Source organism: Dromiciops gliroides, chromosome 5, assembly GCF_019393635.1.
Source record: "Dromiciops gliroides isolate mDroGli1 chromosome 5, mDroGli1.pri, whole genome shotgun sequence".
Classification (NCBI taxonomy): domain Eukaryota; kingdom Metazoa; phylum Chordata; class Mammalia; order Microbiotheria; family Microbiotheriidae; genus Dromiciops; species Dromiciops gliroides.
Window position 1 is genome coordinate 177,496,856 of NC_057865.1, and position 72,089 is coordinate 177,568,944.

Here is a 72,089-nt window from a genome sequence, read left to right on the forward strand (position 1 = left end):
ATAAACAAAAAATAAATGCTTTACAGATATCGTCCCTTCATATTCAGTTCAGACCTGTGTCCTCTGTCTAAGTATATTATTCCTTTCAGCAACCCTAAAACTGAGAAATTTCTTATGAGTTCAAAGTATTGTCTTCCCATGTAGGAATGTAAAGAGTTTAATATTTTAATATATCTCATGATTTCTTTTTCCTGTTTACCTTTTTATCCTTCTCTAGGGTCTTGTATTTGAAAGTCAAATTTTCTATTCAGTTCAGGTCTTTTCATCACAAATGCCTGAAAATGTTCTTTTTCATTGAAGTCCCATTTTTTCCTCTGAAAGATTATAATCAGTTTTGCTGGGTACATGATTCTTGGCTGTAGTCCCAGTTCCTTTACCCTCTGTAATATTATATTCCATGCCCTCTTGTCCTTTAATGTAGATGCTGCTAGATCTTGTTTTATCCTTATTGGAGATCCACAGTAATTGAATTCTTTTTTTCTAGCTGCTTGCAATATTTTCTCCTTGACCTGGGATCTCTGGAATTTGGCTATAATCTTCCTGGAGGTTTTCCTTTTGGGATCTCTTTCAGGAGGTGATCAGTGGATTTTTTCAATTTCTATTTTGCCTTCTGCTTCTAGAATATCAGGGCAATATTCCATGACAATCTCTTGGAAGATGTTATCTAAACTCTTATTTTTGTCACAGTTTTCAGATAGTCCAATGATTTTCAAATTATCTCTCCTGGATCTAGCTTCCATTTGTTCAATCCTAATTCTTAGGCAATAATTTTCTTCAGAGAGATTTTGTATCTCCTTTTCTATTTGTCTTTTCAAGCTGTTGACTTTTTTCTCATGACTCTCCTGCTTGGCTCTCATTTGTCTTTCCATCCTTTCCTCCACCTCTCTAAATCTTCCTTCTATCTATCCTACTTTCTCTTCAAAGTTCCTTTTGAGCACTTTCATGGCTTGAGACCAATTCATATTTTTCTTGGAAGCTTTGGATGTAGAGGACCTGAGGTTCATCAGTTCTTTTTTGTAGGTGTACTGCAATTTTCATAAGTCCTTCAGAGTTATATTGGATCATTGCCTTGCTGAAAATAAACATGTGCTTTCCAGCAGATCATCTTATGCTATTGTTGTTATTTTGTATACAGTACGTTTCTCTCTACCTCAGTTCATGTGGGTCTTTCCAGGTTTTTCTGATAGCATCCTGTCCATCATAACTTTTATATAGTACCTTAAACTTGATAAAGAATTTTCTTCACAATAGCCCAGCAGAGTAGGTACCATATGTTTTGCCATTATAATCAATCATCATAACTATTTCCCTCCATACTATTGCCTTCTCATGATATTTACTCTATTTTCTATCTTATTTTGCCCTATTCCCCCTCAAAACTGTTTTGCTACTGACTTCCCCCCCCCCACGCTATACCCTCTCTTCATTCACCCTTCCCTCTGTGATGTTTAAAATCTATATTGTGGTTGCCTTAAATTAGAAGCTTCAGCACCAGTCTTTGGGCATTAAACATTTATTAAAGTATACAGATATTTACAAGGAGTTCAGAAAGTTAAGAAAAAGAAGTTCTACTTAGCCTAGAGTTCCAGCCAGGTTGGGTTCTTCCTCAAGTCCTCCTCCACCAGCCTGCTTTAATCAGGAATTCTCCCCAGCAAACTGATTGTGGAAGCTTTTTATAGATCTGGAACAGAGGCAGTCCTTACACCCAGCTTCAAGCTGATTGGTTGGTGTCATCCAAATCCATTGGTTCTGAAGGTGTTCTCAAGGTGTGATTAAAATCCAGTTAACTTGAAGTAGGCTAATCAGCAGTTGATCACTCTCACTTGATTCAATCAGTCTAGATTAATCTCCAGGTGGGTGTTTGAGTATCTGCTAAATCTCATTATTTCATCACACCTCCTTATCCTCTTCCCCTCCTATGTTCCTGTAGGGCTAAACCGATTACTCCTCCCAATTGGGTATGTATGTTATTCCATCCTTGAACCCACCCTGATGAGGTCTTTGAGTTAATTCTGTTTTCTTAAATTTTTCTTCCTCCTTCCCTCCTCAACTATCCCTATGCAATCAATCAATTCAATATATGTCATACATGTGCTGTTATATAGAACATCTTCACCTTCCTCAAAAGTGTTTTGCTTTTTACAAATCCCTCCCCCAAACTTCCCTTCCTTCCTTGCCCTCTTCTCCCAACCCCCTTATCTCCTTCCCCAGTCACTTTTCCACAGGGCAAAAATATATTACCACACCCACTTGAGTATGTATGTTATTCCCTCTTTGAGCCAATTCTGATGATAGCAAGGTTCACTCACTGCCCTGTTCCTTCCCCCTCTTCCCCTTCCCATCACAAACTTTTTTCTTGTTTCCTTCATGTGAGCTACCTCTCCCTAGTCCACTTCTCGCCTTGCCCCTCCCCCAGTCTATTCCTCCTACCCTTCAACCCTTTTTAAAAAATGTCATCATGGATTGGCTAGGTGGCACAGTGGACAAAGCACCAGTAGTGGACCCAGGAGTTCCCAAGCCCAAATTTGGCCCCACATATAAGACACCTCACCCTGTTTGCCCCACAAAGAACAAGGATAAACAAAAAATAAATGCTTTACAGATATCATCCCTTCATATTCAGTTCAGACCTATGTCCTCTGTGTATTCCTTACTGAGAAAGTTCTTCTGAGTTGGAAGTATTATCTTCTCATGTAAGAATATAAAGAGTTTAACCTTTTAATGTCCCTCATGGTTTCTTTTTCCTGTTTACCTTTTTATGCTTCTCCAGGGTCTTGTATTTGAAAGTCAAATTTTCTATTCAGTTCAGGTCTTTTCATCACAAATGCCTGAATGTCCCCTTTTTCATTGAAGTCCTATCTTTTCCTCTGAAAGATTATAATCAGTTTTGCTGGGTACATGATTCTTGGCTGCAGTCCAAGTTCCTTTGCCCTCTGTAATGTCATATTCCATGCCCTCTTGTCCTTTAATGTAGATGCTGCTAGATTTTGTTTTATCCTTATTGGAGCTCCACAGTATTTGAATTCCTTTTTTTTTCTAGCTGCTTGCAATATTTTCTCCTTGACCTGGGATCTCTAGAATTTGGCTATGATATTCCTGGAGGTTTTCATTTTGGGATCTCTATCAGGAGGTGACCAGTGGATTTTTTTTTCAATTTCTATTTTACCTTCTGCTTCTAGAATATCAGGCAATTTTCCCTTACAATTTCTTGGAAGATGGTGTCTAGGTTCTTATTTTGGTCCTGACTTTCTGGTAGTCCAATAAATTTCAAATTATCTCTCATGGATTTATTTTCCAGGTCAGCTGTTTTTCCAAGGAGATATTTCATATTGCCCTCTATTTTTTCATTCAATTGGATTTGCATTACAGTGTCTTGATTTCTCATAAGGTAATTAGCTTCCATTTGTTCAATCCTAAATCTTAGGCAATTATTTTTTTAAACAGTTTTTTTATCTCCTTTTCCATTTGGCTTTTCAAGCTGTTGACTTTTTTCTCATGACTCTCCTGCGTGGCTCTCATTTTTCTTTCCATTCTTTCCTCCACCTCTCTAAATCTTCCTTCTATCTATCCTACTTTTTCTTCAAAGTCCCTTTTGAGCACTTCCATGGCCTGAGACCAATTCATATTTTTCTTGGAAGCTTTGGATGTAGAGGCCCTGAGGATGTTATCCTCTTCTGAGGGTGCACCTTGATCTTTCTTTTTGCTGAACAAACTTTCTATAGTTCTCAACTTTTTTTGCTTGTTCATCTTGCTGTCTTATACTTGACTTTTAACTCCCCACTGGGGGGTCCTGCTTCTAGGCTACACTACTGTCACCAGCTTCAGAGGGTCCCAGGTGTTTTGGTTTGAGGGAGGGAAGGTTTTTCTCTTGCCTGGCCTGTTCTCTGGTCCAAAGATAACCTCAAGCCTACTTACTAAACAACCAACCAGAAAAACTTTCTGTGGTGTGGTTCTTAGCTTTGAGGAGCCTGTGCCCCTCCCCCACCTCGGCCTCTTGCTGCTCAGGATTTCTTCCTGGTTCCCCACTGGGAAGGAACAGCTGAATTCCTCCCTAGGTCCTGCTGACACCCCTGCACTTTGCCCCCAGCCAGTCATTCAGCCCTCTCACCCAACCACAAGCTTAGTTCCAGAAGATGCTGGTGCTGCAGCTTATTTGGAGGCTCACAGATTAAGTTCCACTGGTGCAGCATGCCTGGGGTCTCTGTCAGCATGATCATGGTGTTGAAATTTACCATTAGCTCAGCATGCCCCCCTTTAATCTGTCTATGAGTGGAAAATAATCTCAGCCCATATTTTTATGTGTTTTTCTGCTCCAGGGGTTCTTTTATTGCTGTTTTGGGGGTAATTGTATCTCTGCATTTAATGTCTTTCCTCTGCCATCTTTCTTCTGCCCCCTCAATTGGTGGATTCTTTCAATTTCTATTTTGCCTTCTCTTTCTAGAATATCAGAGCAATTTTCCCTCACAATTTCTTGGAATATGGTGTCTAAGCTCTCTTTTTGATCATGGCTTTCAGGTAGTCCAATAATTTTCACATTATCTCTCAGGGATCTATTTTCTAGGTCAGCTGCTTTTCCAAGGAGATATTTCACACTGCCCTCTATTTTTCCTTCATTTGGATTTGCTTTATCATGTTTTGATTTCTCATAAAGTCCTTAGCTTTCATTTGCTCAATCCTAATTCTTAGGCAATTATTTTCTTCAGAGAGCTTTTGTATCTCCTTTTCCATTTGGCTTTTCAAGCTGTTAACTTTTTTTATCACTTTCCTGCATCACTCTCATTTATCTTTCCATTTTTCTTCCACTTCTCTTACCTTATTTTCAAAGTGCTTTTTGAGTACTTCTATGGTCGGAAACCAATTCATATTTTTCTTGGAAGCTTAGGATGTAAAAACTTTCACTTTGTTATCTTCTTCTGAAGGTGGATTTTGATCTTCCTTGTCACCAAAGAAACTTTTTAGGGTCAGCATCTTTTTCTTCCTGCTCATTTTGCTAGCCTATTTCTTGACTTTTAAATCCTTAAAGTGGGGCACTGCTTCCAGGGTTCACTGTCCCAAGCTTCAGGGGTTTGCACATGGCGCAATTTAAGGAGAGGCATATTCTACACTCCTCTGGCCTATGCTTTGGTCTGTAAGTAAACACAAGGCTGCTTGTTCTTTAACCCAGGAACAGAATTCTGTTACACTGTGGTTGAAAGCTTGAGCATGCCTGTGCCCCTCCCCACCTGACTGCTTCCTGGTTCCCAGCATGGCAATACAACACAGTTCTGCTTCTGTGCCAGCAGAGACCCCAAGCAGGGTGTTTTTTTTAAGGATAGTGAAACATGGGCATGTTTGTATCTTGTATCAGTGATTCTCAAAGCCCCAATAAAATTTAGTAAATGATCCCTAAGAATAAACATAGCCAAAAAAAGTGCATGACCTAAAACCCAACTGGTGATAACTTTTTCTTAACTTAGCTAGCTCTCAAATGACAGACACTCACTGTGTCATGAGGTTGGGACTCAAGACCTTTCCAGGTTTTGAGGATCTGGAACAGCACACCATCTACTGGAGTAACCTTTGCTAATCCAAGTTCACCTCTCTACCATAGTTAAGCATCAAAAGAGAACTTTAATAGAGTCAATATAGCCCTATGCAGAATTGTCACAAGAACCAATAATGAAAGAAAATATGCTTCCAATAAATATTAAAAAAGATACATAAAGTGAAAAACAACATAGAAACAATGATGGGCTAATGATTTAGGATAGTTGATAGAAAGGAATAGCTAGGTTTCTTCAAATACATGAATGACTATCATGTAGTAGAAGGATTCAATTTGTTCTCTTTTTCTTGACACAAGGCACAGCACAGAAACAGAAATAATAGGAAGGGGTTGAATAGAGATAAATTTGTTTTATATCAGTAAAAAACAACAAACAAACATAAAATCCCTTTAGGGTAAACCTATCCCAAAGTGGAAGGACTGCCTTAAGAAGTAATGGATTAGGCAGCTAGGTGGCTCGGTGGATAAAACACCACCCCTGGATTCAGGAGCATCTGAGTTCAAATTCAGCCTTAGACACTTGACATTTACTAGCTGCATGACCCTGGGCAAGTCACTTAACCCTCATTGCCCTGACAAAAAAGAAGAAAAAGAAGAAGAAGAAGTAATGGATTGTCTTTCATTGTACGTCTTCTTCACTCAGAAGCTAGAGGACCATTTATCAGATATATTACATTAGGAATTCCTTTTAGGTTGGGGTTGAACTAGCTAGTTGTTAAGCTCTGTTCCAACTCTAAATTCTATGATTCTATGGGGAGAAGGTAGGTAAGAGCAAACATTAGCTGTAAGAAAAGCAGGGAAGAAGAGGAGAAAAAAAACTGACCACTTGGTGCTGGAGCTTAATACCAAATGTGACTATCATAGTCTCTATCTGATCTTACCTACTTTTACTTGACCATGTAACCTTACTAAATTAAATGCAGGTAGGTCTTTCAGAAATTCCATCTGTTATTTTTAAGTAGCATCTGCAATTAGCTTATTAAGGTTGTGCAGTCTGCTTCAATTGGCTTGCTGTGAATTTACATGACCTCTAAACATGTATAATTCTGAAATCCATTATTAAATCAATGCTGCAATATGTTATAAGTAAAATATATCAAGTAGAACTATGTGTAACTATTTGTCTATACATAAATACTGATAGAAAAAAGAACTGACATTTTGAAAGCTATAATATACAGGATATACTATTAGAAAATAATTTCTAAATATCTTCAGTTCCAAATGATTTTTTATTTAAAAAAAAAGAAATGCTTTTAGTCAGGTTGCCTACTGTGCAGAAAAGGGCATTAGTTGGAAAATATTGATACAACTGGGAATAATGGGCTTTTAAGATGTTTAGCTCACCATTTATCTACATGATAGTCTCTCCTTTTGGATACCTATGAGTGTAATACATATTTGAGTTAATGCAGCAGTCACTGGAGACAGAGTCATTCTTTAAGATGCTGGTCTAGGAGCACATGCTGTGGGAGTGTTACCCCCTGAACAGTGAGATATATTCATTAAAGACTAAGCATCATAGAAAAAGAGTACACACAAATTAAGTGATATTGTTTGATTAAATATTACCTGTTTCAGTAAAAATAGTTTTTCCTATAAGACCACTTTCATCTGACCTTCTGAGATTAATGAACTCATTAGCCATCTTCATTTTATCATCCCTGATTTTTTTCTGCATTTTCCCACATTATGGGCAAAGCAAGCTAGTTCAGGTACATGTAACTGTAGTGATTCCTCTTGAAACATCAAGTGTCTGGGTGCAATTTGAGGGGCTCTCTGTTCTTTGGTTTATTAAATTGACCCAAATGAACTGGGGGTTTTAATCTCCAACATCATCCCAAAGACAGACACTGGCTATATTAAGAAATTTCTTCAGGCTAAAGATATTAATAGTTTTATTTATGTTATTTCAAATTATAGTACATACAGATAAGCTCTTAAAATAATATTTCCTAAAAAAATAATATTTTCTAATTTATAATGTCTCCATAAATTATGGTTCTACCTGGGATACAGTGACAATCAGAGTCTTTGAGGGTTTGTTCCTCTGTATGTGTTCCCTTTGGTGACCCACTCCTTTGTCTTCATAGTATTGATTGTTTCTGATTATGCTTGCTTCTACCCCTCTACATAAATGTCACTGGTTGCTATTCCATGTCACTATTTATAGGTCATTTAGTTCACCTCCTCTCCTTTTACAGATGAGGAAATTGAGGAATACTGAGACTAAATGATGTGTGCAAAGTTATATAGGTAGTCAACATTTGGGGAAGGATGTGATCCCTAGGCACTGGAGCTATTTCCATTTTACTATTCACTATCATTACCTTTCAAACTTAGTTACTATTTTCCTTATCTCCCTGTACAGAATCAGAAGATCAGAAATTTAGAGCGGATGGAGACCTTAGTGGTCATTTAATCCAATTCATTTTACAGTTGAGGAAATTGGGACCCAAAAAGGTTCAATGACGTGTCTGGGGTCACTTGGGTACATTAAATGGCAGAGCAATATTCAAACCAAGGCCTCCTCCTTCCAAACTCAGTATTATTTGTACTTATTGTTTCTTATTTGCCACAATTTATTTAGCACTTTACACTATATTTTCCTTTGAAAAAAAACAACAGCAACAATGTTAATTACAGATCATTCAATATAGAAAGAAAATATTTAGTGGAGTAGTAATTTCTGAAGATTGAAAAACTTGAATATTAAATTACTCATATTAGAAAACAACTTTTAGAATTAATATTCATGCTACCTTTTCAATTTTTGTAGTTGAAACAGGTAAAGGAGTTGTTGTTTGTCCTTCATTTTTGAAGAGGACCATGACATTAGGGGTGAAATCATGACTTTTGGCGAATTGGATTTAAGTGAGGGAGGGTTGTTCAAAGTCATCCACCTCAATCTCTCCTCCAGAGCCATCTGGGTCCAGTGGAAAAATATACATCAGGACAACTGGAGATGACCCCAAATGCTTGGGGAAATCAGGGTTAAGTGACTTGCCCAGGGTCACACAGCTAGTAAGTGTCAATTATCTGAGGGTAGATTTGAATTCAGGTCCTCCTGACTCCAGGGCCAGTGCTCTATTTACTGTGTCACCTAATCAAATCAGTTAAAAACAGTTGAAAGGGCTAAAGGAGAAAAGAAAAAGAGTTCTGGTACACTAAAAAGATGGCTGGCTTTACAGTAAGAGGACATGGATTTGAGCCTTTGGGGTCACATGACCAAGAAGACTAGACATTTCCTCCAAAACTCAGGAATTTTCCAACATAAGAAAATAGGAATTATGTATAAGCAACAAAGCAATTTTACCTCTCTATGGTCTAAGACACCAAGAAGCCTAATAAGTTAATGATTCAATGAGCTATTCATTGTGAAAACCTTCATTTTACAGTTGAGGAAACTGAGACCCAGAGAAGTTCAATGACTTGTCTAAGGTCACTAAAGTATGTTAAATGGCTGAGGCAGTATGCAAAAAAGTTCTCCTGATTCCAAATTCAGTGCTCTCTGTACAAATGCCATAATTTATGTATCACCATTTATACAGTAGAGTAGGCCTGTAATCTTTAACCCAACACACTTAGCAATGTACCTGCCACACCCTAATGCCCACTCACCTCATAGCAGGTCTAGTAGCTGATCCACAAGCTTGAAACAGAATTCACCTCTGCACTGAGCCCCTCTTTACTGTGCCGAGGAATATCAAAAGGATGAAGTTTGCTTTATCTGAGACAGTGACTTGGTGATGGTAGCGCTCTGTGCTGCAAAAGCATTCAGCCAGAAAACTGAGGAATTGAAGGAACTGGAGCAAAACACGTGTGTGTGTGTGTGTGTGTGCGCGAGCATGTGTGTGTGAGAGAGAGAGAGAGAGAGAGAGAGAGAGAGAGAGAGAGAGAGAGAGAGAGAGAAAGAGAGAGAGAGAGAGAGAGGGAGAGAGAGAGAGGGAGAGAGAGAGAGAGATAATGAGTATTCCACTAAGTCTAAGCCTCAGGGAAAGAGCTCAGCATCTTGCTAGGGCTTGTTCTACCCAATCCTCTTCTCCCCCCATCCCCAACTGCCCAAGTGACTTGGGAAAGAAACTGAGGCTTAGGAAATGTGAATTACCAGCATGAGGTAATTCATGGCTTTGAGGTCTGACTCTAGGGAAACTTCCATCAAATGGGAAAGAATCAGAAAGTAAAAGAAAGAAAAAAAATTATACATAAATCATCAAATATCATAGGACAGAGAAAACTCAGTTAAAGATCTTGAGTATAAGCAAATAAACCAATAGGGAAGATATGAATAACAGAGGGGAATATAGCCTCCAGATCAGCTACAAGAGTCCAGAAATCCTTGAATGAATATTACAAGACAAAGACAAATGAACCAATATTTGATAAGGCAGAAGACCCTGAGGAGTATCAAGAAAATGTGTAATCATAGCAGAATAAATATTCCTGAATGTTTTAAAAAGTTAAGTTAGAATTATGAAAACAGAGGGTGTAGATTCAAAATCTGGTTCTGCCACTTCCTATCTACATGACCTTAAGCAAATCACATCTCTCAGACATAGTTTCCACAAATGTCATTTGATGGATTGGACAAAGTGTTTTTTTCCATCTCTAGAGTTACAATCCAATATTACGTTACTACTACAACCTGAAGAATCAGAACCAAAATGGATAGTTTTCATAGTTTTTAAACATTTTTTCATTTTAAATTTCAAAAAGTTAAATTTTAAATTTTATATTTAATTTTTAATATAGTTTTCATATTTTAATAGATTTGACTAGTCCAACTTACTTAATGGATGAAGAAATTATGAAGATGAAGATATTAAGAGGGGATGATTATCCTGGATATAAAAGTGGAGCCAGAAGCCAGTTTACTGACATCCAAGGTGATGTCAATCCCAGTAAGGACTGTGGTAGGACAAGTTTCCTAGAGCAACTCTCCTTCCCCTCACCCAGAACCGTCCCCTTATCCCCCGTAACTTCCTTCCAGTCCAGTTCCCCTAGAGGCTTCCCTGGTGAAGCTTTCTTCCCCACTTCCCAAAAGATCATTGGCCCCAGCTTCTCTTACACACTTCCTGGCTTAGAGCTGTAACAATTGGAATGATGCCACCTGTTGGGGAGTTACTGTAGGAAAGCTCTGCCATGAGGAAAAGGTGTCTGAAGGCAAGCCATGCAGTCGGGTCCTTGGCGTCAGGAATTGATGTTTGCTCATGGGTGCTGCCCCTCAAAGCTGCCAGCCAACTAGCTTGGAGGTGTGTGTGGAGGATGTTCCCAGTTGTACTGGAGGTTTCTGGGAGGAAGGAGGAAGTGTTGGAGTTTTTTTTGTTCCTGACCTTGCCATGGAGGGTCGGATGATGGGGTCTCTTAGAGATAGTTAGACTTTTACCTTTCTCTCTGATCCTAATGCTCTTTAATAATTACTTAAACACTTAGATACTCTTGCTAAAGTTTATAATTTATTGGAGACCACTCATTAGATTTTAGATAGTATAGCTAGAATTTTAGCTCCCTTACAGAGCCAATAAAAAGTCCCAAGTCAAGGGGGCTTGGAGGCTCTCAGTCTTAATGTGTACTGGATAGCCCGTGAGTCACCATCCTCTAATGACTGAATGACCAGAGACATTTCCAGATGGAGATGAGGGGAACCATATCCAGAAAAGCTAAGTACCACACTGTATCCCTGTTGCCTATCCTTGCTGCATTAAGGCAAAGTAAATCCCCCCTCCTTTGTTAAATGTTTAGTGATTCAGGAGAGTGCCTTTTGTTCCAGCATTGAACCTGACCTGAGAAGGGGCTGGCAGGCCTATAATAACTGCCCTGACTTTTGTTAGAGAAAAGTATTTGTCAATTTGAACCTTTAACCTAAAGAAGCTAATGTTCTGTCAATTAATCATGTTTGTAGTGAATGTGTTATTTGGAAGAATCAAGATCATTCATAAATTGATGTCATTAGTAAAACCTCACTAATTTTAGTAAAGCTTCTATGTATAGCAAATACCACCTCTGCCAGTTGTTAAAGTAATTTGAAATTTGTGATTATTCAAAATGGCATTCTGATAAAGTTACATAAACATTTTATGCTTTAAAAAGGAGGAGTACACCTCTTATTGGTATAGAAAACACTCTCCACTAATGCAGATCAGTACATTCTCTGAAATTATATAGTCTTAGAAAATTACTTAGAATATCTAGAAGTTACATGACTGACCAGGGTCACACAGTTAGTATATGTCATAGGCAAGAGTTGAACCCAGATCTTGTATCTGAGGCCAGCTTTCTACTCGTTATACCACATAGCTTAATTTTAAAAGCTAATAGAGAGACCAGTTAAAAAAAAATAAAACTAAGAATCTTGAAGTACTTTAAAAGGAGCCGTTTGCATGTCATATATACATCTAAATTACCTCTCGGGTACAGCAGGGTTAAAAAGACCTTACATAAAGTTACCAGTATGTAAAAGTAATAAAATAAGACTTTGTTCCAAACTATTTTAAAATTCATACTTAAAAATTCAGCCTGGGAACTTCCGTCATGAGTACATATTAAGTTTTACGTAACTCATGTTTTCCTACTTTCACTACCAATTTAGAATCCATTTGGAAATGTGAAAGAATTTTAAAGCAGGTAAGTGTAGATGAGACAGATGAATTTCATCTACCTTTCATATGTCCATTTTTCTTTCTTCCTTATGTGAGGCTGTTTAGGACAGTTCCAAATTAACTTTAAAAGAGATGTTCCTTAAATATTGATAGAGGGGGCAGCTAGATGGTGCAGTGGATAGAGCACTGGCCTTGGAGTCAGGAGTCCCGAGTTCAAATCCGGCCTCAGACACTTAACACACTTACTAGCTGTGTGACCCTGGGCAAGTCACTTAAACCCAATTGCCTCACTAAAAAACAAGATAGATAGATAGATAGATAGATAGATAGATAGATAGATAGATAGATAGATAGATAGATAGATAGATAGATAGATAGACCTTATGACCAACAAGATGAAAGAATAGTTGCATGTTAAAATTCTCCAATGCCCAAACATCAAAATTAAGTAATTATGTACTACATAAAGAATAATTATAATTGAATCCACAAGGTAAGACAGAACTTCAGAACATAAAAATCTTTGGGATTAACATTGAAATATTCTGGTATTTAGAGCTCCAATTCATTTACTCTCCCTAACCCCCAGCAAGTGATTCTGCATGCCTGCCACAATGAGAACAAACAAGTTTTTCAACTTATAAATCAGGGTTCAACTTGATAAGGATATCCCAGGGCAGTAATTTGACCTGGTTCCCCCAGACCCCTTGAGAAACAGTAGATTCTAATTCTGCTCAACCACATTAAGGAAAGGCACAGGGATTATAGTCAGGATTGGGGTGGGGTATATTTCCACAGGACAAAAAATGCCTAAAATACTCAGAACCACAGGCTAGAGGGGAGCAAAATGTCAGTCCTGAGGTAAAGGGTAATGAAAAGATATATTACAAATGGGGTTCAAGCCCTAGTTAAGCATCTTTGGAGTTAAGACCAACTTGTCTAGATACAACTCCCAAGATAATTAGTAGAGTCTCATAATGTACCAAAGCACTTCGAACAAATATAATATGAAAGAAAATTAATCAATATTACCTAATGAAGGAGAAAAATGAAAGAAAACTTTCCTGTGGACCCCTCCAAAAATAATGAAAAAATAGCAAGAATCCAGAATGACTCAAAAGAGAAATAGAACTCAAACTAAGAAATTAGTAATGTTTTTAAGTCAGAAATCAGAATTCTCAATTAAAAACATAAACAGAAAAGTAAAAAAAAAAAGAAAACATGATGGAAAATCTCTACAAAGAAGTAGAAACTGCAAGAACATATTTAGAATGCAAAGATATTAAGTGGTCAAAAATTTGGAAAAGAAGGAAAAAGGTGCAAGGTTAAAAAAAATCACGACTTCTATACAACCTATTGCATAGAATAGACTGAAGTTAGAATATGCAAGGATAATTTAAGGACTATAGATCTCCAAGAAAAAGCAAACAAATGTAAATGTAAAAAAGCCTTTTAAATAAATTTAAATTAAATTTAAAGTAAATTTTAGTAAATAATACAAGAACTTCCTCTTCTCCACTTTTGAACAGACAACTAAATATTGGTATGTCATATCCACAAATTGCAGCTGGAGGGTTTTGTTTTTAAAGTTTGCAAATCTAGTAAAATTAAGTTGAACTTATGTGGGTAAATTTACCAACTTAAATAACAAAAAACTAAGGTTGCAAACAACCAGAAGACCTTCAAATGTGAATGAAAGCTAATTTGAAAAATACAAAATTATTCAATGTTTACAAAAAATCAGATGAAATATTGGAATATTATACTCCCAAAACAAAGGAACTGGTTACAATCCAAAATATTATAACCTGCAACCCTGAAGCCAATAATCAATGAAAAAAGATGACTATTTAATAAAATGGAGGCATTTGAGGAATTCTTGATAATTCAAACCCCAAAATGAAAAGATTATTCATCTTCTAAACAATCCCCAAAAGCAACAGCATAAGAAGGATAAATACAATTCTCAAGAAAATACAAACTAGAAATAAAATCTCTAATGTTGTTGTTCTTGTTGTTGTTTTAAAGAGACTTCTTCATTTAAGAGGTAAAGCAAAGGACAAAAAAAGGGGGATCACTGACAGACAAAAAAATTTGTGATTTAAAAGTATTTAAAGAAAGGCAAAACATTTGAATGAATATTCTATGGATGAAATCCCCGGGACACCTTTAATGAATCATTTTGTGTGTGTGTGTGTGTGTGTGTGTGTGTGTGTGTGTGTGTGTGTGTGTGTGTGTAAAAGAATAACAGGAAATTGTAGGAATGGAGAAAGGAGAGCCCAGGTGATGCACGCCTGCAAAGTTCACAGTTGAACAGTAAGGGGATAATAATTTCTGTAGCTTCTAAACAAGGTGGGGATTTTTGGAGAAAAGGACAAAAGCAATCAAGGAGAGGAGCTGGGATGACTTGGTGGGATGTGTTCCTCATTCCAGAGTAGAAATAGAAAAGGTTCCCCCCGTAACAGGGAGAGTGCTGACATTTATTCTGTAATGAGCGCTGTCAATGGTATTGCTGCTGCTTGGCCTGAGTGCAACCTTCCCCCATCTCTCCAATTCCCTGTTAGGACCTGAGCTTGGTCCCACTGCCTCAGGGTGAGGCTACCATGGCAATACCATTGTCCTTTTATTCTGGGAACTGTCCTGGGATCCCTCATCCATTCTTCCATAGAAGTTGCAAAAAGAAAACAATGGAATCTTTTTCTCCTTTTAAACCAATTCAGAGACATTGTTCTCAGAAACTGGGGTACATTTGTCCCATTTGTCCCCATCTGTGATAGAAAAGTCCCTGAGACGGGCAGCTAGATGGCACAGTGGTAAAGCACCGGCCCTGGATTCAGGAGTACCTGAGTTCAAATCCGGCCTCAGACACTTGACACTTACTAGCTGTGTGACCCTGGGCAAGTCACTTAACCCTCATTGCCCTGCAAAAAAAACCCAACCCTCCCCCCCAAAAAATCCAAAACAAAACAAAACAAAACAAAAAAGCCTCTGAGATTCCGGAGAGGATTAAACAATGACTTCTCTAGTGAATTAAATGAAAAATTTCTACCTCAATCCCCAATTCAGGTGGCATAGTTCCCAAAAGCCTGCCAAGTGCCACATAAAATGGTAAGAATTTCTGTCAGCCGTTATTAGAAAATCCAAAAATTCCAGTTTTTAGGAGAGATCCAGGTCTACCACAGTTTGTGGACTAAGAGATCATTATCATCCCCCAATACAAAAATTGTGCAAATTCAGCAAATAAAATTTTATATCATTTATCATATTCAGGGCACAGTTTGATAAAATAACTGCTTTTTGCAATTGAATAAAAATTACTAATTAAGTTTATCTTCTGTATACTCACTGAATGCATCTTTGAGACAACATCAGCAACAGAAAGGATGATAAGAGATATTTATTCCATTGAAATCATGGTCTCTTCTGTATTAAAATGTGCTTCACATTGCTTGTATGCCCTAAATGAAAAATTACATGCTGTTACATTTAGTCTACCTTTCCACAACTACAAAAAGATATATTTGGGAGTGTCTGTTGTCTGAAACTAACTAAGTGACTAGCAGGTGGCTAAAAACTCACTCTAATATCATTGTGAACATCATTTTTAAAATGGCTATGAAGAAAATTACTACTGAGTGATATTTTGGTAAGGCTGGAGAGAAAGGACTTATAATTTTGATAAAGGCTTCATCTATAAATTAGGCCTAATAATACTGACCCACACCACAAAGATTCATGTGAAGATGAACCAAAATGTTTTTACAACATTTAGCAAACTCAAATTGCTCCTTAGATACCAAATTTGTGATTTCTAGACTGAGAGGAAAATTTATAAAGCGTGAGTTTCCTTTTTAGCCATTTATGTGTGTGTTGGTTTCCTATTTATGTGTCAATTCCTAGGTACTATATGCCTTGGGGAACACACTAAACATGTTAGAGATTGTTGGAAAATGAAGATTTTGAGGGGCTTGTGGCCCAATAATAGCATGATATCTTAAAGACATGTGATACTTTTATTTTATTATTATTATTATCATTATTTTGCTAAGCCAATTGGAGTAAAGTAACTTGCCCAGGGTCACACAGCTAGTAAATGTCAAGCATCTGAGGTCAGATTTGATTTTAGGTCCTCCTGAATCCTGGGCTGGTGCTCTATTCATTGTGCCACCTAGGTACTCCGAGACATGTCATACTTTTGAGGTTAAATCTTTGACAGTGTCCCTAGAAGCATCTAAAGTTTTTTAGAGAGGTTTGAGCCAAGTGATCAATTTCCATTTCTTATTGAAGTGATTTTGGGGTCAGTACAATGCCACCTCCAGCTTTCTAATGACATCTTTGGAATAAACACTTCAAGATGGAATAGTCTGGTACAAAGAGAATTAATTTTTCCTACCATCATCATGTATAGTACTTCTTACTTTCCAATAAATTACATAGTTGCTGTCCTTTGAACTTAAGAGGTCTATCATAATATGAGTAATCTTTCTTGGAGCAATAGATTGAGTCTGTCTAAGCAATGTTTCTTTACACACTGATGCAGACAAGAAAGCATTCTCTGTGTTTGGCTCTATTGTTGGAAAACAATAAATGGAAAACAACTACTTACATATACAATCATTGTTCTCTTTCTCAATAAAAAAGTATGTTCTAAATTTTTTTTCTCAGCTTCAAAGTCCATGCACTCCATTTCCTGAAGTGTATAATGATGCAGGCTCTTACTCAAATAATGAATGTTACTGTAAAACCTATGTGCTCTTAATATTCCCTGGAAATTAAACAAGTACAGTTTTGTCTTTAAAATACTCACCTACTAATATTCACAACATGTGATCTCTTCTAGGTATTTCAGCTGCCTTTGAACCTATAGATTGTTTGGGAATGATTCACAGTAAGTGTCCTCTTTCTCCTTTAGTTTCTCTGAATTGAGAAGCCCCTCAGGGATGCTGACAGAGAAAGGAAAGGAAGTAAGCTTGACTGACCATAGTCTAGTAAGTTCACAGTTTAATTGAGTAATGGACCTTTATGTTATACATCATGACCCTGGACCAATAATCATTTCTGAGAGATGGACAGTTTGAAAACATGCTCTAGTGTCAACCAAAATGGAACATAACATAATCTCTTTGTTGATTTACAGGGTAATTTGGCACAATGATATTAAGCTACATTTAGAGGTGGTGTATGGATTTAATTCATTGTTTGTTAAATTTTAGTAGTTGTACATAGTAGTTACACATATTCAAGTTAACTTTTCTTATTCTTTTCCATTTTTATTTAAATGTGATAAGAAGCTTTTCTTGACTCTCCTAGGTTAAAAAGATAATCTGTGATCTGGATATAGTTTTAATGCTTCTTCTTTGCAACACACCTTTACTGTGCAGATACTGCTTCCACATTGCTTATAGAAGTGGGGTTTGGGGAATGGGGGAGTGACACAGGCAACATAGTGCAGCAGAAAGCCCCCCCTCCCAACTGAATTTGGAATCGAAGGATCTAGATTCAAAGCCAAACTCTATCACTTACTACTCTGACACTTCAGCAATTCACTTGAACTTTGTAGGCCCCGATTTTTTAATTTGTAAAATTACAGCTTTGGCCTGGATTACCTTTGAAGTCTCAGATTGAACTTCATAGTATCATAGGTGGAAGAGACTTAAGCAACTCTCTAGTGTCACCCCCTAGTTTTATAAATGAGGTAACTGAGGACCAGAGAGTATGAACACCCCGTGTAAGATAACAAGGTACTAAATGTTAGAAGTATAATGTGAATTCAGGACCTCTGACTCCAGAGTCAGTATTCTTTACACCATGTGACCCTATGTAGGATTTGATGATCCTGTTATATAATATAGTGGCAGCAAGGAATAATCAGAAAAGTGAGAGTGAAAAAGTCAAACAGGGACATATATGATGGTGGCAACTGGAACACAATTCCACTCAATCTGCTGCATGGGTAAGCCATACGCAGAGGACGTAAAATACCTCCTTTGTCCCCTCTACCTCCACTATGACCACACAGCTAAGATAAGGAAATCATCAAAATCCTAACTTACATTTTATACCAGATCCCGTATTTTAGCTCCTATGTTGTGAGTAAGCAGGGACCCCCATGCTGAGAGATCCTGGTCCACCCAGCATCAGGAACTTACCTCACAAAACCTTGTTCCTGCCAGAGGATCTGAACTCTGACCTCAGCACATTCTATTCATGGACTGCCTTCAAAGCATGTCAATCAATGGACTTGAATTCTACCAGCCAATTAGCTTGGAGCGTTGTGTAGGGACTGCCTGTGTTCCAGACCCACAGGGAGCTTTCACTCTTAGAGGCATAGGAATTTCCTCTTTGGGTGAGCCTGAGACTCACAGATGAAGGGGGCTTTTTCTCTTTTCTCTCCCTTAGATCCTAGCTAGGCTTTCCTATCTTTCAGAGGCATGTGTTCTCTCCTTACTAACATCTAATATACTTTAATAAATGCTTAATGCCCAAAACTGGTTCTAAAACTTCTAATTTATAAGTAAACTCTAGCTAATTTTCCCTACACTTGTAACAGAGATAGACCAACACACATTTAGTTTTACTCATCACACATATTGACTCTAGATTTTCTTCATTTGACTTCTGATCAATCCTGAGAGAAGCATAATTTGAACATTCCATGGAAACTGTACTGTTGCACTCCTTTGTTTGCTCAAGGAAGGAGTAAATTTGTATATATCTTAGGATTCCTAGGTTCAGATAAACCTATGTCTAGGTGACTTCTGAGATCTAGGACAAGTACAGAATTACAGTTGCTTGGTAGATGTTTATTGTTCATTGTCTTCTTGTCAATAATTTATGTTTATTATCAATTCTAATGCTGTATACAGTGTTCTAGAATATGCATCTGCTTCCAGTAGAAGCCAACTGCATTATGTCAAGGTTATATGTTCAGCATTCATTGAAAGACACTTCTAAGGAGACAGGACTAGATGATGGTGGGGGCTCAGAGCTAAGGTATGATTGGTAGATTCACATATCCACACACTAGATAGTGAGTGGTCTGGCCTATCACAGAGCGATAGATCTTGGAGACAGAAGGTCACTGAATCTCTGGTAACCACAGAGAGCAAGGCATTTACTTAACACTTCTGCCCCATCAGGGTATAAATAAACTATCAGAGTAAGCATGGGACTTCTAAGATGCCTATACCATCTGGAGGTTAAATTTAAATCACCTACTAGAGAAAACAAAAATGGCATTTTTCTCTCCTCAACTTTTTACTTCACTCACCAAAGTAAAAAGTAAGACTTAAAACCAATTTCAATAGAAGACTACTATGATTTAAACATATTGTGCAAGTTCATAAATCAAAAGACAGAAGTAACAATTGAGCAACACATTCAAATACCACCCACCTAACTTCATTTATCCATATTGTACAAAGTCCTTTGTTTTTATCCCATATGGTCAGGACCCACTATTCCTCTTCTCTATTGACAAATCCTTCTTGCTTTTCAGGGAGGTGATTTTGTCCAAATTATCTGGAGGAAAGGTGGAAGCAAGGTTGAAAGAATAATGAGACTACATCTTCTGTTTTTGGTATCTGACCAGTGACTTGCAACAAAGCCAAGTTAAGAATGGAAAAAAAAGTCCTGAATCCATACTGGGGTTGTGAATACTAGTAAGCCCTCACTATCCACCCAGTCATCCCCACAACTGTCATTAAAGACGTATTGGGCCAAAGCCCTCACTATCCACCCAGTCATCCCCACAACTCTCATTAAAGACGTATTGGGCCAAAAGGCCACCCTCTTTAGGAAGATGGCCATTACAGGCAGACACTGCCTCTTCAAGGAAGCCAATCCATTTTATAAGAGGAAATCAACAAGCTGGTCTTTAAAAAATCTATTCCAGCATGTAATGAAACCAGCTGCCTGAAGGTGACCAACCAAATAAATGCCAGATGATATCATGAAATTTAGCCCAATCCTGAAACATGCTAAAGATAAAGTGGGGCTCTTGTCATGAGGAAGGATTCTGTCCAATGAGTTATTCCATTACGCCAATGGTGAACACTGGCATAACCCACACAAGTATGCAAACAAGTGTAACAGGGAAGTTCTGCCACTGATGCTTTCCCAATGAAGTTAGGGAGAGGTTCATGACAGTTCAGTCACTGAGCCTTTTGGCTCCCCAGGACATGGTGTGGGCCTTATAGTCCCTATAAATGATGATTCTTTCCACCCACACCAGGAAACCCCACAGGGTATCCAGATGGTCCAAAACCCAGTCCACCAAGAAGACTGCTCCTTTCCCCCACCCAGAAGAGATCGAGTAGAAAGGTGGCCGAAAATTTGATATTCTGACCTCAAAGAATAGAGAAGTCCACAGACTAGGTATTAGGGCAGTCTGAAACATTCAAATCATTGCCAGGAGGCAGTTAAAGGGCCAGAGCAAACAGTGGTAAGGGGAAGAGGCTTAATAGGGACATCATTCCCAGGGAGATTAGCAAGCATTTTATGCAGGGTATAGGCATCAGAGGACATGGGAGTAACACATTCCTGGGTCCTGTATATGTTTTTAAAGTTCATGTCAGTTATAAGAATGAAAAATCTCAGAAATGCTTCCAGGGATGCAATATTGCTTAATACAGGATGACTGCCAAATCAAGAGGCTTCTAGTGAGCTTTCCCCCTTGTAATGACCCTGGTTGACATAAGGAACATTAAACCAGGAAAAAAAAAATCCTCAATAAATTCAACAAATCTACCTTCACTATAAAGTCAGACTTTAATAGGTATCTAGCTGGTCCTCCTTTATTTAATGTCCCCCAGGAGCTCCCCCCAAACATCCCACCTTCATTGGGGTTCAAATTCTAACCCTAATCAGGTCCCCGGGGATGAAGTTCCAACATACCCCTAAAAGTCTTATCCCTATCTCCTAGACAGAAAAGGCTGTCACCTGGGCCTGTGGCCTCTGATCTCCTTTGTATCTGATGGAAAAAACCAAATGATATTCAGGAACTTGGCCCCACTTCTTATATTCTTTAAATTCCATAAAATCTAGAAAAAGGGAATTAGTGAAAGAGGGGAAGGTTTTTCAACTTCTTCCTCCCCTTGGTATTTCCTAACCAGAGTGCTAAAATGCTAGCTGCCAATCACCTTTATCAATCTTTATTTTAATAACCATATCCATAATTTGCCCTGAGACAAAATCTCTTGTCCCCTCCTTTTAGAGTGGGCTATCTGGGAGGATAGCACTACTGATGTCTGCTTAATATCAAGGAGACCAAACCTATGAAAATATATCCTCTGGAGAGAGCATGAGGGCTAGGCCAAAAATGAGTGGGAGGAGTCAGGAAAGGATTAATTCCCTAGTCTCTATGTTCCTGACAAACTTGAATTTCCTGGGGTAACAAAATTGAGAGTTCTACTTCTCCTCCAGGGGAAGGTGAAATAAAATTGTTTTTGTCTTGCTGTCTCATCAAGCATATGGGGCCAACCCCTGTGGGTCTTCGGGGCCCCTCATTTATTCCATCAGTGAAATCCATCCCACAGGGCCCATAATTCCTTCACTCTTGAATAAAAGGACCAATGTTAGGCCACCCTGCTGATAAGAGCTCCTCATTCTTCCTTAGCTCTCCACTGCTATCCTTCCCCCTCCTAAGCTAGGAAGGAGGATAATAACATCAATAAGATCACCCAAACCTTCTGGCTTCACCAAATGTTTTTTGTCCCAGAGCACTTTGCTCCCATATTCAAGGTCAGAATTTGTAAGGATTGAGTCATTGAGGTAAATTACAAACAAACAAATGCAACTTTCTTTTACTAAAAACAAACTAACACAGCATAAATATACATTGACAAGTACTTCCGGGGAAACAAACTCAGGTTAATAACAACTGTAGGCACAGGAATATAAAATCCATCAGGTATAAAAAGCCACACACCATTCTTGATACTATTGTCAAAGATACTGGTAGAAATAGGATTCACCGGAAAAAGGGTAGACCTTAGTGCATTTTTCCTCTTCCCCTCTCTTTATCCCCATGCCCATGGCTAAAGGCTGCATATATGGTTGTTCGTTTGTTTGTTTGTTTGTTTTTCTGTGGGGCAATGAAGTTTAAGTGACTTTCCCAGGGTCACAACTAGTAAATGTCAAGTGTCTGATTCTGGATTTGAACTCAGATTCTCCAGAATCCCAATGCCAGTGTTTTATCCACTATGCCACCTTGCTGCCCCCTGCATACATGTTTTAAAAATCACTAACAGCATGGGACCTCCTCAGCCTCTTCAGATCCAAAGCCTAGAGAGAACAAGAAATAACTACTGCAAGACAGACTTGATTGAACAATTGCTGGGAATTCCCTTCTGACTTATAGCTGAAACCTCATATGTATTTTGCTTCCCCTATTAGAATGTGAGCTCCTCAAGAAAAAAAAATTGTCTTGATTTTTTTCTTTTTATCCCCAACACTTAGCACTATGCTTCACACATAATAAGCACTTACTGAATGCTTTTCCATTAAATAATTTAGCCAGTCAACATTAGAAGGAACAGGTACAAAAGAAAAGGAAAAATAAATAGTAGGGCTAGATGACAGAATTAGTGAAGTAATTGTAGAAAAGTGAAGCAAAAAATTACTCAAATGCAGAATGGAATGGTTGTACCCAAGCATGCTCTAGGAGGAATTTATACTCCCTTTTATATCTCAAGAAGATGTAACAAGTTATAAAGTCTTCATTGACTTTCTAATGAAGGCTGTTCAGTCACTGGACTATTTCACATGACTAAACTGCTTTGGGCTTGGCATACACAGGCATGGATGAAGGGGCTACTTACAGATGAAAAGGAAGAAGAGTGTGGTTAGATTTTATGTAATCTTTTCCACTGGAGGTAGTATCCACCTGGATAACATTATATATCCATAACAAAGTCTTAAAGAATATTATACTGATAACACTGAGCCCCAGAATATTGCCAAGCCTCATAAGCAAAATCCATAGCAGAGGGAAAGAGATTAATTTAATTAATGATCCACACTACAAAAAACAAAATGAGTGAAAACATGTTTTATCTAGACAATAACATAATAGCTGTCACTTAAGTAGTGTTTTGAGGTATATAGAGTCCAATTAAGTCAACAAGCATTTATTAAGCCCTTACTGTGTACCAAACACTCTGCTAAATGCTGGGGACATAAATACAAACTAAATGAAAGATAGTATTTACCCTCAAGGAGTTTACATTCTAATGTGGAAAGATAATATGTAAAGGGGAGGTTAAAACCTGGTGATAGGGGCATGATAGAGAGGAGAGAATGATGAATGAGCATAGCTAATTGAAGGGATGTTCATCAATTAGAGAATTGCTGAACAAGTTATGATATATGATTGTGATGGAATACTATTGTTAGTACAAGAAAAAATAAGGGAGATGATTTCAGAAAAACACCTGGGAAGATTTAAAAGAACTGATGCAAAATGAAGTGAACAGAACCAGGAGAAGATTGTACATAGTAACAGTAATAATGTAACAATGGTAAATTCTGAAAGACTTGACACCTCTGATCAATACAAGGATCTGTGACAATCCCAAAGGACTCCTGATAAAAAATGCTATCCACCTTCAAAGAGAGAAAGAGAACTAATGAACTATGAATACAGATTAAAGCATATATACATATATATATATATATACATATATATATTTACTTACTTTCATTATTTTCCTTACTTTTTTTTTCAACATGGTTAATATGGAAATATGTTTTGCATGACTTCACATGTATAATAACATTGCTTACTTTTTCAATGGGAGGGAGAGGGGTTGGAAGGAAGGAAAATTTGACAATTTTTTTTAAATGAATGTTATTTTTTTTAATGGAACAAAAAAGAATGAATATAGCTAGCCTGGGCACTTCATCAAAATAAAGGAAGAATGGACTAATGGGAGGAGATGATATCATTTTCTAGCTTGAGAATGCTAAGACCTGACTGTCAGTTGCTCAGGAGTCATTTCCTCCACCCTTCTTCATTCTTCTTTGATTCTCCTCATCCTCTCTTTGTCACTTTCCATTCTCTTGTGTTGGAGAAGTTCAGAGTCTAGAGAACACCCTCTCTAGACACCACTGGCTGCCTCTTGAGAGTCCAGCTATTCCCAATAGAAATTCTTTTGGCTAGGTCTTATAACTATTAGTCCCATTTTACAGTGAAAAATGAACAAACCTAATGAAAAATGAAAGAACCCAAGCCTCATAGAGTTTGTTCCCCATGATCAAATAACTAATATGTATAAAAGCTGATATTTGAGAATGTCTCCTAATTTAAACTCCTCAGTGCCTCTTGGTTGGTAGCTTGGTGATCATCTATATTCCTATATATTGTCCAGGACCTGGAGAATGGAAAGTGATGGGATGGGACCTGACTGGATCATATTTGGGACATTGCATAGTGCTTTCAATGCTCCTAGGCTACTTACTGCTGCAAGAGCCCATCACTTTAATACCACTACTCTTCTGATGATAGCATATAGCAGTGAATCACAGAGAATCCTAATCTCAGAATAATTAAAATTACAAATAACCCAAAGGGCAATGAGTTGAGTGTGGTGGGAGTAAGTAGGCTGTAGCATGAGAAATGACATAACAAACAAATTTTTATTCCATGTTATCAGGATATAACTGACAAGAGGAACTCTGATTTATATAATTTCATAGCCTGTGATTTTGTAAGCATCTTAAGAATGATGATAACAGCAGTGTTAATAATTTTAAATTTCAAAACAAGTTGAAATTGAAATGTCAAATAAGCAAATAAAGTTTTTGCATGTTAAAAAATCTTTGTTGTGCTTCTCCTACTATAAAATATTTAATAGTTCTGAGAATTAGTCACTGCCAAAGCAAGCTAGTTGCATTTAAAGCATCAAAATCACAAGAGGATATGAAATGACAAACACAAAAATATTCATCAGCTTTTATCATTAGAAAAATAGAAACAACAAAGTATTAAAAAGTAGTAATGTAATAAAGAAATTTTGAGTTTTTAGTACCCAAATACTGAAACAGCTTCAAGAGTTTGGATTCAGCTCAAAAAGGAAATTGATCAAATAAAGGTTTGGCTAGATTTAATGAAGTGATAAAAGGAAGGGAATGGGATAGCAAGGGATGGGGGAGGAGGGAGTTAAAGCCTTGAGGTAAGAACTAAGACCATGGAAATTATATGTTCAATTACAAGACTGGTCCTGAAAAAGTGCTTTAAATCTCTCCGACCATTCATGAGAATCTACACACAATACTGCCTTAATGTCTTTGGGAACAGGTACAATATAAAAGTACAACAGTAACAAATAGGACCAGTGAAAAAGCCTCTCTGTATCCTTGACTTAACTTGACACTTTTTTTTTCCTTCTTCTGGATATTCCGACTTTACCTGCTTATTTTGAAATTAAGGGAACGTAACTATTGCAGAGAAATAAAATGAAGATCATGCTATATGGAAACATCTTAACATTGAGATTGCTGCTGTACTCTTTCCACACCTTGTTGTTCTTCTGACTGTGTGGGATAGGAGGTGAGCAATAGAAAGGAGAAATAGAATTCGAGACAGAAGGTATGGCCACTAACAAGGCAATTCTCTAAAACAACATGCTATAGATGTTTAGTTGCTCTATCTGCATCCATTACAGGGAGTTTCCTTACCAGGAGTTCCCCTACAATAGTTGTCCCTAGTAATATTGAAAATCGCACCTCTTGGTTTCTCATTTAGTTCTATACTCTAAGACCATGCTTACCTTGCCCATCTTTATCCCCAGCTCTATCAGGAACTACACACAAGATACCTGGCAAGAGTAAAGGGAGTAGCATACACTGTGAAAAAAATCACACCCAAAGCTATGATAACTAGATAAAGAGTCAATTGAACTAGAATCCAAGATCAGAACTGAGAACAAAGGTCAAGATTAGGACAATACAAACAGCCAGAACCAACAATGTGTTCGGTTTCTTGTTCTCTTTTTGTTTTTTAAGTGTTTCAACTATCAAGCATGACAGGATCAGTGTTTTCTTGAAGCTCCTTTCATTCTGCGTATAACAAGGGGAAGCTTTATCTAAAATAAAAAAAAGTTTCCCTTAGGACCTGGTTCATCTTTTGTCGCAACCTTACCTGACACAACTTACTGGTCATCTAAGGGTTTTAAAAGCTTCAGCCATGTGGAAGCTAGGCCTTTTTTTAAACATTTGTTTTTATTTATTTTATTTTCTATATTTTTTGCAGGGCAATGGGGATTAAGTGACTTGCCCAGGGTCACACAGCTAGTCTGAGGCCAGATTTGAACTCAGGTACTCCTGAATCAATCCAGGGATGGTGCTTTATCCACTGAACCACCTATCTGGCCCCAGGAACCTAGGCCTTTAGAACATTATGGATTTCTGAAGCCTACATGAGAAACTAACAGTGCCCTGCCTTGTTGTCAAGACATGTTTCCAGATGTATAGGAGTGGGGCTCTGGCCAAAAAAGCCAAGTACCACTGTATCTTTGTTGCATATCCTTGCTGTTTTGGGGCAAAAGAACATTGTGTTCAATGATTTGAGAATGTCTTGTTTCACTCCTACATTAAACCTCTTGGGGCTATACCTCCACAGCATTTATTTTTCCCCCTTTCCATTCCCATTACATCAATATTGTAAAACAAAGAAACAAACAAAAGACTTAAGAACTCTTATCAATTAAATGACTGACCATGATAACAGAAGACTGATCAAGAAGGACATTGACTTCCTCATGACAGAGAAATGAAGAATAAGAGACATATTTATGGACCTAATCAATATAGGGATTTATATTTCTTGGTCTCTTTGCAAAGGATTGCATAGTACTCTAGGATTCAGGGCTCAGTAAATTGCTGCTCAAGGGCCAAATCCAGTAAAAAAAAAACAACCAAAACAAAATGTTATTAGCTCATGGGAAGTAAACAAACAAACAAAAAATGTATGGTAGATTGGATCTGGCCTTTGGACAAAAGTTTGAAGACCACTGTTCTAGGTAATAGCTTTGATACAAAATGTCCTAATGAGAAATTTCCTAATTGTACCTGAAACATAATAATATGATTTTTCCCTGACCCAGACTTCAAACTGAATTGACTTAGATCTTTTAAGTCACATCAATTAATTTGTATAATGTTGAGGTACAATATGTAGAACATTACAAATATTTTCAGACTTTTAAAATATAAATATGTATGTGTATATGCATATATATGTGTATATATGTATATGTTACTCCATATATACACATATATATGCATGCATGCATGCATACAATTTAGTTTGGCATGACCTGCCATCTGGCATACTGGCTTTCTGTAATCATTCCTTTTCTAGATGGTTACAAATCTCTCTTTAGTAGCAACATCAAACTTAATGAACTATAATTTGCAAATGTCATTCTGTTGCTTTAAAAAAAATATAAGACACATTTCCTTTTCTAGTCCTTTGGCACTTTCCTCATTTTCCATAGTCACTAACAGTGAATCAGCAAGTCCTAAAACCTTTTCTTCTCAGATCTTCCATACTTATTATCTGGGGAAAAATATCTGCCCTGTAATCCTGGCTCCCAAGCCTTCTTGCCTTAAAATTTCAGATCCAGGGATCATGTCACCTGTGCTTAGAACCAAAAAGGGCAAAAGAAACAAATGAAAACCCAAATCCTTTTTCTTGGAGCTACAGGGCCTGTTGGGAGAAGGAAAAGGTAGCTCTTCCACCTACCTAGCTTTGTGCATGGTGCCCATTCTGTATATGAATGAGACCTTCATCTATTGTATACCTCTGGGAAGAAAGAATGAGACTGTCCTATTCTGGTAGAGTTAGAAGATGCAAGTTGTTCCAACAACTGAGCCAATGGAAAGAAGTTTTCCCTACCCACATGAAAGGGGAAAGCAGAATGTCTTCTCCCAGAAACAGTTTTGTTCTGGGTGCTCTTCTCTCTATATACTGCTTTACTTAGTGATCTAATAAGCTCCCATGAATTTAATTACTATCTCTATACTGATGATTCTTAAATCTACCTTTCCTGCCTCAATCTCTCTGCTGATGCACAATCTCGCATCTCCAACTGCCTTTCAGACATCTCAAACAGGATGTCCAGTAGACAACTTAAACTCAATATGAACAAGAGAGAAATCATTATTTTCCCCCAGAACCCTACCCTGCCCCTCCTACCCTTCCCTTTTACTATAGAGGGCAACACCATTCTCTCAGTTCCTCAGGCTCACAACCTAGAAGACATTCTGGATATTTCACTATTTCTCACCCCTCCCGCCACACAATATCTAAGCTGTTGCCAAGGTCTGTCTATTTATCTTTGAAACATATTTTAAATGTCCCCCCTTCTCTCTTCTGACACTGCTATCACTCTAGGGTAGGCTCTCATCACCTTATATCTTAGTTATTACAGTAGCCTGCTGGTGAATCTACCTGCCTCATTCCATCCTACTCCAATCCATCCACCATTCAGCCTCTAAAGGGATTTTCCTAAAGTGCAGGTCTGATCACATCACCCCTCTCTTCTACTCAATAAATTCCAGTGGTTTCTTGTTTCTTCCAGGAACAAATACAAAATGCTTTGTTTGCAAAGTCCTTCATAACCTACCTTCTTTCTACTTTTCCAATCTTTTTTCACTCTACTCCCTGACAAATAATCTTCAATCCAATGACACTAGTACCCTTTAATCCAGTGAAACTGTCTTCCTGGCTGTTCTATGAACAACACATTCTATTTCTCAACTTCAGGTATTTCCTTTTGCTGTTCCCAATGCTTAGAACACTCTCCTTTTTTGTCTCTAACTACTGACATTCCTGGCTTCCTTTAAGTCCCAATTAAAATCCTGCCTTCTAACAGAAGCCTTCCCTAATTCCTCTTAAATCCAATGTCTTCTATCTTAATTATTCCTAATTATCCTGTAGATAGCTTCTTTTATTTGTTTGCATATTGTTTTCCTCTCCCCATTACAGTGTAAGCTTCTTGAGGGCAGGAACTGTCTTTTGCCTCTTTTTGTATCCCCGGTGTTTAATGCCTCACACATAGTTTTGTTGTTGCTTCAGTTATGTCTCACAGAAAGTAAGCATTAAATAAGTATTGATTGATTGATTGCCATCTCCTGTATGGGTGCCTCCATCTTACTGGGCATGCATGAAGTCACATTCCATAAAGGTAAAATGAAACAGACCATTCCCTCAAGGAACTTACAATCTACCAGGGAAGACAACATCCACATACATGTTATTGTTCAATCATTTTCAATTATGTCTGACTCTTTGTGACTTGCTTTGGAGTTTTCTTGGCAAAGATGCTAGACTGATTTGCCATTTCCTTCTCCAGCTCATTTTACAGAAAAGGAAACTGAGGCAAACAGGGTGAAGTGAGTCACACAACTATTAAGTATCTGAGTCTAAGATTCCAGGGTGGAGCCAAGATGGCAGAGGAAAGGCAATAAGCTCTAGGAACTCATGACATGATCACTCCAAAAAACCTCCAAATAATTCCATAAGACAATTTCTGGAGCAGCAGAACCCACAAAAGAATGGGGTGAGACCATTTTCCAGCTAAAGACAGCTTAGAAGGTTGGCAGAAGTGGACTGCTGTGCCAGGGTGGGAATGGAGTCCAGCCCCTTGGTCACACTGACACAGATCCAGTCCCAGACAGGCCAAGCCAGAGAAAGAGACCCCACACACACACACACCCAGAGTTTCTGAATCAGCTGCAGCAACAGTATCATCTGCAAGTAAGCTAATGGTCTGGTGAGAGGGTTGAGCGGTTTGCCAAGGGGAGATTATAGGGGTCTCTGCTCGTGCTGAGGTGGAATTTAGGTGTTTCACCCCTGATGGGAAAAAAGAAGTAGGCTTGAGTGGCAGTGGCCCAGGTGGGGGAGGGGTACAGGCTCCTCAGAGCTAACAACCACAGCACACAAAGTTTTGCTGCCTGGTTAATTAGCAAGTTGGCCTGGGGTTATCTATAGACAAAAGAAAAGGCCAGTTGAGTGAAGAACCTACCCCTCCTTAAATTGTACCGCCTTAGACCCCCTGAAAGTTGGGACATCCTGGAAGCATGCCACACTTTAAGAAGGAGTTAAAAGTCAAGTAAAAGACAGGCAAGATGAGCAGACAGAGAAAAATGCAGACCATAAAAAATTTATTTAGTGCCAAGGAAGATCGAGGTGCACCCTCAGAAGAGGATAGCAACATCGGGGCTCCTACATCCAAAGCTTCCAAGAAAAATATGAACTGGTCTCAGGCCATGAAAGTGCTCAAAAATAACTTTGAAGATAAAATAAGAGAGGTAGAGGGAAAAGTAAGAGAGATAGAGTAAAAAATAGAAAGAGAAATGAAAGTGATGGAGGGTCATGAAAAAAAAAATCAACAGCTTGAAAAGCCAAATTGGCCAAATGGAAAAGGAGGTACAAAAGCTCTCTGAAGAAAATAATTGCTTAAAAATTAGGATTGAACAAGTAGAACCAAATGACTTTATGAGAAATCAAGACACAATAAAGCAAATCCAAATGAATAAAAAATAGAAGGAAATGTGAAATATCTCCTTGGAAAAACAGCTGACCTGGAAAATAGATCCAGGAGAAATAATTTGAAAATTATTGCTCTACCTGAAAACCATGATCAAGGAAAGAGCTTAGATATTATCTTCCAGGAAATTGTCAGGGAAAATTGCCCTGATATTCTAGAAGCATAAGGTAAAATAGAAATTGAAAGAATTCACAGATCACCTCCTGAAAGAGATCCCAAAATGAAAACTCCAAGGAATATTATAGCCAAATTCCAGAGCCCCCAGGTCAAGGAGAAAATATTTCAAGTAGCCAAAAAGTAACAATTTAAGGACTGTGGAGCAACAGTCAGAATAGCACAAGATCTAGCAGCTTCTACATTAAAGGATTGGAGGGCATGGCATATGATGTTCCAGAGGACAAAGAACTGGGATTACAACCAAAAAATCACCTACCCAGCAAAACTGAATGTAATCTTTCAGGGGGGGAAAAATGGGACTTCTATGAAAAGACCTGAACTGAATGGAAAATTTAATTTTCAAATATAAGACCCTAGAAAAGCATAAAAAAAGGTAAACAGGAAAAATAAATTAAGAGGGATGTTAAAAGGTTAAACTGTTTACATTCCTACATGGGAAGATGATATATCTAACTCATAAGAAATTTCTCAGTATTAGGGCAGATGATAGAAATAAATTTGTACTTCAGGAAATCCATACAAGTTGGAAGGTTCTAATTCTTAATATTATAAAAAGTTTCTACAATGCAGAAGTGGGGGTAGGCTAAAACAGGAAGGAGAGAAGGTCTGAGACCAAGCTTGTCTTTCCCAGGGGGAGGTACAAAGAGCAGAGCATGGGGTCTGGAAACAGACTACTTGACTGACTGTTGTGGGACTCTGGGGGCTCTTTAGTTAGCCCCCAAATCCACCCAACCCCTTCCAACTGATTGCCCAGTGACTTCCAGAGAGGGAAGTGGGAGGATGGAGTCCTTGGCTTCAGGATTACAGCTTTAGGAGCTAAGGAAAAAAAGTCACCCCTAGAAGAGCTAAGTCACCATCCCATGCCCTGAAGTCCCCAGTCCTCACCTGGTAAGCCTTTAGCTGTGCCTCAGAACCCTATCATTGCTCCCCAGGATGGCCTTGCTCTCCTCAAAGGTCACTGACTCAGGAGTGCCTGTGAATCTTCCAGTGTCTAGGCCAGAGCTAAAGATGTCAGAGACAGTCATCAAAGTCCAGGGGCAAGATAAAAGTCAGGATGACTGGCGATGGCCAAGGATGTAGTGGATGGTCTTGGTGACTTTCATGCCTGACCAAGCTTCAGCTGCCTTTGTGGCTATTGGAGCAAAATGTTCTCAAAATGTTCCACTGGAAGAAACAATATGTACATGTTATGGAAAGACAGATTTAGGTTCGATAAAAGGAATAAGTTCCCAACCAAAAAAAAAAAAAGAAAAGAAAAGAAAAGAAATAAATTTACACAGAGGGCAAAGGTGGGAATTGAATATGAAGGGATGATACATGTAAAACATTTATTTTTTTGTTTATCTTTTTCTTTGTGGGGTGGTTGGAGTTGGGTGACATGCCTGGATTCAAGCAGTGGGTGAGTGTCTTGTGACTGGGACCAGATTTGGGTTCATGTCTTCCTGGATCCAGGGTAGGTACTTTGTCCACTGTGTTACCTATGTGCCCCATGGTGACAGTTTTAGGGTAAAATTGATGGGTGAGAGGATTGCAATGGGGAGGGGGAAAAGGAGAGGTAGAATGGGGTGAAATTCCACATGAAAGAAACAGGAAAAGGCTTAGGGAGTAGGAGGAGAGATGGGGGAAGAGCTGGGCAGTGAATGAACCTTACAGTCAGCAGAATTGGCTCAAAGACCTTAATCCCATTAGAGTTGGCTCAAGGAGAGATTAGCATACACACTCAGTTGGGTGGAGTAATCTATCTAACCCTGTAGGAAAGTAGGAGGAGAAGGGGATAAGGAGGGAATGGTGAAAGAAGGGAGGACTGGTTGGGGGAGGTAGCAGTCAGAAGTAACTCCCCTTTGAGGAGGTATAGGGAGAACGAAGATAGATAATAGAGTAAATATCATGGGGAAGGGAATATGGTGGAGGCAAACAGTACACAATAGTAACTGTGGAAAAGAGAAAAGAAAAAAAATTGTACAAAAATATTTATAGCAACTCTTTGTGGTGGCTAAGAATTGGAAATTGAAGGAATTCCCATAAATTGGGGAATGAATAAATAAGCTGTTGTATATGAATGTAATGGAATATTATTCTGCTATAAGCAATGCCAAGCAGGATAATTTCAGAAAAACCTGGAAAGACTCATATGAACTGATATATAGTGAAGTGAGCAGAAGCAGGAGAACATTGTGCACAGTGACATTATTGTTCTATGAGCAATTGTGAATGACTTAACTACTCCCAGCAATACAAGGATCCAAGACAATCTCAAAGGAGTAATGATGAAACATACTATCTACCTCCAGAGAAAGAACTGATATTGATTGAATGCAGACTGAAGCATGCTATTTCGCTCTTTTTAAAAAAATTATCTTTTTATATAAAATGATTACTGTGGTAATGTTTTACATAATTGCACATGTGCAACCTATGTCTGGTTGCCTACCACCTCAGGGAAGGGGAAGATAAGAAGGGAGGCAATGAGAGAGGGATAGAATTTGAAATTCAAAACTTTAAATACATTTTTTTAAAGTGTCTAAGACCAAATTTGAACTCAGTTCTTCTTTACTCCAGGCCTAGCACTTTATCCACTGTACCACCTTGTTGTCTTATATATATATATATATATATATATACACACACACACATATATGTATATATATGTATATATACATATATATAGGTATATGCTAAATATATATATACATATATATAGGTATATGCTAAATAAATGTTAGGCATATTAGGAAATTCCACCCATAAGCACTAGCATCACAAAGGATCAGGAAACTTTTCACATAGGAAATGACATTTCAGCTGAGTACTGTGTAGGGATTCTAATAAGCAGATTTGAAGAGGAGGTATATGGAAAGCATGAGAATCTATGAAAAAAGACAGAGAAGGGAGATGGAATGTGGAATATGAGGAACAAGAAATGGGAAGTTTGACTATAAATGGAAGTAAGATTAATAAGTAATTTAGTAACATACAATAAGCATAGGATAGGTTGGGGCCAGATTGTGATGGGTTTTCAATGCTAGAGTCATTTATATTGAACTCTAAAGATAACAAGGGGGCACTGGACATTGTTGAGGACAGAAATGACATGGTCGGACCTATACTTTAGGAATACCCACTTTGGCACTATGTGATGGATTGATCATAGAGAGATACTTGTGGCAGGGAGACCAATTTGAAGGTTGTGGAAACAATCCAAGTCAAAGATGATGAGGGATAAAGGCATAGTTGATGTGCTTAGCAAATTTTCAGATGACACAACTGAGAGGAATCCTTTGATGCCAGAAGCAGAATCAAAAAAAAGTCATATCATGATAGAAAATTGGGTAGAATGTAATTAAATACAATTTAATAGAGATACTTGTAAAGTCTTATTACACTTGGATTCAAAAAACACCTTTGTGAGTAGCAGAATTAGAGAAGCACTGTCACACAGTAGTTCATCTGAACAAAATTTTGGAGCAATGTAAATTCAATATGAATGAACAGTATGCTATAGAAATCCCTAAATTAATGCTTTATCATGAGATAAATCCAGGATTAGAAAGGTGATAGTCTCTCTTTGCCTTGGTCAGACCACACCTGGAGTATTGTCTTCAGTTTGAGGAACAATATTTTAGATAGGACATTGATAATGGGGAAAGAGTCCAAATGAAGACACCAGAAAAGTGAAAGCCATTATGAATACATGCCAACTGAACATCACTTGAAGCAGCTGTCTTCAAGAATTTGAAAGGTTGTCTCATAGAAGATAGATTACACTTTGTCTCCTTGCCCTCAGGCATAAAATTAAGAATAATAAATTGGAGTTTTAAAGAGACAGATTTAGGTCTGAAACAAGAAAAGAAAAAAAGTAAAAGCAAAAACCTTCCTAACATAAACCTAATCCAAAGCAGAGTAGGCTGGCCCAGGAGGGAGTCAATTCTTCTCACTGGATGACTTTGAACAAAATTTGGATGACCAATTGATGGGAATACTGTTGTGGGGATTTGGGGTTCTTTTTAGGTTAGGCCTCTGAGGTTCTATGATTTCTCCTTCTCTCAGCTCCATAAAGCTATACAGTTAGCAAGTCCCATTGATTTTACTTTTCAAATTTCACATATTTATTCCTCCATTTCCATTTCTATTGCCAGTTCTCTAGTTCAATGACTTCATTATCTTGCTACTGTAGATTCAGATGTTGTTGCATTTTTTTTTTTTAGTTTCCTCAGCACCTCACATAGTACTTTGCAGATAGTAGGTGCTTTATTGTTATAGGTGCTTGGTGATCTGTTGATTTCCATGCTAGCTTTTTGTGATAGCTTTTCTCTCAGTCTCCCTCCTCTCTATTCTGTCTCAAATAAAGCCAGCATACTAAGCTTTTTCAAATACTACCTTGATCATGTCAAACCTTGGTCAAATATTGTCAATAGTTCCTCACTGCCTAAAGAATAAAGTCCAGACTCCCCAGCCAGTCACGTAAAACCCTCCACACACATCAACCTTTCTTTCTAGTCTTATCTCCAATTACTCATCTTCCTGAACCCTGTGCTTCATCCAAACAGGTTTGTTTCTTTCTTGTCCCCCAAACATTTCTTGTTTGTTTGGTTTTTGGTCACTTCTATGCTTATTTTATTCTTCTGTGTGTCACTTCTCTCTCTTCATTATGTTTTTAAGTCCAGCTCATTTAAAATCAATTTCTGATCTGGCTTTCTCCATAAACTCTTTACTGACAACCAAGGGTGAGGTCCCTCTTCTCTTTTATCTTAAATATAATGAAAATTATTTTCTAGGAATTCATTCCACTGTTACATATTACGCATGTCACTTATATTATTTCCTGGAATCGAGATATTTTTTAAAGCACACCTGGCACAGAGTAGGTGCTGTGTGAATGCTTTTATTATTTTAAAATTTCATTATTATTTCTTAATTTTTCATGTGGTAAAGTCTTGCCTCTTTAACTAGACTGTAAACTCCTTAATGGTAAGAACTGTTTCTTATATTTATTTTTATTCCCTCTTGACTTCCATACCAGAAAAGTACCTTATACAGAATAGATGCTAAATGAATACCTGTCTTTTATTTTCCTTAATATTTGACACATATAAAACAATAGGCTGAGGCATTAAAAAAACACACACGGATCCTTAATTTCTTTCCTTTTCTTCCCGTCTTCTTTGTAACCTCCTTAATCTCAGATAGGTCAATGAAGGCTGTAATCACACAGTTACCACCTGGAACAGAGACTACCACAGTAAAGTGATAGACAGTTGTCTTAGATAACAAATCATAGCTAAGGGAGGCCAAATCATACTGTGGAAAAAGTGCTGGATTTAGAATCATAAAATGTAGGTTCAAATCCTGAGTCTGACTTTGGGGAAGTCATGACCTCTCTGGGTCTCAGTTATCTCAAATATTATTGGAGAGGGTTGGGCTAAATGACCTCAGAAATCTCTTCCAGATCTAAATAGATAATCCTATGATAATGGCTGCCTTCTAGTATGTGTATGAAGATACTGATCTCTGTGTGTGTGTGTGTGTGTATATATATATATATATATATATATATACACACACACACACACACACACACACACACACACAGATCCCGTGTGGAAGTGTGCGTGTATATTAAATGTGTATACAATACATATATTATACATATATACACACATTTATACTTGATCTATTTTCAAAGAGATTTACCCAGATTTGAATAGCTAGATCTGCCCTAATAATATGCAGAAACATTAAGAGCACTTGAAACTAACTGAAATATCAACATCCTTTGAGAGAGGTCTATTAATGATGCAAATGTGAAGTTACCTGCACTTGTGATAAGCAACAAACAAAATAATGAGAGATCCTTATCAGGCATTAGGGTTTTGAGTCCTTGGCTTTGATGAGTTGGAGAGAGAAAGCTTATCTGAAGTCAAAGCCAACAATCTTAGTGGTTTTGAAAATCCCTAAATATCTCTCTAAACTTGGGCAGGCCTGATTGGTCCATTCTCTGCTGGGCTAACATCAGCATATTTACTTTAACTCTTTATAATATAACAAATCAATATAATATAGTATAAATTATCATATATTAATCAACTCCAGAAACAAATTTGTTACATTTTTAGGCTAGTATAAGAAATGGTGGGCCTCAACCCTTTGTTTTGAGAAAAGAAACTAAATAGAAAAAAAAGATATTAATCCAGGCAACTTTAAGGAATACTTTTTCAGGTATACCTCATAATTAAATTTTTTTGTTTCAATTAAGTTAATTTACCAACTTATTGTTATTTCTTAGTTGTTTCCTAAAATAAGGCATATCTCTATAGTAACTTGTTTTTAGGTATAAACAGTTTAGGGTGACTTAAATGAAGGCCATTCTTTTTTCAAGAGTGAAACAGGATGTTTGACCTAAGCCACATTTCCTTCATTGCTTTGTGTAAACTTCAAGTGCTTTTTCACATCCTAATATAAGAAATATGTGTGATATAGCACCTTTCCCAACACAATATGCTTGAAATGAAGTATAATCCAGAGAATTCATTCCATCAGCCATTTATGAAGTGATGAAGACCTAAGAAAACTTGGCTTATCACATGGCTAGTCAAGAGACACTAGGTTTTTAATCTTCCACTAGATGGGGTAATATTCCTCTAACCAAAGGGTACAAAGGGAGCCATGTGCAAATGAGATTGAGATGTTTGTGATTGTCCCCCCCCCACACCACCTTTGAATAGAATTAATTCTAAAAGAAATCCTTCATTGATGTAAAAAAAAATAACCATAGAACATAATTCTTAAATCCCCTTGAAGAAAAATCAGAACTCTTTATGACTTACTAAATATCCTACAGTTTTGCAAAATGAAATGAAATTTTTAAGAGTTCATTTGTTTTCATGATAAGAGAAAAATATACCTGAAATTCTAGTTTCTTGGGCCATTCAGAAAAGGAGAGACTACATGAGAGAATGCTTAATTTTAACTAGTTGAGAGTTGATAATTAGCTTTATTCTACTATTGTTCACTATGGGATAAAAATCACTCCTCAATTTACTAAGAATATATAAAAAAAATTAGATGATTTTACTATTCAGGTTTATAAACGTTTGTACTAAATGACTTGGATTTACAATGTATGTAAAGCTTTTTTATATCTTTTTTTGGTGGTGCAATGAGGGTTAAATGACTTGCCCAGGGTCACACAGCTAGTAAGTGTCAAGTGTCTGAAGCCAGATTTGAACTCAGGTCCTCCTGAATCCAGGGCCAGTGCTTTATCCACTGTGCCACCTAGATGCCCCTGGATTTACAATGAATAACAGGAATAATAACTGGGTTTACTTGGCTTGAGATAGATATAGGGTTCAAAAAACTTTGAATAATATACATATTATTGTTTGGGATAGCTAGGTCGCACAGTGGACAGAGTGCCGGGCCTGGAGTCAGTAAGGCTTCTTCTGAGTTCAAATCTGGCCACAGATGCTTGCTAACTATGTGACTGTGAGCAAGTCACTTCATCCTGTTTGCTTCAGTTTCCTCATCTGTATATCTTGTTTGCATATAATGTGCATGTTGTCTCCCCATTAGACTGTGAGAGCTCCTAGAAAGCAGGGATTGGTTTGTTTGTTTGGTCTTTCTTTGTATCCTTAGCACTGTCTATGGTTTAATAATTGTTAATTTACTTGACATAACATGTCTATGTATTACATGTAGGTACATAGTGCATACAGCATGCACACACTTATACAGGTGCATGTATGTAAATGTGTGTGTGTATATAAACACATGCCTATCTACACTAAAGTCCTAGATGCCATATTGTGAAATGCAAATGAAAGTGGAGTGCAAGTTTTGTTTGGCATTTAAACCACTTCACATTCTATCCCTCCTGTCTTTCCAGCCTTATACATTACTCCATTTCGTTCACTTTATTGTCTAGCCAAACTAGCTTTACTATTAATTATACATGAAACTCAACCTCTAATCCCCATACTTTCATGCCTGGAATAAACTCCATCCTCACTTTCCCCTATTAGTTTCCTTCCAACATCAGCTAAGGAGTGCTTTAATCCTCATTATTATCTTTTATTTATGTTATCCATGGAACACCTTCTGTGGGATGCTTTCCAAGCTTACATTCATACTAACAGGTTGGGTTCTGAGAGGACTCTCTGGGTTTTTCTTTCTCCTACTACTGTTCATCAGTGTCTACTAGTGTGTCCTATATTAACTGTGGGATAGTAAACAGTTTACTTTCAGTAGAGCTATTTCTAAAATAGTATAATAAAAACACTTCATACAAACCCACACAAAAACTTGGGGTGCCCTCTCTCACAAATTCATATAGTGTACATGTGAAGAATGGGTTAAACAGTACAATAATGAGAATGCATGCAGGATACACATGTGAGAAATTGCGATTAGCAGCTCTTTGTATGAAAAATCCTTCCTTTCTTTGTAGATTCCTCATGCAACCCTACCCCTCTCCCCTTGGATATAGCTTGCCTTCCAGGCTTTATTCCTTTCCCAAATCCAGTCCTTCCATTCCTATTGGCCCAGCATCTCTGATGATATAGTCAATGGAGGGTGGAGAAAAAAAGTCCCCTTCATTCTTATTTCTGTTCTCTGGTATACATGAAGGGATCTATCTCCACAAAGTTCTCCTTAACTCACAAACTGACTGACTATTGTTATATGGAGTCTCAAGGGGCATGACTAATTCTCTCAGCCAATCACATTATTTTCTTGCCTCAATAAGAGAGGTCTGTACCTCATAAAAGAATTGCCCAGTATACATGTATCTTGTTTATACATTAAAACTGAATTATGTGCTATGGTGTTGTAGGAAAATTCCTTAACTCCTACCTTATACTTTATAATTATATTCTAGGCCTCCTTTGATTACTTAATTGAATTGAGAGGGTGGAAACCCTTCCCCAACACATATCTTGTATCTCCTGATCTATATACATGTTGTGTCCCCTGAGAAAATGTAAGTACCTTGAAAACAATAACTAGTTTTTTTTTACCTCTGTATCCCTAGCACCTAGCACAGTACCAGACACATGGTAGAAACTTATTAAGTGCTGCTGATTGATGGATTATTGTCTAAGGACCAGAGTAGTTAAGTTCAAACATGCTCATTACAGAGTTGTCTACAGGGTGATTAAATATTTGGCCACAAGAACTCTCAATTACCAAGTTATAGGAGAAGGGAAATATACTTCAGGGGAGGGAATACCTGTACCAGCAAAATTAGAGACCCTTGAATTATAGTTTATAAAATGGGAAAATTTTCATATGTTTTTTAAGATTTTTCAAACATATTGTATAGCTTCTTATTCAATTAAGAGATAATTTGTCACAGAGAAAAAACCAAAACAACAAAAAGAAAACATTGATCTGGGGATATAGTACTTAATCTGGATTCTTCTGCTTGCTACTTCTGTGACATTACACAAATAACTCAACCTCTCTGTGCCTCAGTTTACTCATCTATTAGAATGTAAACTTTGTGTAGAAAACGTAAATTACTTGAATTTTGAGACTCCTTTATTTTGTCCTGGTGTCTCTAGTACTTAGTATGTAAAGTAGCATCTTAAATGCTTAACTATTGACTCTTCTGCCAAATGAAAGATGTGAGCTGGATGGTGTCTAAGGCTCAGAGTAATTCCAGACTTAAGATACTATGTTGCTCAGAACAACTATAATATTATTCTCAATTCAGAGGTATGGAAAACAAGGCTCAGAGAGGTGACATGTTTTATCTGTTGTTGCTCCCATTTTTATTTCCAGACAAACATAGATAACACTCAGTGTTCTTTCCATATGACTCTTCTCTGGAGGTAGCTATGAGAGGTCAGATTTGAATCCACGTATTCTGACTATATTCTTTCAACTATACCATATTGGCTTTCATATATACCAACATGATATAGTTGAAAGAATATTAGTCAGAACATGTGGATATATATCTATGTCTATATGTCTATATATATATATATGTATGTATATCAACATGTATGCCTTGATCTTTTAAGACTAAATTCTATGGCACAATATTATTTGAACTCTATACTTGAGTTCCTACATTAAAGTAGGTGCTTAATAAATGTTTGAATAGAACTGAAATACAAACAGTGGCAAGAAACAACACAAAAATTGCATTTGAATATAGAATTTGGGCACATAGGTAATGTTTCTTTCCATTATAGCTCCAGAAGATTTATTGTTGAAACCCATGAAATTACAAAAAGGGAAAATGAAGGTTTTATCAAGAAAAGCAGTGGATAATGGTTTCATGAGAGTTGTGTGTTATGTGTGACTTTCATATTTTAGTTCAAATAAATGTATTTTGGAAGTACTGCATTGTTTCTTAGTCATCTGTGCTGGCTGGAGGTCTTCCAAATACAACTAAGAAAGGATTAAAGAAAGGACTCAAAACATCATGGAAAAAAATTTTTTTAAAGAGAACAAATATTTACAAACAATCATTCCCAGTGGACTAAGAAACCTTATAAATAACTAATGTGCTCCTTTAAAGGTATTAACATACAATTATAATTACATACAAACATACTGAGTAATGTATTTATCTTGGATATAGACCAAAGCCTCTTCTAATGAATATCTTTTACTGAGTTTTCCCTGTAGCCCAAAACAAAAGTTATAAGGTCTCCAAATAGCTTTGTCTGCTTTACTCTGAAACAGAGATCACCTAGGTTATAAAAAAGGTACAGAATTAATTGAGTATTTATTTATTAGATACTATTTCCTTTAAATGATATAGTAAAAACTTCTTTTAAGTAAAACATTTGATGATATATTGCTTTCCACCCCTCCCTATTCCATCTTCATTCTGCCAAACAAAATCTTACCCATCATTCAAGGTTCAGCTCCTGTCCCATCTTTGATTATTTCATTTCAATCTCTCTTCTGAAATCCTCTTGTACTAAGACTTGGTACCAATAGTTAAGAACCATTTCCTTTGTTTCATGATTGCATGTTTCATCTCAAAGTAGAATGTATGTTCCTGGAAGGATGGCACCATTTTTATACCCTTGTTATAAACTTTTGTATTCTATTCCCTCCTCCCCCATCATATTTTCAGTATATATTAAGCTCCAAGCATGGGAAGACATCCCCCAGTACAAAAGGAAAATGAGAACAATGTGTTCCAATGGCCACGAAGCAGGTAGTCTAGAGCACTTAAAACTCGGTCAGACATTGAAGACATTAAGGTCAACCACTGCATCCCAGGTCATTACCAGTCTTCTAGACTTTGATAACTCTGGAAGTGAGTGTGAGGTTGACAACTTTGTACAACTCTGCTTCACTTAAATCCAATTCACCTGTGATGTTATGTGTCTTCTTTGAAAAACCAAAAACAACAAATATGTAACAAATACTTATTGATTAATTTACATGTCAATCAATTTTTTCAGCAGTGATCTTTCATTTTTTTCAAATCCTCTAATTATTAAACCTTCCCTACTTTTCCTTCACTTAATGAAAATTGTTTTAAGATCCATACTAATTGAGGTCAACATTTTGCAGTAGCATGATTAATTTAACTTTCTGAGTTTTAAAACTTGGCATCATTTTTTTAACTTTCTCTTTTTTAAAATTATATACAGGGATATGACCTGTATAATGAACAAAGTCATATAAATTCTGCCCCCACAAGATCTCTCACAGCCATCATTGACTTTCTCTTTCTATTGTCACTATCCAATTCAGGTCATCATTAATACCAATACGTAATATGGTCAAAAATACTAAAAATTTTTAACAGATTTTTTTCTGCTTCTAATCTATCTGTTCTCTAAACCACCATTAATACTGATTGAATAGTCTGTAAGTAATTGCCTAAAGTATAGAGTGAAGTCCAGATTCCTTAGCCTGGCATTCATGATCCTCTCAAACCTTGTTCATAGGATCCTAAAATTTAGAGATTTAAGGAATCATAGAGATTGCTTTTTCCAACCCCCTTATTTTACAGTTGACAAAACTATCCCCTATGCCTTTCCAGATTTATCTCAAACTACTTTCCTTCAAGTATCTCTGTATCCTCATCATCTATTAGATATTTTCCATGATCATCCATATCCTTTGCAATCTTTGTCAATGCTAGTTGACTAACTGACTGACTAACTTTGCTCGCACTCTTCATTATGTCTGGAATGTCGTCCCCCTGACATCTGTCAAAGTCCTACTCATCCTTTTAAACCAATCTGAAATTCTGCCTTTGACAATAAACCTTCTCTAACTCCCCCACCCCCCAGTCAGTGATGATGTCTCTTCACTTCAGAAGTGCAGGCTGAAACATCAGAATTATTAGTTCAAAGACCAATTTTGGGATGAAATGAAGCACATATAACAAAAGAAGGTTTATTTTACTGTACCACAGCAAACATCTGTAACAGGAATACAATGACACTTAGTCTCCCTGGATGTGGCCTTCCTAAGCTCCATATGGAAAGGCATCTATCTGATCATTAAGGCAGGATATGATGAAGAACACGGTGAGTCACTTGGTTTTCAGAAATCTACCAAGCTCAAGGGGCTCTACTTGCCTATAGCTGGGATTTTTATAACATTAAATAATTAAGAAGCCACATTAGGGAAGCTGGAGCTAATCCATTCTTTTTTTTTTTTGTGCATGAAATCATGATTTTATTTTAAAATAGGAACAAACCATAGAATTTCAAGGTAAGAGGGCTGGGAGAGGTCATTTAGTCCAACCCTTTCTTTTAGAGGTGAGGAAGCTGAGGTGCAGAGAGTTTAATTACTGAGTTTATGTCCCATTGCCGCTTGGAGAAATTTCTCACCCTTTTTATAACCCCCATCTGAGAAGCAGACTAGGTTATTTTTATGAGCTCAGGAGTTACTTGCTCTCATTTAGGTCTTGTGATGAGAAATATTTTGAGTTTTATGTTCATTTTTTGGGGGTGGGGCAATGAGGGTTAAGTGACTTGCCCAGGGCCACACAGCTAGTGTCAAGTGTCTGAGGCCAAACCTGAACTCAATTCCTCCTGAGTCGAGGGCCAGTGCCTTATCCACTGTGCCACCTAGCTGCCCTCTTATTTTGAGATATTTTTTCTCCCATTAAGTTTTATTTTCCCAAATTACAAGTAAATACAAATTTTGATATCAATTTCTTCTTAAAACTGTTTGTTCCAAATTCTCTTCCTCCCTCCCATCCCCCTACCACCAAGAACTCAAGCAATTCAATAAAAGCTATACATAAGCAGTCAAGCAAAACATTTCCACATTATCCACTTTGTGAAAGAAAACAAACAAAAACAAAACTGCAGATAAAGGAACTAACAAACAAACAAAAGTTATGTTTCAATCTGTATTCAGACACCATTAGTTCTTTCTCTGTAGATGGAGTACATTTTTCATAGGACCTTCAGAGTTGTCTTAGATCACTGCATTACTGAAAATAAGAAAGTCATTCACAGCAGATCATCTTACAGTATTGCTGTTATTTTGTATATGGAACATTGCACATTGTATCAGTTCATGTAGGTCTTTCTGGGTTTTTCTGATAGCATCCTGCTCATTATTTTTTTAATAATAAACAACATTTATATAGTACTTTTAAAAGAGATTTCCTTACAATAAACCCATGGGATTGATTCTTGCAACAACAGTAATAGATAACATTTATAACCTTATACCTGACAAAGAATTTTCTTCACAATAGTCCAGCAAAGTAAGTACCAAAGGAAGTATCATCATCATCATTAATCCATCAATCAATCAATCAATTCTCAATCCATCCTCATTGTCATCAATCCCCATCTTCATCCAATCATCATCAATCCATCAATAAATCATCATCATCTTACATTACTCTTGCCTCTGCTTCAAATTTTTTTAGTTACTATTGTTAACTGTTTCCCTATATCCTCTTTCCTTCCCCCTGATATTCACTCTATTTTCTATCTTCTTTCTCCCTATCCCTCCTCAAAATTGATTTGCTTCTGGCTTCCCCCTCCCCCAATCTGCCATTCCTTCTTTCACCCCTCCCCCTTATCCCCTTCCCCTCCTACTTTCCTGCAGGATTAGTTAGATTACTCTACCCAATTGAGTGTGTATGTTATTCCCTCCTCAAGCCAACTCTAATGAGATTAAAGTCTTTGAGCCAATTCTGATGAGTGTGAGGCTCATTCACTGTCCTACTCCTCCCCCATCTCTCCCCTCACTTCAGAAGCCCTTTCCTGTTTCTTTCATATGGGATTTCATCCCATTCTAGCTCTCCCCTTTCCCCTCCCCCAGTGCATTCCTCTCACCCCTCAATGTTACCCTAAAGATGTCATCATGGGGAAGCTAGGTGACACAGTGGACAAAGCACCCACACTAGATGCAGGAAGACCCAAGCCCAAATCCGGCCTCATAAACAAGACACTCACCCACTATATGACCCTAGGCATGTCACCCAACTCCAACCACCCCACAGAAAAAAAGATAAACAAAAAATAAATGCTTTACAGATATCATCCCTTCATAATCAATTCCCACCAGTACCCTCTGCATAAATTTATTTCTCTCATCTGCCCTAATACTGAGAAATTTCTTGAGTTAGACATATCATCTTCCCATGTAGGAATGTAAACAGTTTAACCTTTTAACATCCCTCTTAATTTCTTTTTCTTGTTTACCTTTTTATGTTTCTCTAGGGTCTTGTATTTGAAAGTCAAATTTTCTATTCAGTTCAGGTCTTTTCATCACAAATACCTGAAAGTCTTCTTTGTCATTGAAGTTCCATTTTTTCCCCTGAAAGATTACATTCAGTTTTGCTGGGTAGGTGATTTTTGGTTGTAATCCTAAATACTTTTACCTCTGGAATATCATATTCCATGAACTCTGATCCTTTAATGTAGAAGCTGCTAAATCTTGTGCTATCCTGATTGTGGCTCCACAGTACTTGAATTGTTACTTTTTGGCTGCTTGCAATACTTTCTCCTTGACCTGGGGGCTCTGGAATTTGGCTATAATATTCCTGGAAGTTTTCATTTTGGGATCTCTTTCAGGAGGTGATCTGTGAATTCTTTCAATTTCTATTTTACCGTATGCTTCTAGAATAGCAGGGCAATTTCCCTTGGCAATTTCCTGGAAGATGATGTCTAAGTTCTTTCCTTGATCATGGTTTTCAGGTACTCCACTAATTTTCAAATTATCTCTCCTGGATCTATTTTCCAGGTCAGATGTTTTTCCAAGGAGCTATTTCACACTGCCCTCTATTTTTTATTCATTTTGATTTGCTTTACTGTGTCTTGATTTCTCATAAAGTCATTAGTTTCTATTTGATCAATCCTAATTTAAGCAATGATTTTCTTCAGAGAGCTTTTGTACCTCCTTTTCCAATTGGCAAATGTGGCTTTTCAAGCTGTTTCACTTTTTTTATGACCCTCCTGTATTACTCATTTCTCTTTCCTTTTCTTCCTCTACCTCTCTTACTTTATCTTCAAAGTCCTTTTTGAGCATCTCTATGGCCTGAGACAATTCATATTTTTCTTGGAAGCTTTGGATGTAGGAGACATGATGTTGCTATCCTCTTCTGAGTGTGCACCTTGATCTTCCTTGTCACTAAAAAACTTTCTATGGTCCTCATTTTTCTGTGACTGCTCATCTTGCCTTTCATTTACTTGCCTTTTAACTCCTTCTTAAAGTGGGGCACTGTTTCCAGGCTGCAGTGTCCCAAGTGGTACAATTTAAGGAAGGGCACATTCTTTGCTCACCTGGCCTTTTCTCTGCTCTGTAGATAACCCCAGGCCAACTTGCTAATCAACCAGGGAGCAAAACTTTGCATGCTATGGTTGTTAGCTCCAATAAGACTTGCATAGAAGGAGCTCTGAGTCTCATAATTCCTTACCCATAACCTCTCTCGGCCTTAGAAGTGGCAGGTTTTGTTCGGCTCCAGAGAGAAGAATGGAAAGAAGTCAAAAAGGTGAGAAATTTAGGCTCGATGTCATGAAAACTCCTCAACAATTAGATCTATCTAAAAGTCAAATAGGCTTCCTCAATTATTGGTGGGTTCTCCCTTCTTTGAGGTCTTAAAGCATAGGTTCTATTATTACTTAGCATATATGTTAAGTTGGGTATTTCTCATAGTTATAAGTTTGACTAGTTTATTGCTGAGGTCACTTCCAAGTTTAAATTTTATCATTCTTTGAGTTAGGAAATAAAAGACAAGTGGGTACAGAGTGAAGGGAAAAGGGTGATAGAATGGAGATGGCCTAAAAGGGATAAATATAGGGAAAAAAGTTAGAAGGGAGAAAAGAGATAGGGTATATGAGGTGGATTAAGAATAAAAGGCTGTTTTCACACCTCTAGCTTCTATGTAAAACTGAAATTGTAGGTTTTCCAGGATGATTTTAGCATTTATGTCAAGTGCATTTACGTATATAGTAGCTTTTTATCAAGGCTTTTACAATGTTTTACAGATACACAGTTGGCTTTTTTCTCCTCATTTATGGATAAGAAATAGCATTTCATGTGCTTTTGCATAAGGAAGAATTTTTCTTCATTCCCCATAGAATGTACTGAGGGAACAACATAATAGGAAATATAGTTAATAATTCTGTACTAAAATTATGTGTATACATATATATGCATACATACATATATACATATGTATATATTTGTAAATGTGTGTATGTATGGATGCATACCCATATATTTGAACTAAGAAAAGACTTTTGAGGTCATTTAATTCATTACCTACCTTTTAGAAATTAACCCTAGAGTTACCTACTTTAGAAGTATATGGGTGGGGTGGCAGGGTTGAGCCAAGATAGGGGAAGAAAGGCTGTGATTCTCCCAGTTCCAGAAAGCCTTTCCACATGCCTCCAAAAATAATTTGATAAAACACTCTTGGAGCAGCATAACCCACATAAGAACAGATTGAGACTCTTTTCCAGCCAAAGATGGCTTAATTAGGTGACTGGGATCACCTGCTGTTCAGAGCTGAGTGAGGAATGCAGTGCATGAAGCAGGACCACCCTTGAGCAGACAATGCCTCCAACCAAAGACTCAGAATCTTCAGCTGCTTCTTCTGAAACTTGGCTCATGAACCAGTGAGGGGGTCCAGTGGTTGGGGGGGGGGGTGGAAAGCTGTGGTCTCTGCTGGAACTGGGATGGGGAGCCCACATTCTGAACCAGCAAGCAAAGTTGAAGGACAGCCACCCAGTGGGGGAGGGGCACAGGCACACAAAGCTTCCAACCATAGAGAATCAGATTTCAATCAGACTTCTGTTTCCAGGTCAAAGAGAAAGCAGGCCATGGTTACTCACAGGCCAGTCAGATTGAGAAAAAGCCCAATCACCCCTTGGGCCAAGCTGTAGCTTGGAATAGTGTGTCCTGAAAGCAACTCTACACTTTAAGAAGGAGTTAAAAGCCAAGAAATAGGAGATCAAGATGAGTAAGCAGAAAAAAGAGTAGACCATTGAAAGCTGCTTTGGGGGCAGGCTAGACCAGAATACACCCTCAGAAGAAGATAATAACATAATTAAAGCTCCTGCATCCAAAGCTTCCAAAAAATATGAAATCATCTCAGGCCTTGGAAGCACTTATAAGGGACTTTGAAGAGAAAGTAGGAGATAGAAGGAAGATTTGGAGAGTGGAGGAAAGAATGGAAAGAGAAATAAGAGTGTTGCAGGAAAGTCATGAGAAAAAAATTAACAGCTTGAAAAACCAAATGGAAAAGGAGATTATAAAGCTCTCTGGAGAAAATTATTGCCTAATAATTAGGATTGAACAAATGGAAGCTAGCGACTTCATGAGAAACCAAGACATAGTAAAGCAAATCCAAATAAATAAACAAAAAAATAGAGGGCAAATATGAACTATCTCCTTGGAAAAACAGCTGACCTGGAAAATAGATCCAGGAGAGATAATTTGAAAATCATTGGACTACCTGAAAATTATGACCAAAATAAGAGCTTAGACACCATTTTCCAAGAGATTGTCATGGAAAATTGCCCTGATATTCTAGAAACACACGGCAAAATAGAAATTGAAAGAATCCACCAATCACCTCCCAAAAGACATCACAAAAGGAAAACTTCCAGAAATGTTATAGCCAAATTCCAGAGATTCCAGGTCAAGGAGAAATATTGCAAGCAGCTGGAAAGAAGGAATTCAAATACTGTGGAGCCACAGTTAGGATAACACAAGATCTAGCAGCTTCTACATTAAAGGAGCAGAGGGTATGGAATATGATATTACAGAGGGCAAAGGAACTGGGACTAAAACCTAAAATCATGTTAAGGGCTAAAATTCTAGCTAGACTGTCTAAAATCTAATGAGTGGTCGCCAAAAAATTATAAGCTTTAGCAAGAGTTAGACTTTTAGGCATTTATTAAGGAGAATAAGAATTTGGTAAAGAGAGAAGGAAAGGCCTAGATTCCTATCTATTAAAGGGGGAGCACATTTCTAGCTCCCTTCTCTGCTGGAGTCGTCAGGAAAGAGTGCGAGAAAGAGCACCAGTCTCTTCCTTCTTCCTCCCACTAGGCAGTGTCACGTCCTGACGCCAAAGAAAAGACTCCTGGTCTTGCCCTCAAAGACCTTTGCTTCATGGACGGAACTCTTCTACAGTAAGTCTCCAGCAGGTGGCGTCATTCCAATCGTTACAGTTACTTATCCAGCAAAACTGAGTAAAATTTTTCAGGGGGAAAATGGAACTTCAATGAAGAAGAGGACTTTCAGGCATTTGTGATGAAAAGACTTCAGCTGAGTAGAAAATTTGACTTTCAAATACAAGACCTTAGAGAAGCATAAAAAGGTAAGCAGGAAAAAGAAATCATGAGGGACATTAAAAGGATAAACTGTTTACATTCTTACATGAGAAGATAATACTTCCAACTCATAAGAAGTTTCTCAGTATTAGGGCAACTGAAAGGAATATACTTAGAGGGCTCATGTGTGAATTGAATATAAAGGGATAATACATGTAAAGCATTTACCCTTGTTTTTTGTAGGGCAGGCAGGGTGGGATGGCTTATGTTTGGGGATAGATTTGGGCTCGGGCCTCCTGGGTCCAGGGCTGGTATTTTGTCCACTGTGTCACCTAGCTGACCTTGGATGACACCCTTAAAATAAAGTTAAGGGGTAAGAGGAATGCACTGGAAGAAAGGGAAAGGGAGAGGTGGAAGGGTGTAATGTAATTCAAATAAAAGAAACAAGAAAAAGCTTATGGAGTGGAAGAGAAAATGGGGAAGGAATGGGGGAGTGAATGAGCCTTACTTTCATCAGAATTGGTTTAAACAGGGAATAACAAACACTCAAGTGGGTATAGTAATATATTTTTCCCTCAGGGAAAATGGGAATAGAAGGGGAAAAGGTGGGGGGAGAGGTAAAAGAAGGGAGGGCAGATTGGCAGAGGGGACAGTAAAAAGCAAAACACTTTTGAGAAGGATTAGGGTGAAAGAAGACAAAAAATAGAGTAAATATCAAGGGGAGGGAATAGGATGGAGGGTAATACAGTTAGCCATAGTAAGTGTGAAAGAAATGATGAGCAGGATGCTATCAGAAGGATATATGAAAAATGCAAACCATCAACAGAGAAAGAACTGATGGTATTTGGATACAGATTGAAGTATGATTTTATTTGTTAGTTCCTCTTTCTAAAGTTATTCTATTTTCTTTCACAACTTTACTACTGTGAAGATACTTGGCATAATTGCACATGTATGACATATTGAATTGCTTGATTCTATAGAGAGGGTTGAGGATGGAAGGAGGAAGAAAATTTAGAACACAAAGTTTTTTTTAAAAATCAATGTGAAGAAATGATGAGCAGGTAGGTTTCAGAGAAACCTGGAAGGACTTACATGAATTGATACTGAGTGAGATGAGCAGAACCAGGAGAACATTGTACCTACTATCAACAACATTGTGTGTTGATCAACTGTGATAGACTTGACTTTTCTTAGCATTACAATGATCCAAGATAGATCCACAGGACTCATGATGGAAAATGTTCTCCAAATCCAGAACAAAAAGAACTGTGGAATCTAGATGCAGATTGAACCATACTATTTCTATTTTTTTGTTTTCTTTTTATGAGGTTTTTCCCTTTTGCTCTGATTCTTCTTTCACAGCATGACTAAAGCAGAAATATGTTTATTGTGATTATGCATATATAACCTATATCAGATTGCTTGCTGTCTTGGGAAGGGGGAGGAAGGAATGGAGGGAGAAAGATTTGAAACTAGAAATCTTATAGAAACAAATAGTTGAAAACTATCTCTACATGTAACTAGAAAAAAATAAAACACTATATTAAAGAAAAGAAATTTAATAAGAAGTACATGGAATCAATCTAAGACATTAAATAACCATTTAGTGTACAGTTTTTGCCATACATCCTTATAGAGAAAATATTTCCCTCACCCAGTGCCCATGATTTTCCCAACATGGAAGCCTATTGCTTGCCCCAAAACCATAGAATTGCATTAATGGGTATTCAAACAGTTCAAACAATTCATCTAGTACAACTCTCCCATGTTAAAGGTAAAGAAACTGAGGTTCAGACAGTATCATTAATTTGTCCATAGTTATTCACATATTTGTTCACATGGCAGCTGGCAGAACCAGAATTACAACTTTCTTTCTTGACATCTAATTCATTTCATTTTCTACAATGACTTTTCATTTAAGTGAATTTCATTTAAGGCTATACATGAGCATTATTATACCAAAAGAAATACTTTATTCCACTTGTATGAAAACTCCCTCTGCCAACTTGGGTCAGAACAAAATCCATTTATAATTTAGAAGATACATATTAGGAAATTTCTTGAGACTCAGAGTGGTTTTGACTTCCTCATGGTCACAGTGCTGGTTAATATCAGAGGGAAGATGTAAACCCTGTTCTTTATGACTCTAAGATCATTACCCTCTATTCTATTACCTGTACATTATACACTAATAATAATAATAATAATAATAACTATATTATTTTGTTCCCAGCTAATAACAAATATGGAAAAGATAACCACATAGCCTCATTTGGTTCATGTCCTATCTGAAGAATGGAAAACTCCTTTTCCTAGTCAGTGTCATACTAAATTATTTTACTTTGACATTCTACTTCCTTCCATTTTTGATAGGATACTATTCTGTATGACCTGTACTGTTAAAGGGGAATTGTTCAAAGGAAATAATAATTCCTTTTTCTATCAGCCCAGTATCTTAAATATTGCAGTCACTTAATAAAAGTTTATTGAATTGAGAGAATTGTCAGCTACTTAATTTATGTTTTCACTTCTTCTTGTCTCTATGATTTTAGTCATGCATGAATCAGAAGTCACTTAATTTCCTTTGGTCCAAAATTTGTTGTACCAATAGTCCATGTTTGACTTAGACAATATGTACATTCAATCCTCTTTCTAGTCTTTGCTGTCACATATATTTAGTCACATATTTTCTTTATTTTAAAAAGTATCATTTTAATTGTTGTAGACATAATAGCTAATATTTATATAATGCTTTAAGGTCTGCAGAGAGTTTTGCAAATATTATCTTTCAACTTTCACAAAACCCAGTGAAATGGGTGTTATATTGTTCCCATTTCACAGATATATGTTTTACAGATGAAGAAACTGAGGCAGATAGTGTTTAGTGAGCTGCTCAGATTCACAGTTAATAAGTGTTTAAAGAAGGATTTTAACTCAGTTCTTCCTGAATCCAAATCCAACATTCTATCAACTGGGGTACCTAGCCACCTCTTAACTATTAAACTTTTAAAACCAAAATTAATGCTTTAAAATTATGCAAATTAAAATTATGACCTATATACATTGATGCATACACCCTGACTTACAACTGCTAGTGTGTATGTATATATATACATATACATACATGCATACATACACATATATGCATACTTACATATGTACATATATATATATATATATATATATATATATATATATATATATATATATATATATATATATATATATATATATATAAAAAACCCAACAATTAGAGGGTATTGTGTTAATCTCTAGTTGAGGTTCATTTTCTGAGAATTACTAAAATAATTGTACTCTTCTTAAGGTCTAATATTGATTTAGAAGTGTGAGGGGAAAATATGTATAATTTCATACCTAATATGATCATCATTTCATACATTTTCATATTATCTTTAAAAAGTTTTTTTTAAGTATTACTTTTGAGCTGTTCTCAAGTGACTCATGTAAATTGACTAGGTCGAACTAGATTTCTAAAGGTGTCTTTCAGTTATAAAGTGCTACAGTTTCTATTTAGGCAATCTCTATAGCTTTAGAAAATGCCATGTAACTATGTGTCATGGACAGGACTTGAATTCCATTCTTCCTTCATTTCTAAGTCAGATAGATGAAGCTTTAGGTAGAATTCTTGGTCTAACATTAGGAAGACCTGAATTCAAATTTTATCTCAGACTCTTTCTAGCTGTGTTAATATAGATAAGTCACTTAACCTCTGTCTACTTTAGTTTCCTTAACTGTAAAATGGGGATAGTAATAACATTTATTTATGAGGGTTGTTGTGTGGTGGGTGAAAAATGAAATGATGGAGGAAACAAAGGTTTGAGCTTCTGAACATTTCAATTTATTAAGCAATGCATTCCAGTTGTCTAATAAATCAGAACCAGGCACCTTCTTCAGATGAGGGTTAAACCCTGAATACAGGGGGACACAGAATTTTATACATTATAAACAATTAAATAGACCAAAAATACAATGCATTAGGTAATTTGATTTCTAATTGGATGAAATATTGGGGACTTTCTAAGTTGGGAGGGGAGTCCAAACAGGTACAATTCTCTGAATTCAGAAAAAGAAGTGTCCCACTCCCTGCTCACAAGTGTCTCTAAACTATCAAAGGAACATGGAAATAATAAATTATTGATCTGTATGGGGAGAGTTTTCAGATAAGACATATGGGTTGCTTGAGACATACAATTGTGAGAAAACTCGCATCATTCTTTGGATCTGATTGGGTTTCTGGTCACCATAACCTAGGTCCTTGGTTAAAGGTCTCTAAACAGCAGGTAGATGTTGTCCAGCTTCCCATCCATGAAACAATACAATAAGGTTTCTCTCAATTCTCACAATTGAATAAAGTTTTCTCACCAGATAGAAGTTGGACTAGATCAATAAATGAATGGAAAGGGAACTGAGCTAACTCCAGAACTGAGTCACAAGATGGAGTCAATTGTGGTTCACTCAATTCCCATCCCTACTTACTACTCTAATCCCTTAATTTCCTCAGTTTCCCACCTTTGATTCACAGGGAAGAGTTCAGCCCACTCCCTTCATGGATCACTTATATATTAGCTAAATCTATAAGTTTTTTCATATATTCATAATCAGAGTTATTTGATTTACAGCTCAAACTACTTAGAGTGCTCACAATGGACTAATTTCAAGAAAGGATATTTACATGTCACTAATGTAATGAAGAAAAATTAAACATAAAAATACATGAAAGAAAACATCAACTCAATATAATAATGATCAGTAATATTAACTAACATCATATCTCCTTGTACCTTAGTAACCCACTCTCAATGTCCATTTAATCAACACATTTTGAGTCTTAGATGTTTCATGTACTTGTTTGGTCCCTGGATATCTTTTCTTGAGCATTCTGGAATAGGCTTCATTCTCAAGGAATCTCTGAAGGGGCTCTGCTTTTCTGTTTCCAAATCACTTATAAATGTTTCTAAGTAATTCTGCAAAAATCTGCCAGTAATAAGTAAATAAAATTGAGTGCAATCTCTTAAATTTGGTTTTGCAAACCTGAAACTTCAGAGAATTCAGTTTTTATATATCACTTGTTGTTTTTCCCTTTACCTAAACACTGTAAGGGCCAAATTTAGTATGAGAAGAGTTAATTGGGCAGCTCACCTTAATATTGGGGTAAGAAAAGAAACAGCCTCTTTCAAAAACACAAAACAAGTTAATTAATGGTAACAAGTTTAAAACACAAGCATGATTAATAGAACTAGAAACAATGTATAAATCTCTGGGGTACAAAGGCCCCAGGCACCTGAACCTGCCTCCAGCCCAGCTAGCTCCAGAGAGCTATCTTTGCCTCAAAAAACAAAACAAACTCACCACACCCAAAATCCCTAGCTCTAAGGAAAATTAGCTGTGTAGTCTCTTTTGTTTTTGTCTAAAGGCCAAACACCAGCAGCTCCTCTAATTGTCTGCCTTCCTTCCTTCTCCATTTCCCCCAGAACCCTCTCCAACTGTCTCTTTAACTGTGTCCAACTGAATCTTACTGACTCCCCCACAGAAAGGGGATGGGAGGTTTTTAGCCATGCTAAGTCTCCAACTGTCTCAGCACACCTACATGGGCTGTCCCATTATAATCTGGCCAGACCCACATGGGCGTGGGGGAGCTATTAGAGGGAGGCCTAGTTGCTTAGTTTGAATAAATGTTCCCTGTGGTCAGAGTTCCTCTTTTTTGTTCCATTATCTCTCAAAGTACACACCTACATTTTTTCAGTTTGGCCATAATAAAGCAAAGATAGGGTTATGAAAACCCCAAATCACAATTAATTCCTTACAACACTGTACTTGATAGAAAAATTTTTTAAAAATTATGAAGTTTTAACTTGTAAAATGAACTCTTATGACTTTTAATATTATCAGATAGATACTTAAAAATGGGAAAATAATTTCACTTTCTTTATAATTATCAATGAAATTTTATATGTAAAGTCCTTAATGTAAATTTGAGAACTTATTACTAGAGCACACTCAAACCCTGAGTTTTCATACTAGATACATCTGGAAGTCAATCATACAAACATAGATATATATGTATATGCAAGTATGTATGTGAGTATATATTTCTAAGGGAAAATAGTCGAATCATGTTACTTTCCCCAAATTTACTATTATGTCTAATTAGAAAATTTTATATTATATCTTTGTCATTACTTTGTCTAATTCCCTCTTTTGGAGGATATATCCATATATTATAATTTGACCACATGCATAGATCAAAATTATAAGATTTTTATATCTGTATCCTGTTACAGTAACTCAAATGTCCAAGTATCAATCTATTAATTAATAGATTTAGTGCTTTTTAAATAAAGCTTCTAGTGCTCACCTGCCCAAATTTTACAAATTTGCTATGAAAGGAAAAGGAGGGATTTAGTCATCATAATACATGACTCATCTCCTCAAGGGTACAGACTGACCTGACATATACCTTAACAGGGATAAAAACTCCTTATCTCTGTTTGATTCAAGGCAAGAATCATATCTGACAGCCAATAATGTAGTCACAGAGCAAGACTCAGGATTAACTAGGTGGGGAAAGTTCCAGTTCAGAAAAGAAATAGCATAATGGTGAAACTGGGTCAAGAGGATCCTGACTTAGGCCATGTCAAGGTTATCCCATAACCTTTTCCCCAGGCACAGACATCCAATTGTCACAATTTTCAGACTACTGTCCATGTCATTTATTATTATTCGCTTCATGAAAATTCAGGCAACCATCCCTGTAATCAAAATTCAAAGCAATAGTAAATTATAGTCCCAAGAGGTTTTCCCTCAAATAGAAAAAATTCACTAACCTGCTTAGGGCTTCAAGACCTTTACTTATGTTTCCCTAACAATTACATTTCACTTATCCTTTACTTATAAATTAAAACTAATAGCATTCTGATGTTTCAGAAATACACCAAACTTCTGATAATTGTTCCATTATTATTATGAGATTACATCTTTAAACTAACCTATATAATTTCACAATTTTTATGTCATAGCAAAATATTTTCAAAAGAAAACTCACTCATTTATCATACTACTTATTTTCTTCTGTTTTTAAAACATAATATACCATGTTAAATATCTAAGGTTTCAAATATCTATTTTTATCACATTTTTTTGTTTGTTAGTTTTTGTGTTTGTTTTGTCAAGGCAATGAGGGGTTAAGTGACTTGCCCAGGGTCACACAGCTGGTAAGTGTCAAGTGTCTGAGGCTGGAGTTGAACTCAGGTACTACTGAATTCTGGGCTGGTGCTTTATCCACTGCAGCACATTTTAACAACTCAATACTTAATCTAAGAGCATCAAATAAAAACATTGTTTTTGTAACAGCATTTATAATACAATTATCTCTCATATTTCACAATATAAGAAAGATTTAGAATACAATAATAGTATACACAGTATTATGTATTTAAAACATGAAACAAAACTTAGTACCAGTCAGATGTCAGTTCAGCTGAATGCATTTTCAAGTTATGCTACTTAGAAATCATTAATCTTATTACTTTGAAGTATTTTATACCTCGTTGTTATTGTTTTATACTAATCACATCTAGAATCCAATATAGAGTTATCAATTATAAGTAATATTCAATTAAATAAATAATTATAATAACAAATATCCTTTATATAGTATTTACCATATGCCAGTCACTGTAATAAGCATTATAGAATTATATAATTTTGATCCTCACAACACTCCTGGGATGGGGTATTATTATTATTTTTCTATTTACACATCAGGAAATGGAGGTAAACACATAACTTGCTTAGGATCACACATATACTTCTGAAACAGAAGTGTAACCCAAGTTTCACTGCATTTTTCCAGTATTTTTTTGGGGGGGGATGCAATACACTTATTTGTGAGCCTCATTCTCATGAGATAAAATAGGTTAATAGGGTCAGGGGAAGGTCTCTGAACTGGGGAGAAAGTCAGAGGGGAATCTCTGAGCTGGAATAAGGGACTCATGAGATCCATGATCTGGAATAGAAATCAGCTGAGTTGTGAAGGGGATCTTTAGGGAGTCTGGGATAGAGGTCAGTAGGATTATCTTTGATTTAAACAATCTTTTCTCTTTTCAAATGGTCAAAGAAGTGTTAAGTACCAGGCGAATTTATTTGTGCCGTTTTGTTTGTTTGTTTCTTTGTTTGTTTTTGTGGGGCAATGAGGATTAAGTGACTTGCCCAGGGTCACAAAACTAGTAAGTGTCAAGTGTCTGAGGTCAGATTTGAACTCAGGTCCCTTGCTTTATCCACTGGGCCACCTAGCTGTCCCCAATACCAGGTGAATTTAAACTGTAAACCACATACCTATATTTTTTTCTTCATTCTGGGATTGTTTTCAAATTTCCTGTCTTCCTTCATTATACTAAAACAATAGGTCTATCAATCTTCAGAGAAAAAGTGATCTACTTTATTTACCCCTGAAACATTTACATAATTTAATTCTTATTTTTCCTTAAATTCTACTGGTGCCCCAACAGTCGTTAAGATATTTCAGCATATGTTAAGCTTTTGCTAAGTGAAAATGATTATTCTCCAAACTCATTAATAATTAATCTCCAATAGCTTCAATCTCCAAAATCTGTTAAGATTTTTAAGGCAGTTTTTTTTTTTTAAATATAATCTCCCACTGAAATCCTAAAATTGGAGTTAGTCTTGCTTATTGGGACAAGTACTTCAAGTATGAAACTTCATTAATCTTTCCCAGCATACAAAACTCTTTGGCTGCAGTTTTTGAGCAGTTTTTCTGGCTGGCTATATTTGCCCCTTAGAAATATTTCAAGGTAATAGAATCTACAAAACAACACTAAATATGGCACAAAACTAAGATTTAGCTTACATTTCCCTAAGAAAGACAAACACAAACAAAATGATGGGACAAACACATACTTACAAGTCTTACTTTTTAAAGTTTGTAATAATGAAAAGAGCTGCATTGGAATCAAAACAAATTACCAATTGAATCTCTTGAAGATTTATGTCAGATGTTACATATTTCAATTGCATGCTGTTTAGTCATTCCCATAACTATTGGGAGCATCCCATGGTCCGATGCTGTCAAAAATATATCCAAGGGAGAACCCACTAGCATCTTACTATTAGTGGAACCCACCTTCCTTCACCACCCCTGGGGGAAAATTAATCTAAAAACTAAAACTTAATACTAAACCACCTCACTCCCTGGGGGAAATTTAAACTAAACCCAAACTACCCCAATTCCTGGGACAAACTTAATCTAAAACTAAATTACTCTACTCCCCGGGGGAAGTTAACTTAACCTAAACTAAAAACTAAATTTTCCTCTCCTGGGGAAAACTAACTTAACCTAAAATAAACTCTAAATTCCCCCAGAGCACCTCTCTCCTAAATTTAACCCTAAATTCCCCTTTCCTGGGGGACCATTCTCCACTTTAATCCTAAATTTAAACCTAAACCTTACCTTAGTTGAGAAAAAATAAGGATTGAGAGCAGGAGTCCTACTTCTGTGGCCAATCTTCTACCAAAATGTCCCTCAGTGAAAGATTAACTGGAATACTCTAGGGAGTTTTTCTGGAAGGCTATTAGCCTGGGGTTGGAGTCCTGACTTGACCTGGCTTGGTTTGCCAAAAAACTGAGGCAGGTGAAAGATGAAATGAATGAGGAAACAAAGGTTTGTGCTTCTGGGCATTTCAATTTATTAAGCAATACATGCCAATTGCCTTATAAATCAGGATCAAGCCCCTTCCTTAGATTAGGGTTGGACCATAAATGCAGGATGAGATAGACTTTTATACATTAAAAACAATTACTCAAATAAGGACAATTAATTAAAAGGAAACAATACAGAAGTTGGACCAGACCCATAACTGAATAAAAAGGGAATTGAGCTATTTCCAGAATTGAGTCACTAGACAGAATCAGTGTGGATCACTCAATTTTCACCACCACTTGCTGCTTCAATCCCTTCAAATCCTTCAGTTGTGAGAATAAAATAAGAAAATATTTGTGAATTGGCACATATGAAGCATGTAATAATTTCTTGTTTCCTTAATCCATAAATAATACAATGATTTTTTAACATAACATATAAAGAAAGAATCATGAAAACATAAATTCATGCAGTAAAGAACAGGCCCAGAGAAACAAAAGAGATGTAGTAGATAAAAAATAAGTAGGGGATGATATAGCCATACCCATGGAGTAGGACTGATCAATGAAGGTGACCAACTAGTATTGCCACTTAAGAATCTGAGAGAAAAAAAAGGATGTGATCTAGGCTTCTGTACACACCTAAATTTTATACAGTTTTTTTTTTGTGTGTGTGTGTGTGTGTGTATTCCATCTACATTTCATGCAGTCCTATACATCATCATGAATAATGATAGATTTTTATTCAGGATATATTGATGACCCAAGCTGACAAAATTTCCTATATTAAGGACTTAGTGTTGCCACAAACCTTCAAATGTAAAAAACCAACCAAAAGAAAAACAAAACCAAAAAAACAAAACAAAACAAGCAAACCAACCTCAATAGTTGTGAAGTACAATAAAGCAAGGTATTCCTGCATTATCCTGAATTATGCTATAGTCCAGACCAGAGATGTGAAACACATGGCCCATTGGCAGCATGCAACCCACAATACTCCTGAGCATGGCCTGAAACAGATTAAAATGTTATTGGAAAATATTTAATGAAATAAATAAAAATAAAATAAGATACAGATAATGTCAATATGTGGTTTTCTAAGTCAATCTGTAGCCACAGGGATCCTTATGCACTTTTTATTGGCCTTTATTTCTTTTTGACATGGTTCTTAATTCCGTGCCTATGTGTGTAATGTGCCTTTTTTGGAAGCATGGTGAAGCCTATGAACCCTTTCCAGAATAATGTTTTTAAATGCACAAAATAAACCATATAGGACTGATCACAAAAGAAACCAATTATATTGAAATACAAATTATAAAAACAATTTTAAGTCCACAGGCTTAGTTTAAGAATAGTCTAGACTAATCTTTACCAAACTAATTTGATCACAAACACCTTTGGCTTTGGCATATATTGACAAGACCCATACATTCCGATCCCAGAGGATCTGAAATTTTGGGATAGGGAGGGTGTCTTTAAGTATTTGAAGGCTGGTTAAATGGAAGAAGGATTAGACCTGTTTTGTTTGGTCCTAGAGATTAGCACCAGGAGCAATGGATTATTGTTGTTCAATTGTTTTTCAGTCATGTCTGATTCTTTGACCCTATTTGGAATTTTCTTGGCAGAGACACTAGAGTGGTTTGCCATTTCCTTCTCCAGTCCCTTTTACAGATGAAGAAACTGAGGCAGTGACTTGCCTAGGGTCACACATCCAGTAAGTGTCCGAGGCCATATTTAAACTCAGGAAGGTGGGTCTTCCTGATTCTAGGCCTGGCACTCAAGCCATTGTCTGATCTAGCTCTCCCACTAGGAGCAATAGAGAGGAAGTTTAAGAATGATAGATTTTGATTCTGTGATAGGAAAGTTTCCTAACAAATTGTGCCATCCAAATGAGAAAAGACTGCTTTGAGAGGTAATGGGAATTAGTGGGTTCCCTCTCATTAGAGGTCTTCAACTAAAGGCTGGATAACAACTTTTAAAGTTTGTTATAGGAGGAAACCTCTACAGGTTCCTTCAAACTCTCATATTCTATGCATAGTTTCAAGTATGTCCAGAAAATTTTGGAACAAAATTGAGGAAGTTGATTGTCATGTTATGATATGTTTGATACATACATTCAAATTTCAGTTCCATTCAAGAAATTTCTTTCTTTCTTTCTTTCTTTCTTTCTTTCTTTCTTTCTTTCTTTCTTTCTTTCTTTCTCTCTCTATCCATCTATCTTTCTAGCTATCATCTATCATCTATTATCTATCATCTATCTATCTTTGATAATATTTATTTTTATTGGTTCATGGACTTCCAAATGAGAAAATTCCCTTTACCAATGCAGATTAATGTTTTGGAAAGTTGCCTGGGGGGTACTCAGAGGCTAAATGATTTAACCAGGGTCACACAGTCAGGATTTGAACTCAGGTCTTCCTGAGTTCCAGATTTTGAGGCTGACCTTATCCACTGTGCCACCATGATACATATTACATTATCAATCTTACATAAATATAACTGATATACACATAAATACATGTTCATTGAAAGTCATTTGGGGTGATATATAATTGTATAAGTTACTCATCACATTTTAAAACCCTGAAGATATTTAGCTAGTTTCCTAATCTCAAAATACATGAGCTCACTTCCAATTCTTGGGACCAGTGTAGTGAGATTGATAGTTTGTTCACAGTCCAAAGATCACTTTGTTCATTTGTTTGTATAGCAGGTCTCTGGCCACAAATGAAGTATATTAAATGGTAGTTTATAATCATTACTCTAAGTATAGTTGGCGCCTTCCCAACTTCTATCCCCCACCCGGTGAATCCCAAAGCACATCAAATAGATCTCATTTGGCTTCACAGGCTCTGTGGAAGATAGAGAATTTGTCAATCCCATTTTTCAGAAGGGGAAATCAAATAAATCCCATTTTGTTTCTGTTCTATTCTCTCTTCTGGATGACCCATTTATTCCTCCTTTTAGACTTTTTTGAACTATGACCTGCAGCTGGTGGCAAACATATAGAAACTACATGCTTCCCTATATTGGAGCAGAGCCAGGGAGCAGACCATTATTCTAATAGTTTGCCCATTCCACAATGCAATGAATCAGTCACACTGAGCCCTCATCCCCTCCCCACATTTTAGTACATTACAACAGACAATTGCTTCATAGTTAAAGTGGACCTTGGAGACTATAGATATAGATAGATATACACACATGTGTGTGTATGCATGTGTATATGTGTATATATGTATATGTGCATATACATATACACATGCATATTACACATATACACATGCATATACATATGTTCCGGGGTTAGCACTATTAAAGTTTAACTTGGTCAGCTGACACAAGTCTTCTTGAGACACACTTTGAAGCAAGAGAGATAAGCATTGCTGCTGCTTGAGTGGAATGAGGGGGACAGAGATGGCTCAAGAGATCAGAGCCACCTCTCACCCAACTCCCCTAGGCACCACCAGTGATGGACAGTCCTCCTTCTGGTGATCACCCCCAATAAGGGAACTTTCTACAGTCAGATGATGACCCCATTGGTCCTTCCACCATTGGTCCTCTATAAAAGTATTTGCCTTTCTCCTGCTCGAGGAGATGGATATCTCATGTATCTGGATCTACCTCCCTTTGAGACTTGTCTCAAGGTTTCCTTTCTCTAGTGCCCAAATAAAATATTATTTTATTCCAATTGGATTTGTGTGCAAGAGGGTGTAATTCTTTAAAGAGGAATTCTTAACCAATCCCCACCTATTTTCCCTATAACACATATACATATAATTACACATACACACAGAAATATATATATACACAAATACACACATATATGTACCTCTTTGACTACTTTCTTGACATTTTACATTTTTAAAAAATTTGGAAAATGTACTCTTTCCTTCCACACTTGAAATAGTTGGGCATGAGGATAAGTGCCTTAAAAAAGATTTCATTTAGTTTATTTTAACTTTGTTTTGTTGTGAAGCAATCCTCTCTCTCTCTCTCTCTCTCTCTCTCTCTCTCTCTTTCAAGTGCTGGAAGAGGAGGGGAGATGGATTGAACAATTTCAAGGATGGTTTTACATGATTCATGGCTGCATAGCAGTATGTGCATTCCTAAAGCTTCTTCTATTGCAGAGGTCAAGACTGGAAACAATAACAAAGCCTTGGGTGTCTGGAAGGGGGTGGGGGAAAAGACCATCTTGCCTGAAAACAATTACAGGGAATTATGAGGAAGACTAGTACAAACCAGGGCACGGTGGAAGAAATCACTGTTAAAGGGTTTCTGAATGATAAATGGCAAGTTTTCTGAATTTCTTTGTAGACAAAAATAGGAAAATATTGAACAAGCCCAGGACCACCCCATCATTCCCACAAAAACCTCTTTACCACTTTTCTACCTTCCTTTTGTTATAGGCCTGAACACCTCATTTGAATGGCCCTGGGTACCCCAGAAGTTTTGTGGGGGTAAATCAAAAGAACCTTCTAGAGAAACTAAACCAAAGGACAGACACACTTAGCCAGCCTCACCCCTTGAGGAGATAAGATTGGGTGTGACTGCTGCCTTCATGGCATAAGGAGCAAGCAGAGAGATGGCTTGAGAGATCTGCAGCCACCCCTCACCCAACTTCCCCCAGCCACCACCAGTGGGGGATGGTCTTCCCCAAATAGGGGAACTTTCCACAGTCAGACGAACACCTCATTGAACACCTCATCGGACCACCATCGGACCTCTATAAAAGTATCTGCCTGTCTCCTGCTCAAGGAAATATGTATCTCAGAGCCATACCTCTGTGCTATGCCTTCTCCCCATGAGAAGAAGTCCAAGGATTTCTCTCTTGGTTTCCTTTCCCTAGCACTCTAAATAAACTATTATTCTAATTGGTTTTATGTGCAAGAGGGTGTAATTCTTTAAAGAGGAATTCCTAAGGACCCTTATCCCAAACTCCTAACCCAAATCTCCACTCTATTTCCCCATAAAACTCTCATTCCAACAACACTTCCACTTCTATTGCATCTTCTTTATCCCTTCTGATTGGTGAACTCCTATTTGAACATCCATTTGAAGAAGCATTCATGCCCAGCCATTTATAGATGAAAGAGACTTTAGAAATCATCTGATACAATTCCTTCATTTTACATATGAAGCCAGGATTAGAACCCAGGTCCTCTAAATCTAAATCCACCATTTTTTTTTTTATGAGACTGCACTTCCTCCAAGAGGAAAAATTGTTTGCTTGTTTGTTTTTTTCCCCCAGTTCAGACTACATCTGGAAAACTGTCTTCATTTCTGAATTGCAGCATAAACAGAATGAAACACATCCAGAACGAGGCAGGATGGATAGTAAGAATATTGGAAGTTGGATCAGAAAGTAAGGGAAAGAAAGGTAAGACTTGGGAAAGGGGATGTAATCCCAGTTTTCAAGTACATGAAGAACTCTCATATAAAAGAGACAAATCTGTCAGTGCCAGAGAACTCAACTAGGATCAGGTTACAAATGGGACAAATTTAGGCTTGCTATATCCTTAAAAGCTAGGGCTGAACCCGTGTGGGTGACCTCGAAAGATTCCTCAAGTCTTCCAAGTAGAGGCTGGGTGGCCATTTGTTCTTAGTCATTCACTGATCTAATAAGGGGCCATTGTTTGGCCTCTGGATGGCTCAGAATGAGTGTAAATAACAATTGTTTCTGTTTTGGCCAGGAAATCCGAGGGCCTTCCCCTCCCAGATTTATTTATGTTTGTTTGCCCATTTATGTATGTATGTATGTATGTATGTATGTATTAATTCATTCATTTGCTTATTTATTGACTAGTTAAATGAGGCCATTCTTTGCTTCATGTCTTAGCTAGCCTTAATCACTGAATAGGTGTTGCCTCAGATAAACTGAAACCTGTGAAAGACCATAGCTTAAAAAAGGCCAAGGTCTCCCTCTTTATCTAGAGCCATCTCTAGTAATCCTGATCTATATCTTGCCACTGGACCCATAAGGCTCCAGAGGAGAGAGTGAAACTGGTGCCTTTGTATAGCCCTGCCTCGCTTAAATCCAATGCAATGAAATTCTTGACATAATCTCCTCCCCAATGTCATGATCCTCCTGGACAAAAAAGGACGAACAACAACAACATGCCCAGTCATTATTTGCTCTTCATATTAGCCTGTTATGATCCAGAATACCTCTCCACCCCTATACATGTGTGGGAATTTATTGTGTTTTGGGGACCCTGCCTTTGGGCTGAGATTAAAAAGCCTTAGGCCCTCAGGGGTTTTTTCTGTGTAAGAGGGGCTGGGACCCCTCCCCTTCCACTTCAGCCAAGCTGAAAAGCCATATGTGCCTTAAGAAACACTGGCCAGGCAGACAGAGATCCCAGGCTTGCCCTGATGGTCCTGGGTGTGCAGCAGGGGGCACATGTTCCTCAAGCCCTGGGTGTGGTGTGGCACGGCAGACTCAATCCCCCACCCCCACCCCAGCTGCAGCCCTAACACAGCTAGTGGATTAGCTTGGCATGTACAGGGGCAGAGGGAGCCCGAGGTTTGAGGGGAGAGAAAGAAGACATATACCAGGGAGTTAGACAGTGAAGGGGATTGGAGAAAGTGAGAGGGGGCAGACTGACAGAGCAGACAGACAGAGAAAGAATGGTATGAAGAAAAAGGTTTTTTTAAGTGAGTTAGATGGGAGAACACCAGAGGATGGACAGAAGGAAGACGGACAGAGAGAAAGGACGTTGGGAAGACTAGGAGAACTAGGAGAATGCAAGGAGGTCATTGAGGGAGAAGAAGCGCTTGAGGGGGGTTCGCAACAGTAAGAGGCTTTTCAGGAGGGTTGGCAAGAGTATGGAGAAGGGGGGCTTTTCAATGACGGAAATGCCAGAGGAGGGTCTGTTGGTATGCAGGAGGACACTAGGAAGGTTAGACAGCAGAGAGTGGGCACAAATAGCAGCAGGAGGGAGACATGCAGTCAGGTCTCATATAACTTTGCATTTCTTATTTCTTATGTTTATTTTTATAAATAAACCCTGCTTTGATTATTTAATTAAGAGGCTTCTTAATCATTTTCTTATCAATTTGGGAGCAATTTGTAGAGAAATCTTTAAAAGGCCCTAACAGATTGGCTTAGGAAATTAATAGTAGTCAGATAGCCAGCCAGTCAAAAGTCCCCAGATTACGTACCCTAGTCAGATTAGTCCACCCCAAGTTAGTTAATAAAATATTCTCACATTTGAATGGCGACCATGAAGGGACTTAAGGCCCAATTACAATTTTTCTAAAGTTATAATTTTTCTTATAGATATAATTTTTCATATAAGTCAAGTTTTATAATTTTTTCAGATAAGTTATAGTTAATTTTTTTTTACACACATGGATACTTTCTCTGTTCCTCTCTCCTAATTGCTTCCCAGTTCTTTTATGGGTTGTCTTTCTCACTAAAATTTATGTTTTTTTGAGGGTGGGTACTTTCTTTTTTAAAAAACTAGCATGCATATGTGTTGTTTAAAATCTAAATTGGGGGATCTAATATGCCCCCCTCCCCCAGTCTTGGGGGAAAGCTGGCTAAAATCACTGATAAGTTCGGCAAGAGTTTAGGCTTTTAAAGATTAAAATATATATTATAAGTTAGTGAAGAGAGAGAGATTGAGAATAGATTCCTTATAGCATTGAAATCCTAGATCAGATCTAATTCAGTATAGCCAGAAAGAAAGTAAGCAATTTTCTTTCCTAGCAGCCCACATGAAATCTCTTACCATGCTCATTTCCCAGACAAAAAGAGCTCTTCTCTGAGCAACATTCATTTCCTCATTCCTCTCTTCCAGAAACCTCCCTTTCCACACACACATAGCTCCAAGCTAATTGGTTGGTAGCTCTGATTGACAAGTCCCACAGGTGGTTCTATAGATGTAACTTCTGGATGTTAAAGTCACATGTTCTCTAAATCATATGCTTTCTCCTCATGGTGGAGCTTCCCTATAGTATCTCTCCCTCAGGGGTGCCATTCCAGTTCTCACACATAGTACTTGTAGATGTCTGACATAAAGCACTTAATAAATGCTTTATATATTTCTTGGTCTTTCTTTCAAAAGCTATCTATTGATCAACTATCTATCATCTATCTATCACCTATGTATCTATCTATCTATCTATCTATCTATCTATCTATCTATCTATCTATCTATCTATCTATCTATCTATATTCTTCTTCATTATCATCATTATCATCTAGTTATATCTCTTCCTTGTATTGTTTCCTTTTTTAATTACAATTTCTTCTTGTTGTTTTTTAATTTGATTCTCTTTATCATGTTGTAACTGGAGCTAAATATTCTATGACTCATCTCACAGACTACAGCTTTATACCTCAGATTATAGCCTGCTCTTAAAGCCAAAAACAAAACAAAAACAAAACAAACACAGAAAAAAGAGGGATGAGGGGTGTGTGTTCTATCTCTAGGTTGTATCTCTAGGTTAATGGAAATGAAAACAGAAGGTTTCAAGGACAGAAAGATGAGAGCATGGAATGGCAGAGTCAGACTTGCCATTTTAAGTCCTGGTGAAATGATTTTTTTTCTAAGTGTGTATGACTGTTGGATCCTGCCTTATCCATTCCCACTTGATATGTTTTATTGTTCAGTCATTTTTCAGTTGTGTCCAACTCATTGTGATGACACTTGGGGTTTTCTTGGCAAAGATACTGGAGTTGTTTGCCATTTACTTCTCCAGTTCATTTTACAGATGATGAAATTGAGGCAAATAGGGTTAAGTGACTTGCCCAGGGTCACACAGCTAGTGTTGGAGGACACATTTGAACTCAGGAATATGAATCTTCCTGACACCAGGCCCAGCACTCTATCCATTGCACCACCTCATTGCTCCTAATATACTTTGGTATGACCTTATTATCAGTAAGATCAGATATAAAATCCTTTGTTTGGCTTTAAAGCCATTCACAAATTGTTCCCATCTTGCCTTTCTAGCTTGGCAGCTAGGTGGTATGAGGTGGAGAAGGAAATGGTAAACCACTTCAGTATCTCAGCCAAGAAAACCTCAAAATGGGGTCAAAAGGAGTAGGATACAACTCAACAACAACAGCCGCAGCAGCAAACAACAACAACAATAAACATTTCCAGCTTAATAAACCTTTTAGGATTAGACTATAGATTTATAATTGGAAAGAATATTAGAAGTCATCAGATCCAATCCCCTCATTTTACAGATGAGGTATTTAACTTAGTGACTTGTCTTAATGCATACAGCAAGTATTGGCATCTGAGGCAGGATTTGAACCCAGGTCTATCCTGATTCCAAATCCAGAACACTATCCACTACTCCACACTGCCTCTCTAATTCATTGCTGCTAAGGTTCAGGCATGCTGATCTTCTTAATGTTACTTTTTATCTGTGCCTTGTCACTTATTGACACCACTGTCTGAAATGTACTTTATCCTCATTTCTGCTTCTTGGAATCACTGTTTTCCTTCAAGACTAAGTTCAAGCTCCACTTTAGACATGAGGTGTTTTCTGGTTCCTTCAGCTTCTAGTGTATCTTCCTACCCAAGGTTTATCTCTTGTATCTCTCTTATATGTGTTTTGTGTATATTTATATAGACACATATTGTATCCTTTAGCAGAATGGAAACTCTTTGAGGACAGGGACTCTTATTCCCATATTCCCAGTTCCTGGCACATACATAGTAGGTGGTCTCAGGAAATAAATGTTTGTGTATGTGTGTTTGTGTATAAATACACACACAGAGTATAGCATAACTAATCACTTGAGGTAATTTAGAAATTTTTCTTCTATCCTTTGATGGTTAAGAAAAACCAGCTTCCTGATTATAATAACCCTATAATGAAGACTGTCCAGTTAGCTCTAAGCTTTTTCTTCTTCTATCCCCCAACTCTGAAATCTAAAAGGCCTATTTTTCAGTGCATTAGGGAATTCTATTATTTATCATGGCTAGACTATAAACTCCTCAAGGATTAGTGTTATATCACATCTAAGCTATTTCAACTCCCAGCACCTAAGACAAGTGGTTTGTGCAAGCCACATATCTAAATAAATGCTTGTTGTCATCTCAATCCAATTTCTCCACCCTTTGAGTCACATAGATTGAGACTAGAAAAAGTACACTGTCCAATGATAAAATGATGCTTACATCTCATTTTTCAGTCTTATTTCCTACTATGTCACTCCCAGATCTTCCAGCTATACATATGTCCTAGATGTTATCCTCAATGTTTATCCCCTCCCCCCCCCCATGCTGGGTATACAAACTTGATTTGTCCCCTCAGCCTCCAATATCCGATTTTAAACAGGGCATTTCATTCGTTCTTCAGGTTGGAAACATTGTGAAATTATATTGTCTGGTTTCCAGCTATACAAAGACATTGAATTGCTAACATCAACTGCATCCTAGCAGCAATTTACCATTTTACAAAACTGACTGCCTGCAGGACTCAAACATTTTCCAGTTAACTTTATTTATTTATTTTTTATTTTGGTAACAATAGCAGCCAATTGCTGAACAATCCATGGCATTATTTTTGCTTTTCATTGATACTTCAGGCTGTCCCATACACAAGAGAGTTGAAAGAAATGGGGCAGCCTAGGTGTTCTGGGTACTTCAATGATTGAATCAAATCAGCTGAATGGCAATCTAATTGATTGCTCAATCATGTGTCCAAATCAACTGGAAAACATTTTCAACATATGGGTTTGGGATGCAGCACAAAATTTCAAATGTATCTTCTTTTTTGATCCATGGACTGCATTCTAGTTCTGTCCAACAAGAATAGCAAGAAGACTTCCCCCCATAGTAGGATGGTGATTAAGTACAAAGATAAGACATAGTTAATTCCTATTCCTAAAGGTTATTCACTGTCAGGATTGTTCATTTATGTTATCTTGATCTTTAAATGATTTAATTAAAAGAAAGTGAAAAGAAAAGAACCCTTTTGGTGTGGTCTTCTTTATTTTATGTGACTCTTTATTTTCCTATTCCACTTTACAAATTATATAATGCAAGCAATAAAACAACATTAAAATAAATATAGAAGAATAACGGGTCTGTTCAGAAACAAGAATCACAAACATTTTTTATTAACATACAGATACAGAAGCCTAAATGCTACTCGAGGCAAGTTTAAAATATTATTTTCCAAGCATAGCAATTATTTTTGAAAGTCCTTCTACTGCCAATTTTAAATCAGTGAAATGTATCAGTGATTGTCCTGTTACTTACAAATAGAATCAATGTATCTCATTGCATGTAAACCTTCCTGTCTTGTATTTATGATAGTAATTTAGTAGCATTAGATGCCAGACTGTACCAAGAAAGCTGAGCCTGAAAGAAAACTGCTTTTCATAAAAGAAACTATTTTTATATCTCATGCCTAAATCCCCCCAAATTGTTTGTTCATTTTAATTTTAAAACTCTGGGACAGAAAACTAAGTTAAAGAACAGAGCAGATTTTGATATTGAAAAATCTTTCATTTGTTACAGTATAGATTCAATTTTTCATTTGAAAAAATATTATGATTCCCTGGAACAGTAGTAAAGTTCAACAATCAGAATAAGAAAAATTTCCCATGATAACTAACAGTGTAGTTGTATTTTTAAATGTGTAAAATAACTAGCTTTGACACATCATTCTTTGGGGTTGAAACAAAAATCAAATTTTAATATTCATTATCCAAAAGGATAACTTTAAAATTATAATTCACTTTTCATTGTTCACATTTCCTAGTATTTCATTCAATTTAGGCACTGAAACAAGAATAGGTAGTTGTACCAATTGTTTTGAATCACTTCAATTCAGTCTGACTGACTCTTACTCATTAACATATACTACTAAGCCTTAATTCCCAGAACCACAGGCAAATGTTTAAATAAAAGAACACACATAATAGTTTTTTAAAATAAAACATATGTATCTGTAATGGAGCTGTAACATTTTTCCAGGAGAACCCTAATGTGTGGCATCTGTGAAATGTTTAGTGTCTTTTCCAGTTTTCCTGAAGACTGGGAAGTTGATAGTTTGGGTGACACTATCCTTGAAGTCACCTGGATTTAAAGCAGACCCTCTGAAGGAAGGTTATCAATTTTTCCTTTCCTAGAGAAATCCTTAAAAATCTTATTTAGGTGAAGGAAACACAAAAATACCTATTCAGACACATGCAAAAACCATGGCAAAAGTTGTTGAAACCTGCCTTTACATTATGGTAGACAGACGGCAATTGGTCAGGTGCATAAGCAAACCATAGGGAGAACTAACAGGAAAATCATATTCAAATCCTGGGGTTTCATTGAATCCTGCCACATATTGAGGGATTAGTTTTATGTATGGATATATATATATATATATATCCATACATACACACACACACATACATATATATGTATATATATATGTATGTGTATATATATATATATCATATATTTCCATAGATCATGAATGGTATAAAACAACAAAAGTTTCTCAATCTGGCCCCCTTGGTTCAAAATCTTTCTGACTGAACTTTTCTCAGCATTTTGTGTCAGTGTCTTGATAATGTGACATTGAGGGTCAAAGCTATATCGCAATGGAAAAATTCATCCTCATTAAGATCACAGGGTAGAGCTGGATAGAACCTCAGAGGGCATCTGACCTACTCCGATCATTCTACAGATGAAGAAATTGATGGGGAAGTCAAGTGGCTTAGTCAAGAGCACACAGGTAGTAAGCATCAGAAATGGGACCTGAATATAGGTCTTCTGTCTCTAGATCAAGTTCTCTTTCCACTGTACCATAGACAGTCAATATCATTATCAAAGATAATCAT

At 37.0% G+C, this 72,089-nt stretch overlaps 1 long non-coding RNA gene across 1 annotated transcript; it reads right to left on the reverse strand.

Annotated features, from left to right (window-relative positions):
- Window positions 1–15,560: 15,560 nt before the first annotated feature.
- LOC122729859 lies at window positions 15,561–59,145 on the reverse strand. The gene is made up of 4 exons (XR_006353363.1): window positions 59,094–59,145; window positions 19,540–19,665; window positions 16,952–17,087; window positions 15,561–15,602 (listed from the first exon to the last, which is right to left on the reverse strand). It is a non-coding gene; the product is annotated as an uncharacterized LOC122729859 (long non-coding RNA).
- Window positions 59,146–72,089: the final 12,944 nt, after the last annotated feature.